At 36.0% G+C, this 72,089-nt stretch overlaps 2 protein-coding genes and 4 long non-coding RNA genes across 6 annotated transcripts; 4 read left to right on the forward strand and 2 right to left on the reverse strand.

Annotated features, from left to right (window-relative positions):
- The first annotated feature begins 4,637 nt into the window (after positions 1 to 4,637).
- LOC137743652 (protein ENHANCED DOWNY MILDEW 2) lies at positions 4,638 to 17,444 on the forward strand. Its single transcript, XM_088679898.1, has 20 exons — positions 4,638 to 4,892; positions 5,158 to 5,599; positions 5,680 to 5,776; positions 6,660 to 6,713; positions 6,850 to 6,992; positions 7,101 to 7,197; positions 7,308 to 7,406; positions 9,069 to 9,316; positions 9,437 to 9,568; positions 9,657 to 10,196; positions 10,757 to 10,904; positions 11,012 to 11,113; positions 12,192 to 12,284; positions 12,938 to 12,979; positions 14,448 to 14,558; positions 15,702 to 15,773; positions 15,872 to 15,990; positions 16,111 to 16,174; positions 16,260 to 17,106; positions 17,180 to 17,444. Exons 2-20 carry the CDS (start codon positions 5,190 to 5,192, stop codon positions 17,293 to 17,295), a joined length of 3,534 nt encoding a protein of 1,177 aa, XP_088536024.1. The 5' UTR covers positions 4,638 to 4,892; positions 5,158 to 5,189; the 3' UTR covers positions 17,296 to 17,444.
- A 2,130-nt stretch (positions 17,445 to 19,574) lies between these two features.
- On the forward strand, positions 19,575 to 20,957 carry LOC137743503 (putative long-chain-alcohol O-fatty-acyltransferase 1). The gene has a single exon (XM_088679067.1). The coding sequence runs from the start codon at positions 19,765 to 19,767 to the stop codon at positions 20,866 to 20,868; it is 1,104 nt and encodes a 367-aa protein (XP_088535193.1). The 5' UTR covers positions 19,575 to 19,764; the 3' UTR covers positions 20,869 to 20,957.
- Positions 20,958 to 28,276: 7,319 nt separating this feature from the next.
- LOC148693110 (uncharacterized) lies at positions 28,277 to 29,545 on the forward strand. Its single transcript, XR_015953618.1, has 3 exons — positions 28,277 to 28,690; positions 28,803 to 28,933; positions 29,105 to 29,545. It is a non-coding gene; the product is annotated as an uncharacterized LOC148693110 (long non-coding RNA).
- Positions 29,546 to 30,777: 1,232 nt separating this feature from the next.
- Positions 30,778 to 33,668, forward strand: LOC148693111 (uncharacterized). Its single transcript, XR_015953074.1, has 3 exons — positions 30,778 to 31,392; positions 32,166 to 33,072; positions 33,182 to 33,668. It is a non-coding gene; the product is annotated as an uncharacterized LOC148693111 (long non-coding RNA).
- Positions 33,669 to 49,127: 15,459 nt separating this feature from the next.
- On the reverse strand, positions 49,128 to 50,651 carry LOC148693112 (uncharacterized). Its single transcript, XR_015953756.1, has 4 exons — positions 50,487 to 50,651; positions 50,095 to 50,391; positions 49,833 to 49,994; positions 49,128 to 49,731 (listed from the first exon to the last, which is right to left on the reverse strand). It is a non-coding gene; the product is annotated as an uncharacterized LOC148693112 (long non-coding RNA).
- Positions 50,652 to 56,459: 5,808 nt separating this feature from the next.
- LOC148693113 (uncharacterized) lies at positions 56,460 to 57,202 on the reverse strand. Its single transcript, XR_015953025.1, has 3 exons — positions 57,038 to 57,202; positions 56,646 to 56,942; positions 56,460 to 56,545 (listed from the first exon to the last, which is right to left on the reverse strand). It is a non-coding gene; the product is annotated as an uncharacterized LOC148693113 (long non-coding RNA).
- Between the last annotated feature and the right edge of the window lie 14,887 nt (positions 57,203 to 72,089).

The raw sequence follows: 72,089 nt of genomic DNA on the forward strand, positions 1-72,089 counted from the left end.
ATTATTCACGAAAGCTAAAACATTGTATAATACTCCACTTCGAACTGTAATGTATTATTGTTGGTTTTAGAGATTTTCTTGGGGAAATATTTTAGAAACCAACTTTTGATTTCTGGGTTCGTTCCATTTTTCGTTTATTGACTGCCTTGTGAGTTAAATATATTATTGTTACTATGCTAGTAAATCTGTGGTTTACTGGAATTTTTTTTGGTTTAATTTATGGTGAACATTTTGTTCTTTTCATGTAAATAAATCCCGAAATTCGAAACTGCCCGTTATTGCAAACTTTATGCACGTCATACAGTAAATGAATTTCACTGCTATTTGGTTGAATTTTACTTTTAGGTGTAAGGTAGAATTTTTGTAAAAACCAGCAATAGTATTATACCATACACAAGCTCAAGAGCAACCAAACAAAAATGTGGAGAATAACAAGCTAGAAAGATGAATGAGAACACTCCGATTTTTTGCATAAAAATGGATCTAGTAGAGGGAGGACGAAATACACAGCTCGTGAGCCTTAAATGTTAAAATTGTTCCCGTGTTCTACCTTGCTAATCGATTTTGTGCCTGTATTTTCAATTTGGTCAATTTGATCTCTGTGTTTAATTAATTAGTCAATGCACTCTTTTTCCATCCAATTACTGTTAAAGATCTACAAACATGAAGAATAAGATTAAGAAAATAAAATAAAAACCATAAGAGTTAAAAAGAAAGAAAAAGAAAATAATAATAATTCAACAACAAAATTACAAAACATTTTCAAGAGGAACTCCAAGGGTTTTTTTTTATGTTAAATCAGTACTTTCCTTATGTTTCCTAGTAGAATCAGTAATTAATTTCCATGTTTGAATCAGCACTCCCCCTTTTTCAGGTTTTTAGGTAATTTATTATGTGCACTCTTTCATCACTATGGATTTTTTATGCAACAGTATATTTATACTAATGCCAAATGTGATGGGAAGATAAAGGGAAATTTTATTTGAACCTATACAACCTCTTTCTACATTCAACTTACTCTTTACACCCATATTATTTTTAATTAAAGAATCAATCTCTTTTTAAACCAAAATTTACTACCTAAACTACCCTCACAAACTCAATTCAATACATAAAAATTCATCTTTACACCCTTTTAGAAAGCAAAAGCAAGAGGAGGTCATTGATCACTTCGTGAAGCAAGCCTCATCACTCGATGGCTCCGCCCTCGGCCCCCTCGTCGCAGAAGTCACCTCCCACCCTGCCCGTTTTGCCTTTTCGGAAATTATCGATGTCCCTAATGTTCTTCAGGTTCCTATGTTTCTATTTATTTATTGTGGAAGTTTCATTTTTCTGTGTATATTTGGTGGTGTAGTTTCTGGGTTTGAGCAAAGGATGTATAATCAGGATTTTGTTGCAGCCAAAGACAAAATAAAATTGTTGATTGTTAATGGGTCTTGTTTCATATGCATTTGTTTTTTTACTGTGGAATATGTGCAGCTTGAAGGAACTGAAAATTATGTCTACCTCGATATGCTTCGATTGTATGCACATGGCACATGGAGTGATTACAAGAGTAAGCACGCAAAAATCATTTCGTCTTTTGGTCGAGTTTCTAATAGATGAATTGATCAACAGCATCAATTTGTTGAAAGCTTTATGATTCTTTTGTTTCTTGTGGTGATATTGCTTGTAATTATTGCTTTTACTGATTGAGTTAACATGAAGCTAGAGAGGAAACGAAAAGCAACCGGATTTGATTATTAGGTGATCGTAGGGTTCTATGGCAGCTCTTAGGTATTTAGTCAAAATGAATGTAGGATAAAGATTGTGTGATGGTAGAACTTAATTATTGAGGATGAGTTTATTGATAAATTTTAGTTTTATTCTTAATTTCATCTTATACCTGATGGTAATTATGCATTAAGATAAAATAGACAATTCACATTTAGAATTTAAATTGGGTGTAGAAAGAGGTTAGATAGGTTCAAATAAAATTTCCCGAAGATAAATTAGTTGTGAATTCGTCATTCTCGACATTCAAACTAAGAGGAATACTATTAGACTGTAGTTTTAACTCTTTTTCCACAAGGATTTAGCATATAGCTTCCTTTTCCTGGTCGTAATAGTATTACTGTCCCTTTATCCTATATGCTTTCCTACTTGAATTAGGGTTAACTTGAAGGCTATATAAATGCCTTAGTTTATAAAGAGTACTCTTCTCACGCGTACGGAGAACTGCAGTATCATGACTTGTTCATAAGACAAAGCCAAAACTTTCCCTTAAACCCTTGTGTGTTTTAAACTTTATACGTACGTTTGCATTAGTTCCACATAGTACGCTATGCCTCGACCATGGCGTGACTACTGCAGCTGCGTTCGTGTCATCCTCGCCATCCTCGGTGTAATAGCCTTTTCCTCTTACTCCTTAATCTGGGTATTCGTCCATCCCAGTGAGCCCAAAATCACCATCACTGATGCATCTCTCACACAATTTGATTTCGCTGCCGGCAGAAACAACATTCCAACTACAACCTTGCATCAACTTTACCATTAGAAATTCCAACAAAAGGGCCGGCTTAGACTACCATGGCATCCAAGTCATTGGCAAATGCCGAAACAAGAAGTTTTTTGTTGCGAGTTTTAGTTCGACACCGTTTTACCAAGGCCACAAGAACACCACCATTGTGCCTGTAGTTCTTCAAGGGCAGCAGTGGGTTAAGTTTCGAAAACGTGACGTTTCTAGGTTTAACTCGGAGACTGCATGCGGCTGGTGTTTACAACATTCGTGTAGAGTTTTATCTTCGGATCAGATACAAACGCGTCAGGATATTGAAGAAAATGACGGACTTGACGAAGATCTATTGCAAGCAAGTGAAGGTTCCATTGAGTAGTTATAATGAAACATGTGCAGGTGGTTTCAAATTCAACCCTACCAAGTGCAAGAATGTTCAAGGAAGTGCAGTGGCCGTACTAAATTGGCGGCGGTACCGTGTTCGATGAAAGAAAGATTGTTAGTTAATGAATATAATGTGGCATGCAAACTGAAGGTTCCTGTGAATTCGAACGGAAAGTCTTGTTAACATTTTAGAGTGCCTAGTGCAAATTAAAGGCTTAGTTTCATATGTTTATTTCGTGTTTTTTTTTTTTTTTAATCTCTTAGAGCTTTTGTTCTTTTGCTGTATTATATTATGTATTCTACAGTTTGGGTAACGTTAGGAAGATTAAATTTTTTAAACCAAATGATGTGATTATAGATGATTGGATTATCAATTAAGTGTCAGTTAACTTGCTTATCTCTTATAAGTGACACATAATTTGATTTGCAAATTTGGTCTCTTGGCATTATCCATTCACTAATGGCTGACGGGGCACCACCACCACCACCAAACACACACTCACACAAAATTTTATAATGCACACATCCTTGTCCGCGTTTATTTGAGTATTACAAATTTATAATGCACACATCCTTGTATGCGTTTATTTGAGTATGGAAGTACATGTGTGTTGATGTTTAAACCTCTTTGCAGATCAATTTTTTTGAGCATATTGATATTTTTACACTAAGGAGAGGGGGAGTTCGGCCCATCCAAGAGATTCAAACCTAAGACCTCTCAATTCCAAGTGAAGATGAATACCACTAGACCGTAGTATTGGCTATTGAGTGGCTCCTCTTTGCAGATCAATTAGAATTGAATATGTTTTTGGTTAGTTAAGTGTAATTGCTGATCTAATGTGAACCATTGGATCATAGTCTATGTGCATTGCTTAGATTTAGTTGTGAGTCATAGCTCATGACCATTGTAAGCATCTTATATGGTATTTTATTTGAACGGCTAGATTTGATTATGACGTAAGAGAGAGATGGCTCCCCTCCTTGCAAAGGGAATATTTCTCCCATGCAGTGTGTGAGATATCAATGAATCACCGTCTTCTTCCTTCCTAGAAAATCCAAAGTGAAAATCAATCCATTTTTTCTTCAAGCTCTTCACTAAATGAAATACAAAATCGCATACAAACAGTACTAACAATGTGTGGGAGAGAATCTAGCCAGTGCTGGTTACAGTCGATAATAGAGCAACAAGTTTTTCCTCATTTTCTTTTTATAAAATCAACCTTGTACACTAAACTGACATAAAGTGCGAGGAAGAAGATTCAAATTTGAGTGAAATGGGGAGAATAGCTTTTTGAGCCACTGTGGTTCAACATTCTAAAAATTTAATGTACTTGTAAAACTACTTGTTAATTTTGATTTGTTCCTGGACATGATCATCTCAAGTTCAACATCGATCGACACTGGACATGAGCCAATGTTGTTGTATCATGTACGAAGAAGCAATTGTAGCTGCCAAAAAGTTCATATGTAACTTGCATTTGCTAGCCCTTTGTTGCTGTTTGTTTTTCTTCTTACTTTTGGTACCTGTAATAAAGAGGGTGCTAACTGTCATGTTAAACTTGTTTAGAGGATTTTGAATATGAATTTTTTGGTTCTAATCTTCATTTTGGAAGACTTGCATGAATTCGGTTGTGAGCCAAGTGTTGTTCCCGTCCAATTGTGTATCACAATTGGTTGTGAACCAAAATATACTGAGTCGTGTTCACGACACTGAAAAATCTCCACTAAATTAAAAAGGAAATGCAGAACTTTCGACTACGTGTCATAATCGTGCGCGTAAAACACTACGTGCGTTCAGACTCTCACGGTATCAAACCATTATTTACAATAAACGACACGTCGATGCGCTGGGCTAGTACGGAGTAAGGGAGTAAACTGATTCGTTCGTGATTTTCCTTTCCTAATTTTCCTTACCGCCACATATATAATGGGAAATTCAAATTTCGTAGCAAATTGGGGAACGTGATTGAGAGCGTTTGAGGACGAAGCTTGGTTTTTTCTTCAATCCAATTAGGTACACAATTGTTCAATTCCCAATTTATTTTTTTAATTTTCCTTTTAGGGTTCAAATTAAAAGCAAAAATTATCAAATTCGTTAGTCCAATTTCGACTTTGGTTCCAAGAATTCCCGATAATTCTATTAGCCCTGGCTAGAGCCCAATTCTCAATTCGATTCTGTAGCTTTTATCTCCCTCTATTTTCCGTTGATTTTTGCACTGTGATTAGGTGCTGTACTGCTCTGCATTGTTGAAAAGTTCATTGTTTGATTATATGTGTAGGTGTGAATTTATAGTGTGAGTTGAATTAGGGCATGGAATCGTCGGATGATGAGGCAGAGGCGGTGCCACAATCCGTTTCAAATTACCATTTTGTAGATGACAGCGATGAACCCATCTCATTTCACGTTTTGCCAATTCAGTGGAGTGAGTGTGAGAGGCAAGACGGCAAGAAAATGCAGATATTTGTGCGTGGCACTAACGATAATGGGCTTCAGAAACTGTATAAGCATGTTATCGCGTGGCGGTTTGATCTTTCCAATGTCGATCCTGAGATATCGGTGCTCTCTAAGGAAAATAACTGGCTCAAGCTTCAGAAGCCGAGGAAGAGCTTCGAGGAAGTAATAAGGTCAATCTTGATAACACTGCAGTTCCTTCACTATGTGAGCAGAAATCCTGAGACATCTGCAAAATCTTTGTGGGATCACTTATCTAAAGTTTTCAGGTATCTTTGGATCTTTTAAACATCTCTTCACTTTCGACTTTTTCTTACACCGAAGTTTGACGGATTCCCCCATTTTGCAGCTTGTACAAGGTCAGGCCTTCTCAGAATGACCTGCTGAATCACATTCCTCTAATTAGTGAAGCTGTTAAAAGGGATGATGCGTTAGCAAAGTGCAAGGTTTTGTCTATCTTCTTTTCTTATCATTGTAACTGTACCACGTGATTAGTCATTTTTCCAACAATTCATATCAGTAAATAGTTTCCAGATATTTCAGAGTTCTCTTTTCTACTCTTTTGCCTTCTGTGCAGTGCAAATGAACGTTTAGTCGAAGTCCTAATACTGGAAGCATATCTGGGAAAATTCAACATACGTAGTTTAAGTAGACGCCATCAGTTAGATGCATAGTATGTGGGTCATGCTCTTCAAAGTTCTTGGAGCCATCTTGAGAAAATTCACCAAAATTGTCCTTCACCTGATTTTTGTACTTTAAATGCTCTGCTGCAAGTTTTTCTGTTCTGAATGAACGAACAAGGATTTTTGCCTGAGATAATCTGTGAGATATTTCTCATCAATGTCAAATCACGTCAAGTTGTTTGAACATATAAATTGTATTGCAGTAATAGGTAGAAGTGGCACACTGCATAATCTTTTATTCAGTTGGGGTATTATGGTGGTTATGGTTGGTATTCTTCAATATAGGTTTTCAATCTGGATTTTGGAGCAGGCAAACCAGTACTGTTTCATCCTTCCTCGTTCTTGTTTTAAATGTAAAATTAAAACTTACAGATTTGGGAACCTTTATGTGAACATGTTGAGCTCTAAGTACTACCTGCTTATTCATTAATTGACTATATGAACCTTAGATGGTGAATCAAACCTTCTGTTTTGTGAATTATATTATGATTCAAGCTTTCTCTTTGCTTGCTCTTCTTTCACTTGATTTTAGCTTCATTTTGTTTTCACTCCGTAATATTTTCTGTTCTTATCATTCTGCACAAACTACAAACTGTCCTTATGTTTATGCACGGTTAAATAAAATTGCATACTGTGTTTTGAACAGTTTTTACTCAATTTACTTGAAGAGAAGACCAACAAGAGGAAACTATATGATCAGGTCATCTTCTACTACTTACTTGTTTTCTCTTTCATTAGCTCAATTTTATCCTTTAGCTCTCTAATTTTTAGCTCATTAATTTTTCTTTTAGTTTCATGTTATTGTGTTTGAGCCAGTGTACTCGTTGGATATTCAGGACATTCAAGCTACAACAAAACCAGGATTTATAGTTGATGATGCGGAAGAAGATATGATTGACGCTGAAGACGAGTCCAACGACGATGATAACCTGTTTGATTCTGTTTGTGCTTTTTGTGATGATGGTGGCACTCTATTGCAGTATGCTCTGTTGCTCATACTTATGAAAGCTTTATGATATCAACATTTTTTAAATAACTTGATTTCCTAGAAGTTAGTGCATCAACGTATATATTTTTTGCTCTGCAGTTGTGAAGGGAGATGCCTAAGGTCATTTCACGCAACTGTCAAGGATGGTGAGCATTCTATGTGTGAGACCCTTGGCTTTACCCAGGATGAAGTAGAAGTATGCTCTTCGTATTCACTTTTGATGTGAATCTTTTTCTCTTTCCGTTTGGTGGTTTCTTTTTGTTATTGATATTATGATTATTTTATTTTATGCTCTGAACTTGGCAGGCTATTCAAAAATTCTTCTGCAAGAACTGTCATTATAAACAGCATCAATGCTATGCTTGTGGGAAGTTAGGCTCCTCTGATAAATCTTCAGGGGCTGAGGTATGAATTATTTTCTACATAGCTGGTGTTTACATGCTAGCTTGATTAGTTTAAGAATGTAATTTCAGAACCATGAATTTTTCAGTTTTTCTACATTGTTCGTAATGAAGCAATACTGATGTAGTGTTCTAATTTTGTTTGTGTGGCAACATGATGTATTGTTCTGAATTTAGCTTCTTGGGATCAGTAGTGTTAGGTATACTCGCTCAAAGTCTTCTGCTACGCTCTGCTGATCTCATTCTTTGACTATACTTCTTTTTGTTTCCTTTGTTGTGCTTTTTTATGATGCAATCTTAGGTTATCTTTTCTTCAGTGTGTTTGTAGTTCTTCATCTTTTGAGCGTCATTTCTTGTTGGAATTCCTTTTTTGTTTTTATTTTTATTTTTATAATATGCTTTCTTCCTTCTTGATTTTCATTCTACTCAACATTTTCCATCTGGCCCATCGTTAATTAATGGAATCTCCCTGGTACTGATATGAATTTGAACATGGTCATTTTAGTCAGAGTTCTTTACCCATTTATTTTCCTGGTTAATTTTTTTGTTCTTTCAATGAGAAATGTATTTTGGTAATAGGAAAGGTACACATAGAATGATACTTATCCTTAAATCATCTGGAAGAATGAAAATATGAATAACCTTTGGCAATGCAGGATAATAATGTAAGACTAGCCTTTTGTGAACATATAGAGACACTATTATCATAAACAGAGTGGTACCCCTTAAAACTCTTTGAAGTGGAAACCTAAAGAGAAGTTAAAACATGTAGTTTTATCCCAAATACAGTTTCTTGGAGAAACTTGGCGTTTCTCTGCATCCATGGTACCCCTAAGAATGGTCATCACTCATCACAGATTCACAACGCACCTTTTTATTGTTTGAGCTCTATTACTTTGACCAAGCCCAGTGAGTCAATTTCCAACAATGCAAAGGCAACCGGGTGCAAAACCAACACAAACCAATCATTTCAAATACCACCTGCACATCCAAGAAGCCAATGGTTAAATTGGGGGTTTTAAAGCAATTTAATTTCTTTAGTAAAGGGTCTGGAATTTTTAACGTTTTGTTGTTAATTTTACTGGGGGAGGATTAGTCATATGTTAGATAAGCTTAATTGAGGGATACAAGATAGTGCCCGCTCCACATTATATTTCAATGATCCAAATGGTCTAACTCTTAGGTCCTTCCCTCAAAAAACATCATTGCAATGAAACACCCAAATTGGAAATAGTTTAACCATTCAATTAAATGTTGTCATTTTAGTGTTTTCTTGGAACAGTGACTGTCTTTTTTTTTTTTTTTTTTTTTTTTTTTTTTTTTTTTTTTTTTTTTTAAGTGTGATCTATGAATGAAAGACTGTTCAAATCATTATACTACAATCCAGAGCAGGCTATACAAGGTGTCCCTCTGATAAAATTATTCTAGTGATCCCTCAATAGAAGGGACTCATATACACACATACATACAAATATGCATATATCTATCTATATATATATATATATATATATATATATCATAATCAAAGTATTATACTGCCTTTTCTACCTTTTCCTATTGTTTTCATCAGTCTTATGCTCTTTTCTGCCTTTTTGTATTGTCGTCATCAAAGTATTATTCTTATGTGTGGTTTACACTTAAAAAACATTTTTATCAATTTTGTTAGGTCTTCCCCTGTGTTTCTGCAACCTGTGGTCAATTTTACCATCCACATTGCATTGCAAAACTCATTTATAAAGACGATGGAGTCTCTGCTGAAGAACTTGAGAAAAAAATTGATCTGGGGGAATCTTTTACGTGTCCGATTCATAAATGCTGCATTTGTGAACAAGGAGAGAACAAGAAGGATCCTCAGTTGCAGTTTGCTGTGTGTCGGCGTTGTCCTAAATCCTACCACAGGAAATGCTTGCCAGAGTAATCTTCTTAATTGTTCTTTTTTGTTTTTATTTTTATATGCTCTTAGGAGACCATGCTTTGGTCTTTTTTTTTTTTTTCCTGTGTATAAATGGCTTATGCTTAAATTGCTTGTATCAGGGAGATTGTATTTCAAAAAACAGAGGAAGACGAAGAGGAGGAAGACGAAGGGGAGGAAGACACAGAGGATGAAGGTGCAACAACAAGAGCTTGGGAAGGTCTATTACCTAACCGTGTACTAATATATTGCACGTAAGTATTATTTTTGTGAGCTGATTTTGTTCATTATTTTGTTTGATTTAATTTTTCTGAATGCTTTTTTTCTTTTTCTTTGGATTAGAAAGCATGAGATGATTAAAGACATTGAAACGCCAATAAGGGACCACATAAAATTCCCTGGAGTTAAAGAAAAGAGGACTACTTTTATTCAAAAGAAGACCGATTTTGTAGAGAAAAAGAAAAAACGGACATCAGAATCCCTTCAAGATAGAGAGATATCTGTGACGAATAAGAGAAAGCTTTCTGCCAAAGAATTCTATAGGGGCCAAACTGCTCCTATGATATCTAAAGAGAAGCTGAAGTCATCTTCTACCGCAAAAGTGGGTGGTAGCAGAATTAGTAAAAAACTACCTGCTGGGTTAGATACATCAGGAAAGCTGAAAGTGAATTGTGCTTTGAAAAAGAAAGCTAAGATTTCTGTGGCTGCGGAACAAAATACCTCATTGGGTGATCAGCTATATGCCTGTAGGAAGGAGTCTTTGCAAGTGAAGTCGGGGAAGCAGGGAAAACCTGATGGGGAGCGTGATTTGGCAATATTTAATCCTGCCTCAAAAAAGTTGACCAGCGCACCACCATCTTTAGATCCAGCTACAGAGAGGAGGTAACTTAAGTTGAAATTATTTACCAATTCTGTTCTGTTTATGCTTTATAACTCTTTAAAGCATTTGTTAATAGCATAACATCTTTCATTTAATATATAAGGGAGAATGCCTTGAAGGTGAAAATTCAATACTAAAAGTACACCATTTAACTTAATTTCTAAGACAATTAAATATACTGGGGGTAAAGTGTAAATAACTAACAAGAATTTGAAAAATCAAAGTAAATTAAAATTCTATGATCAAACGCCACGTAGGTTGGGCTAGTGGTTACCCCCCCCCCCCCCCCCCCAACCCACATACCCATCATCTCCTTTTCATTAGTTTTGCGTCGAGTTTTTAAAAAATAACAAAAAACTAAAATTGGATTATGCGTGAGCGTGTTCCTAGGGACTAGTATATTCGAGAGAGTGTGTGTGTATTACTCTCTCTCTCTCTCTCTCTCAACACGTGTGTGCGTGCACACACATATATGATTGGATACTTTACAAGGACTTACCACAGTTGCGGACAAGACAATTGATTTAAGGTTTGAGTCGTTCTTTGATTTCTTGCAATGCAGGTTATTGTCTTTAATGAAAGATGCTGCGTCTTCAATAACTCTGGAAGATGTTATAAGAAAGCACACAGTTCCATCGACTCATCAATCCTCGTCCAAAAATGTTGTGGAAAGGAACATTACAATGGGAAAGGTAGAAGGCTCAATTGAGGTACATCACTGGGAAATTTCAACAGCTATTTTGCACTGCAAAAAAGTGTGGACTTTTGATGATTTCTCTTATCATGTGTTTGATAATGATATCCATGTGTATTTTAGGCTGTTCGAATGGCATTACGGAAACTAGAGGAAGGATGCAGTGCTGAAGATTCAGAGGCTGTTTGTGCTCCTGAGGTTGTTCACCAGATTTACAAGTGGAAGGTGGTTTTCTAGTCCAGTCTCGCTATCCTACAACTTATGATTAGGCAAAGATTATTCATCTTGATATTGTTTTAAGCTTTAGGTTTCCTGCATTGATGTTTGCTGTCTGTGTGCCATGTGTACTAGATTTGCACATCTCAGCTAATTGTCTATTCTTTTAGTTCAGGTTATGCTTGGTTTGTGGTTCGGGTGTGGGGTTGTAAAATAGCCAAGTTAAACCTAGTATCATAGTGCTAAAACGTAATTTGCTGAGTTTTAGCAAGCTTGACTAACTAGGCTCTAAGTTGGGCTTTGAATGTTGGTTTCAGGCATGAGGTTGGCTTGCATTTGTCTAAGCTGAATTTAGAGCGAAATGAGCTTAAAGCATGACTTGACATAATGAGCGAAGGATATGGACCTTGCACCTGAAGCACAAATAAATGAGGCAACCTCAATTCAAAGAGAGGTGTCTTGTGATGAAATCCAAGTTGGACACTATCTTGACTAGTTTGACTTGCATTTTTAATTTAATATCAAGCTGTAGTAATTTTTTTGAGTGGCTTGTTTCTTTACAAGCCAAGCTCAAATGAGCCAATAACATTTAAAAACATGAGCTGTACTGACAACCTTACTAGGTTGGCATATGCTGTTATTCTTCATCCACATTGTTCTAGGGTTAGCAAAGTTAGTCCACACTTTGATAAGGAAGTCATTTGGTACATGCTTATAGGCTCATTCACATATGAATTCTATAAATTATTGTAGCTAAGTTTGTGACATGTTACATTTTCAAATGTGTAATGGCGAGCGTTTTGTGCATCCCTGTGCCTGAACTCTATATTAAGAGCTATATTTGTAGCATCTCTCTTTCTCTCTCTCTCTCTCTCTCTCTCTCTCTCTCTCTCTCTCTCTCTCTCTCTCTCTCTCTGATCTTAATTTTTCTTTGTTTCCTATTTTCTCTTTGTTTCCTATTTTCTCTTTCTTTTTGTGGTTGAGTTTGTTGTGTGATTTTATTTGTACGTAATGTGTATTAAAGGTTCACCAGATAACTGTTGTGTTTTCTAGTTTCCCATTAATTTATTGATTCATTTTCATGCAGGACAAGCTGAGAGTATATCTTGCACCTTTCATGCATGGAATGCGCTACACGTCCTTTGGTCGTCATTTTACAAAGGTGGACAAATTAAAAGAGGTAATTTGGTTGTGTTCAAGTTTTTTACATTTCAAAGTTATGATGCACTCTTTTGCTAACTTATTACTGCTTATACTTTCTTCTCAGCTTGGGTTGTAATGAATTATTTATTTAGAGGAAACTTGCGTTTATGAAGATGTCCAACCCACACATGTTTGGTGTGGTTGCTTATGCTTAAGCTCATCTTGACAATGAAAAATTCATGGTTGTGTTATGCTTCCTCCAGTTTTAAAGATAATGAGATCCCACATGACTTTTGGATTTCTTTAATTTGTTTTCTGTTGAGAAGGAAAACTTTATCAGTAGACAAAGTCAAGAAGTTGCAAAATAATCTCCAGTATCGGACAATAGGTTCACCAGTTAGACAAAAGAGCAAAAATATCTAAGCTTCGAAATTCTAGTGTGACTTGCCACCAAATCACCCAAAAATTCACACAGTGCTGCGGACTTTTGGTTTACTCGTGCTTTCACATATCATTTTGTGAATTAAACTCTGTTGGTAACTTGGTATATACTATATGGTTATTCAATTTTGATTTACTCTCACATAGGTTTACCTCTTATTTATCTGGTCTGCAACTTGAGCCGTTGAGCATGTATTATGAACTTAATGAAACCTTGAAGAATTTTAAAAGCTTGAGTTTAATATGCAGATTGCTGACAGGCTCCATTGGTATGCAAAAGATGGAGATACGGTATGGATCTATATGCTTTTATCTGTGAGATAATTTTAGTACATAGGTGTATGTCTTTTGGATGTTTCTTGTTATGCAGTTGATGACTCTTGTTTGTCTTTCTATATGAGTAATTTTTTGTTTGCACAATTGGACTTTTACCTGAACGCTTTATTTTACTGTTCACGTAAGGGCCAACTGAAGTATAAATCTTATACTATGTTCGGCATCTGAGTTTGTGACGACATGGATTATGACAATGGCACAAACTGTGGCAAGCTTGCAGCATTATTCGTATCAACATAGAGTTCTTTCAGAAACTACTTCTAGGACCTGACATCTTTACAATAGCAGAAGCATCAAAATTTATTGTCAAAGGAGAAAAACTGCAGCAGATGAATGGTTTACCTGATGACAAACCCTAACAGGGTTCAATTATAGTACAGCTGTAATGTCAATAAGGAACTGTATAACAATGAAACTAAAGAACAGTGCTGCACTTATTAGAGAAAGGTTTTTCGAAATGGGATGATCTAGTGTACTTCTGAGGACTATTCCTTGGCTGTGCTCGGAGATGTTTCTGTTCAGCTTTTTTGCGTTTCTGTTAGTTGAAAGTTTCTACTTAGGCTGCTTTTAGATGCATTTTATTTAGTGGACTACCTGGTCTAAAGTATTTGTATCTGATCAATAAAATTGTTTTCTCATAAAACAAATGTTGAATCATAGCTGTTCTTTTTCTGCAAAACTGCAACAGAAGCATCTAGTACCCAAAAAGTTATCATGATGATCTTTATGAACTTTTGTTTGACTTTACACAATTGAACTTGCAATAAGTATATTCACTGCAGAAGTCATAAGCCAGTTAATTGTTGGATGACTGTCTACTTGTTCTCAAAGTGCATATTATATGATAAGAAAGAGAACTGATGTGGTTTTGATTCCTTACTGAATGTGAAATTAATGTTGGATCATGAGCTTAGGTTGTTATGTAGGATTAGCCTGGGTTTCTTTATTATTACGTAGGCTTTTTTGCTAAAATGGTCCCCGAGATTGGCATAACTCCTCACTTTAGTCCCCGACAATGAAAATCGATAAAAGTGGTCCCTGAGTTTGTCCACTGTGAATCATTTTGGTCATTCCATGAAAAATCTGTCCATGTCCTTGTTAAGGGGTTGGTTTGACAAAAATACCCTTACAAAGGTGGTCATGTGGTCTTTCACATGACAATTTAACAAGGATATTGACGGATTTTTCACGGAATGACCAAAATGATTTATGGTGGACAAACCAAGGACCACTTCTATCGATTTTCATTGTCAGGGACCAAAGTGAGGAGTTATGTATGCCAATCTCATCCTTTTGGCGAAAAAGACTTATTACATATGTATATATATATTTATATATTTTATTTTTTTTCAATGTTGATTACCTCGACATCAAAATAATGTTGATTGGGTAGTACCTGATTACTTTTTGTTCCAATGTACAGATAGTGGACTTCTGTTGTGGTGCCAATGATTTCAGCATTGTAATGAAGAAGAAACTTGAAGAGACGGGGAAGAATTGCTTTTATAAAAACTATGACTTTATTCAACCGAAGGTAATAGTCATTCATATAAGTCTTTAATGTTGGTCAATCCGCATCATTCATATTATCTGTGACACATGCAAACATGGTTGCATTGTTCACCACAGATGAACGTGGGATATGATGTAAGGTAGAAACTAGAACGGTTTTTGCATCATTAGAAGTTATTCACTAGCTGTTTATGATGGGTCTGAACCACTTAGTAGAAATATACACACCCAATGTAGCTTTATAGTCTATCCCTGAAATTTCAGTTGATGGGATTTCAGAGTAAGTGAGATTATGGGACACGCTCCATATAATGAACAACTAACAAATGTACCCGGAAAAAGAAAAAATGGATGAACTACTTTTTCTTTATCAGATGCATTTTCAGCCATTAAATGATAAAGTTTGAAGAGTTCGGAGTAGCTATTCATTATATTTTTGCACTTCACTTCTGATGGAAAACGTAATAAGGGATGAGGATGTGGTCAAACATGTAGTTGGATGATAATAGCCTATAGGATATATACGTTGGGATTCCTCCATAATACCATTTGGCAATATGGGGAGTTGCCTAATTAGTTATAAGCACATGCAAGGTCCCTTCTTTCCATGACTTGGGATTAATATTCTCAACCATCCCCTCACGTTTGGCAAATTTTCAAGCCTAACACGTGGACAACACAAATTAGTGACGTGGAGCATGTGTGGCCGTTGGGCTTCACACATGGGACAACCGGCTCTGATACCATGAAGAAAGTTGTGGTTCCACCATAAAACCAATTGGCAATGCGGGGAGTAATTACTCATAAGCGCATGCAATGTCCCTTCTTTCCCTGACATGGGATTAATACTCTCAACAGTATGCAAGGAACATTGTGCTTCCACTGTGAAGACCTATTGTATTTCAGATTTGGCTTTTTTGAGGTTTATACTTACAATGGAATGCAATTTAGACAACCAGCACTGGGAGTTATATTGCTCGCTCTTGATTCTTTTCATCCTCATTTTTAAGTAAAAAACGTATTGCGACCAATTTTGTCTCTTAAGATTGTTTTCATTTCTTTCTCATTCCCTATGTCGGGTATAAGGCTGTTAAGTGTGCATTTTACTGGCTTAAAACATCAAAACTGGGAAACTGATTATTTTGTGTGTATTTTCATTTGGCAGAATGATTTCTGTTTTGAGAAGAGAGATTGGATGAAAGTAAAACCAAAGGAATTACCGAAAGGGTCACAATTGGTAGGAAACTGGTGGTTGTTTTTATTTCATCATGACATTTGAATTTTAGAACCTTTGTGTTAATTGTTTCAGTCTCCACAACTTTTCTACTTGAGCAGATCATGGGGTTAAACCCTCCTTTTGGAGTTAAAGCAGCTTTGGCAAACAAGTTCATCGACAAGGCTCTTGAGTTCAAACCAAAGCTCCTTATTCTTATTGTTCCACCAGAAACTCAAAGGTAGCTGCTTGCCGTTGTTCATCTCTCTTTCTTAAACACAAAGGCATACATAAATGTGGCCATGCCTTTGAGTTGGACTTCAGTTTGCATATAGTTTCTTACATTTGTGTCTTTCATCAGGTTAAATGAAAAGAAATCGGCTTATGATTTGATCTGGGAGGATACCCAGTTTCTGTCAGGAAAGGTATGTGTTTATCCAAATGGCTGAATCTTAGTATCTGTTTTGAAATTTTGGAATGTGAATTTATTGGTGACTTGTCTCCATTCAGTCTTTTTATCTCCCCGGATCTGTTGATGCGAATGACAAACAATTGGATCAATGGAATGTAATGCCGCCACCACTCTATATCTGGAGTCGTCCTGATTGGTCTGCTGACATCAAGGCTATAGCCCAAGAGCATGGTCACATCACTGCATCACAAGGGTATACAAAAGATCATTCCGACTCTTTAAATAATGGTCGGTCAATAGGTAATAATGATCATTATGGTGAAGCGCCTATGCTGATTGATGATGGCATAAAACCCGAGAGTCCTGGGGATGGGAACAACATCATTGATGAGATATGCAAGGAAATTCTGCCACGCATTCAGCCTGCTGAAAAAGGAGATCAGCATTCTGAGCCTGGCAACTCTGGTTCAAGCATGCAGTTCGGAACTACTTATGGTGGGACAAAGTTCAACATTGCTGATGACACAGGTAGAAGGAGATTCTCCATGAGCAGTGATGAGCCTTACTCGAGTCTGACTCATGGATGGTCTACCGGTCCCAATTCTGGTTATAGGGCTACAAACTCGGAGGAACTGTTTGTGGGGCACACGAGAGAGAGATTGGATAGCCTTGGTTGTAGGCCATATTTGAATGAGGCAGAAGATGCATTTACGAGGGAGTCTGACGTATGTTCTCAGATTCACCTCTATGGTCAGCAAGATTTTGATTCTTCAATAAGTAATTATTTGGTGGGTCAGGATTCTGTGAGTGGACAGATTGGATCGTATTCATCTACTGACAGCCATAGTCATCCTGGTCCAGCAGCTGAGTTATCGCACAGAATGAACACATCAGTCATGCAGCGGTATGCACCTCGGTTGGATGAATTGAACCACACGAGGATGGGCCGCTTAGGATCTGAACCTGCTTTAGGATATCAACCGCACATGTCCAGTAGCGACGGCACTTAGGATCCCAGGGCACCCCGGCCTGGTCAACATGGTGGCTCCATGGGTTTTGCTCCCGGTCCTCACCAAAGCTATTCGAACCAAAATTCAGCAGGTTGGCTGCATGAGTAAAACAGGTACAACGTGATAAGTAGGTTCTCTTTTTTGTACATAAGAGTAGTAAATGCTGGTGTATTAAATACAAGTGTTTTGGCAACATTGTACTCATGCCACTTTATTATTTTAGTTGCATCTCTAACGGAAACTTATGATATTTTATTTCTTACTTTGGCTAAATGAGTGAGTTTGCCTTGTTACCCAAGATATATTCCCATGAGACGCTCATATGGGTTATATATCTCTGGTTACAATCGAGATAGCCACGTAGGCAGGAGAGTTTGTATCTAGTTTTTGTCTTGTTGCCCAGATCAAGATGCATGATTTTTTTTTTTTTTCCTTCCCAAATTACTTAAATCCTTTTGGTCGGTACACTCATTGGTCACGGTTGTTTGTTACTGATTCACTGATGGGAAGAAGAATTGAAAAATAAATTTGAAACGGCAAATAGCGCTATAATATAAAATAGACTCGTCGTTGGGTTAAATCTTTCGTTGTTGGTTAATCTTGGATATTCCATTTCTATCTCACCAAGTGAGAAATTTTTTAGTTAGGTCAATTTCAGAGATTATTTACGGTAAAAATGTGTTTCTATATAACAATTTCTTTTCTTTTTTTATTTTTTATTTTTTGGGGTCGAATGTCTTTGTTATTACTTTTTTTAAGTATTTCATTTTCCAACATTCATGGTAACCTAAAGACGACAATTGTATACTTGAAAGCTAAACCTAAGGATCTCAACAATTTGTCGAAACATATGATATAAAGCTAACAACATTCATAGTGATGGACCCCCAATACAATAAAACATTGTTATTAATAAATAGATAATACTTGGCTCCTCATATGTAATAGTCAAAATACACGGGAATATAGCTCCGTCGCAACACCGCCCTGTAGCTTCAATACAGTAATACTAATAGTTAATATGAACGTGTGTGATCAAACGTCTTGGTAGATGTACCAGTAAATAATAAAACAATGTTATTAATAAACTGATAATACTTGGCTTCTCATATGTAAAGATTCATTCCTCTTCACAGGAATAACAAAAATACTCGCTGACCGAAACCGGCCCCGTATGGTCGTTTAGAAGTTTTAAAATATTAATAATATATTATTCATGAGGATCTTAACAAGTTGCATTTGTTACCCAGGAAGGATCAATCTGAATCAAAATTTAGAATTCAAATTTAATGGTTTACCGTCTCGTTTTAGTTCTCCCATCTCTCTGGATCTGCTGATGCGAATGGGAAACAAATGGGTGAATGGATGAGGCCACCTCCACTCTATCTATGGAGTCATCCTTCCTGATTGGTCTGCCGAGCACAGGGCAATAGCTCAAGAGAATGGTCACATTTCTGCGTCACAAGCGACTGTGAATGAAGCAAGCACATTGTTCTGACTCTCAAATTCACGATCATTGCCGTGACGCCCCAATGCTGATGGATGATGATTGGCAGATTGTGCCAGTGTTATCTCAACTAGTACCGACTCTGTTTTCTCAACCAGTAGCGGTTCGGTTATATCCCTATAAATCGTGTCTGAACTATATGCTCCACTCCAGGATGGCTAAATAAGTTAAAACTTTGTGCACCGAGCCTTGTAGGTTTGAGTACCTTTGTAGGATCTAGGACGGCTGATGGATATAAACGACCCCTTCGGTGTGTTTTCTGCATTCCCCGGACCTTTTCTTCATGCCCGCCGTGTTGTGTTCATGTTTTTGGTCAGTGAGGAACTTCAAGCTTCTTCCCATGCATCTATAAAACACCAACTGAATGAGTGAAAATCTAGTTCTAAATCTAATTACCATTTTTCTCGTAGATATATTCTCGGTTGGAACTACGATTTTTGTAATAGGTTTCGGTTTTCATCTTCTGTTTGGTTACACAGTCCATACAGGATGAATTAGAACTTGGGACCTCGAGTGCTAGGAAGAAGAGTACTGCCTTGACCAACTTAGGGCTGATTTGGTACTGAGGTGATTATGAAAAAAGCTGGGAGCTGTTTTTGTGTTCGGTAAACATTCAGCTTCAGTTTTTTTTCACAGTTTTGGATGAAAAAAAGCCAAAAACAAGAAGCTGCAAAACCTAGCTTTGAAAAACTGACTTTTTTTCACATCTGTTTTACATAAAAGTTTACCAAACACTGTAATACTATTTTTTTTTCAAAAGCACTTTTACAAAAAGGTTTACCAAACACTCTGCTGCTTTATTTCACAACTGCTTATTCTCATATCACAGCAGAAACAGTTTTTTTTTCAAAGCACAGTTAGAGACCTGAACCCACGAAATACATACAATTCAGTTCCAACAACCCACAAACTAGCAAGGGCAGTAAATACAAGCACAGGGCCAATGTGTGGTGCAAATAAGGCCGACTAACAAGGCTTAACATAATCCCCAAACTCAAACACAGCTTGAATACTCCTCCTTTCCCTATATCTTTGTAGAGAGAGGATCCAAATCTAGAGAGAGAAAGAGACCACACCAAACCAGAAATGGAGGATGAAATCTACAACTTCATCAAGGTATGTTTCCTAGCCAACATATCTCTGTGTTATTGTTTCTACATATCATCCAGAATCCCAAAGGGCATCCTCAGGCTCATCTCTCTCCTCCCCATCCTCTACCTCTTCATCCTCCTCCCCTTAAACCTCCATTCCTTCCACCTTGGTGCGCCCACCATCTTCTTACTCGTCTGGCTTGCCACCTTCAAGCTCCTCCTCTTCTCCTTTGATCATGGCCCTCTATCTTCTCCACCCCCACTAACCCTCTTCCAATTTATCTCCCTAGCTATCCTCCCAATCAAAATCAAGCAAAACCCAACTCAAAAATCACCGCCGAATCAAAACCCAGATCACAAAATCCCCCCAAACCCCACAAAATCTGAGAACCCAAGTTACCCGATTGGTAAAATGTCAATTCTGTTTGCTGTAAAAGCCTTGCTTTTGGCTTTAGTCGTCGGATCATATCACTATAGGCAACATTTACACCCGTATGTTACATTGGCCTTGTGCTGCTGCCACCTGTACCTGGGGCTAGAAATTTTGCTACCCCTGCTTGCGACCCCGGCTCAAGCCGTTTTTGGATTTGAGCTCGAGCCGCATTCCAACGAGCCTTACCTTTCCACTTCGCTTCAAGACTTTTGGGGCCGTAGATGGAACCTCATGGTCACAAAGATTTTACGACCCACTACGTACTACCCCATACGCAATGTTTTCACGCGTGTAGTCGGGCCTCAATTGGCCCGATTTTTCGCTATGATGTCCACTTTTGCAGTCTCGGGTCTAATGCACGAGGTGATTTATTACTATCTGGCACGTGTGCCTCCGACATGGGAAGTGACATGGTTCTTTGTGCTGCATGGGGCGTGTGTGGCAATCGAGGTGGAGGTCAAGAAGGCAGCGGCCGACAGGTGTCGGTTAAAACCGGTGATTTCGGGGCCGTTGACGTTGTTGTTCTTGGCTGTGACGGCCAATTGGCTCTTCTTCCCACAGCTGCTCAGAAATGGCGTGGATGTGAAAGCTTTAAATGAGTATTCAGCTATGGTGGCTTTTGTCAAGTCCCACCTGCCCTTAAACTTTTATTGGTGGAAAAGTTAGTTGATACACGAATAATTTGTAGGTTACTTTGATGAAAAGACCTATTGCTTCAACTTATTTGTTTTTTTTAACGAAAGTACGATCATAAATCTTCTCTCTTTTAATTTGTCCCAAGAGATATGAATTCAGAAGTTTCTTTGTGAAAGCAAGTTAAAGTGTACGAAATGACGCTATAAATCTATTACTGTATACAACAATCGCTTCATAGTTTCTAGCCAAGCTCATATTGGCGGACAAGTTTGTTGTTTTATTTATATTCGGCTGTGAACCTTGTGATTAATTATAATTAAATGAATATGGTGTTTGAACTAATGACCGTCTGAAAGTATAGTCACCCGATTCACCCAAGATGCATATACGTTGCACATTGCAACATAAACTCTTCCAACCGAGGCCCATAAAAGGAGCACAAGGACCAAGGGAATGGAGACAGAAATCATTGAGAGAGAGAGAGAGAGAGAGAGAGAGAGAGAGAGAGAGAGAGTTGAAACGCTGATGAAAAATAAGAATGGAAGTCTTCTTCCAAGTCAAAATTCGACGACGAATTGTAGTTGGTTCTCTTTTATGGACATTTCATTTTATGCAATGAAGTCTTCTCTCTTTATTATTTTACAAAAAACGATAGATGATATTTCATTCATCAAAATACAAACAAGTATAGTTGTGTCAATTGAGTACATGAGCTTGAGTGACCAACAAATTGAACTAGAGTGAATTTACACATTTAATTACGAGAACCTTTATACGACTACCACAAACACATATACATGTCACCAGTATAATTCTGTCGCAAAATAACGATAGATGCAACGTATCTTTACCGGCAACCACACGGTGATTGTTAACGAACGAGACCACATAAAATCATCGTTGGAAGACAAGACCACATAACTCATCGCCCAATGATAACGACAACATACATCCATCGTAGAAGCGCGACCACGATACGACAACTATGCTCCTCTGAGAAGGGAATCATTGGCATCTAAGTGAAGGATAAAGACATTTTATCCAACGCCATATATAGCTTCACTGCACTACTTAGATCCAAAGTTTCTATGAGTCACCAAATCAAGTCAAACTGTCACACAAGCTGGCGAGCCACCATCTCTGAGCGTAGAAGGCGGCAAAGCCACCAAATCTGAACGCCCAAAGCGGCAGAGCTGCCAGATCTTGGCACATAAGGCGGTATAACCACATAATCGGCCAATGAGAGCATCATCACTATAGAATCACGCAAAGGAAAATGGATCCAACCCTCAAGCAGCCACAAATCCAACTTTTAATCTCACTCTTTGACACTACCTGACCCGGAATGTCTACTTGGATTCCGAATCAAGCTGTGCTGGCTGACACCAGGAAGGTGACGAAGCCATAAAGTGTAGTGATGTAGAAAATGTGAGTAAATTTAAACCTAAAAGTGACTAAATAGAAGAGTGCACATGTGAGTGAGAATGAACCTATTTCACACGTGATGTCCGAGTATAAATAAAGTACAGTAAAAGTAGGATAAGATTTATACCATCAAAGGTATTCTCCTACACCCACATTTGACAAGAATACTTATCGACACGAAAGTTCTGCTACTAAAACCTGGAAGGGTGAAAAACAAGGATGAGTGGGCCTAAAAATAAAAATTTGTAAAACCTTTTCGACAAAATGTAATAACCCCTCGCCGTAAAACAAGTATAGTTTCCAAATATAACATACTACGTATTGTATGAAAATACTTACCATAGCCAGCAATACTTCACAATAATTCATGAATAAACACATAACTTCCAGTAATCACAATATCTCACATAAATGAACATACCATATTGAGTGCTTATTGACATATGCTGACACACGAGTTCATGCAGAGATATTCTGACATGAACAAGACTAGGTGTAATAATGGTTTACGATCTAGTACTACAATCATGTGAAGATTGGCACTATGCACATCACATACAAGTCCTAATTGTCTATAGCAAATTAGGACAGGACTAGCACCTACAATGGATCCAAAGTGAGTGTACGGTGCGATGTGAAAATACACATGAAGCCTAGCTTAGGCCCAGACGAGTACAAACACCAGCGTAGTATATGATGAGCAGATAACGTAAATAAAGTCATGTCACAATGATTCGATAATTCTAGTCAACCTAATACTATTCATAGCCGTAAATCTAATTAAGGAATCCCGTAAGATTTATAATGATTTCCTAATTCTCATCATTATGACATTTCTTATAAACGTTAATTTAATTACGGCATCACATAGAAAATTCGTTATTAGATGTATGTATGGAAACTAAACAAAATTGACCAAAAAAAAAAAGGAAACTAAACAAATATATATAGTATATAAAAGAAAAGACCCCCTCACAAAGTCGTAGCCGTTCGAACTAGGAAAGCCGGAGTCTTTGATAGTAATCCAACCTAAGCATAGTATTGGGAACCATTAGTAAAACTCAACCAAAACAATTAAATTTGGAAAAACGGAGTGCGGAATTGGAATCAGGGCGTCAAAATATGCTAAAAAGGGTCCCTAGCAAATTTTGTAAAAAGTCAATGGGAAAGTCAACGGTCAACCAAAAAGTCAACCAAGACATCGAGTCGGTCAACTATGTTAAAACTTCAGAATTTCACTAAACGGATGCTGAAAACAAACTTAGGGCATCAAAATTAGGCTAGGAGGGTTTCTGGGAAAATTTCAAAAAAGTTAACGCAATGACTATTCTAGAGAATAGTCCAAGAATAATCCAAGAATATTCCGGATCCATTTCAAAAATGGGCCGGGTCGAATCCCGAGTTCGAATCGGATTAGGTTTAGGCTTCAGTTCTTTTTAGCAAGGTGGGTTGACCCGTTTGGAAATGCGGTCGCACAGCACTCACCGGACACAACAACGAGAAAGCTAGAATTGGGCAAGAAATCCAAGAGCTCGGATCAAGCTTGAATAAGGTTCTAAAAAATGCTAGCCGCTAGTCGGGCGGTGGGCTAGCGCCTAGCACCTAGGTGGCTAGGCGGGGTCTAGGTGGGCGCCTAGGGGGCCTAGGCGGATTTAGGTAAATTTCTTCTATATTTTGTAAATAAATGCATATTGACATTTACAAAAAAAAAAAAAAAAAAAAAAAAAAAAAAAAAAAAATCTTGTATATCTTGGAATAAATATATTATATACCATATAAATTAGTTAAATTTATTTTATAGTAGATGATTAAATATTGAGGAATACGTTATTTAAAAAAAATACATATCTAAACATAAGAGTATAATATAAGCTGATCTTATTTTGATCATAAAAAGAAAAATAATATAATGCAAGAGTGTAATATGGTGTTGTTTTAAAAAGAACAAATAATAAAATATTATCTAAATATTTTATATAATTTATTTATTAGGGATAGTGGGTAATTATTGTTTACCTCTTTATTTTGTGATAAGGCAGAGGCTAAGCATCTTTTCAGAGTCAGACTTTTCCACTATCCCTGCCCGTTCTATCTCTCCGCTCCATCTTCTTCTTCTTCATCTTTTCAGACTTTCTCCTTTACCTCATCTTATTCGTTTCTATCCTTCCATTTTCTTCTTTCCTGAAAACCCACAAATCAAACATCGAAAATATCTCCCTCTATCCCTTCATTTCTTCACTGCACATCTCCCTCTATCCACCACCACACTTCTCCGTTTTCATGCACAAAAGTCTGGGGTTTGCAATAGTGGTCAAATCTGAGATGCAGCACGACGAGGGACATCTAGATGTTCTGGGTTTGCAGTTTGCACAGACACAGAGCAAAGAGACGAGGAATTGCCTACCATGCCGTCTAGCACCGCCTAACACTGCCTAGTGCCGCCTAACACCACCTAGCATTGCCTAGTGCCGCCTAGCACCGCCTAGTCGGCTGCCTAAACCCTCTCCGTTTTATTGAACAGTTTGCCCAAAATCGCCACGGAAGCTCAGCGCCCAACGCCTAGGCGGCTGCCTAGGCCAATTTTTAGAACATTGAGCTTGAAACACAACCAAACTCAACAATTTATATATGGATTTGAAGCTCGGAGAGAGAAGAAGAATTTTATACCAAAAATCAAGTTTAGCAGTGGTCGAGATTGGCCAGAAAAAGCCTGCAAAGCTCAATGTTTTTCGCCGGAAAATCTAGGAAGTCTTCCCCGCAACGTTTATGTACCAAAACCCTTAGGAAAGCTAGAAACATATACTAAAACATGATCCAAGAATTTTAGGTTGTCTTCAAAGCTTATCCTCGTTTGAAATTTGAGAACTCGCTGGAAAACATGACGGAGAGTTAGAGAAAGAGAGTCTTGAAGGTTAGGAGAAGAGGCCACGTGGAAGAGAGGGAGAGGTGAGTTTGAAGTCGGTGTAGGCTCCACGGGCTAGAAAATTAGTAAAAATTAAAAATTTCCTATCATAAAACATTAAAATAATAATATAATAATCATGAAAAATATATAAAATATAAAATACACTACTACAAAAGGGCCATATAGTGTCAGTAGGTGGTGTCGGTTTAATACAATATAGTGGCGGACAAGACAGTTGCGACACTAACTAAACATGACGTCGGATTTACTGTCGCTTATAAGCGTCATAAAATGTCTATGTCACTTTTAAACCGACATAAACATTTAATGTCGCTTATAACCGACATATGTTTTAATAATTTTTAAATACTGGCATCACTTTAAACAAAACAGTGTCGCTTTTAAGCGACACAAAGTATGGGTGTCGCTTTTAAGTGACATAAAGTATTGTTTTTAAATATTGTAAAGCCTGTGTCGGTTTTGAGCAACATAGTTTTTAGTTTTTTTTAAATATTTTGAAACCTGGTGTCGGTTGTAAGCGACAAATTGATGGTTTTTATGTACCCTCCCCCATGTTTTCTTCTTCATCTCTTGCATTTTTCTTATTCGTTCTTCCAATTTTTCTTTTTAGTTTTTTTTTTTAAATAACCGTTAAATCGTGATCTCTGAATGTTTGTTTTTTGCAATTTTTGGCGTATGCGATCTCGAAGTATATACAAACATATTTGACAGTTCGATTGTTGAAACTAGTTTAGTAGAATGCGTTTCCCATCAAAACAATAGATTAACTAACACTTGAGTGTTTATTCGTACTTTCATTAAGTATAACATAAGATTTTGTGGTATCCACTAATGTAAATATTTTAAATTGAAGATCGAGTTCATTCATTGTATTCATATAGGGTCAAGAAGTGCAGCTATAAAAAAATCATCAAAATCGGAGTTAAAATTACTGTTAAATTGTGATTTTTCGTTGATAACTGTCGAAAAGTTTTGTCTCGTTACTTGATCTTTGAATGTTTGTTTTTTTGCAATTTTTGGCGTATGCGATCTTGAAGCATATATAAACAAGTTTGACGGTTGGATCATTGAAATTAGTTTTGTAGAATGTGTATCCCATCAAAACGATAGATTCACTAACACTTAGAATTTATTTATACTTTCATTAAGTATAACATAAGATTTTGTGGTATCCACTAGTGTAAATATTTTAAATTGAAGATCGAATTCATTTATTGTGTTCATATACGGTCAAGGAGTGTAGCTGTAAAAAATCATCTAATTCGGAGTTAAAATAACCGTTAAATAGTGATTTTTCGTTTATAACCGTCGAAAAGTTTTGTCCCGTTACTTGATCTCTGAATGTTTGTTTTTTGCCATTTTTAGCGTATGTGATGTGGAAGCATATATAAACAAGTTTGATGGTTGGATCGTTGAAATTAGTTTCATAGAATGCGTATCCTATCAAAACGATAGATTCACTAACACTTATAATTTATTTATACTTTCATTAAATATAACATAAAATTTTGTGGTATCCACTAGTGTAAATATTTTAAATTGAAGATCGAATTCATTCATTGTATTCATATAGGGTTAAGGAGTGTAGCTGTAAAAAATCATCAAAATTGGAGTTAAAATAACCGTTAAATCGTGATTTTTCGTTTATAACCGTCGAAAAGTTTTGTCCCCTTGCTTGATCTCTGAATGTTTGTTTTTTGCCATTTTTGGCGTATGCGATCTCGAAGCATATACAAACAAGTTTGTCGGTTGGATCGTTGAAGTTAGTTTTGTAATATGCGTATCCCATCAAAATGATAGATTCACTAACACTTAGAGTTTATTTATACTTTTGTTAAGTATAACATAAGAGTTTGTGGTATCCACTAGTGTAAATATTTTAAATTGAAGATCGAATTCATTCATTGTATTCATATAGGATCAAGGAGTGTAGCTATAAAAAATAATCAAAATTGGAGTTAAAATAACCGTTAAATCGTGATTTTTTGTTTATAACCGTCGAAAAGTTTTGTCCTGTTACTTGATCTCTGAATGTTTGTTTTTTGCGATTTTTGGAGAATACGATCTCGAAGCATATATAAATAATTTTGACGGTTGGATCGTAGAAATTAGTTTCGAAGGATGCGTATCCCATCAAAACGATAGATTCACTAACACTTAGAGTTTATTTATACTTTCATTAAGTATAACATAAGATTTTGTGGTATCCACTTCTGTAAATATTTTAAATTGACGATCAAATTAGTTCATTATATTCATATAGGATGAAGGAGTGTAGCTGTAAAAAATCATCAAAATCGGAGTTAAAATAACTGTTAAATCGTGATTTTTCGTTTATAACTGTCGAAAAGTTTTGTACTATGACTTGATCTCTAAATGTTTGTTTTTTGCGATTTTTGGTGTATGCGATCTCGAAGCATATACAAACAAGTTTGACAGTTGGATCGTTGAAATTAGTTTCGTAATATGCGTATCCCATCAAAACGATAGATTCACTAACACTTAGAGTTTATTTATACTTTCATTGAGTATAACATAAGATTTTGTGGTATCCACTAGTGTAAATATTTTAAATTGAAGATTGAATTCATTTATTGTATTCATATAGGATCAATAAGTATAGCTATAAAAAATAATCAAAATCAGAGTTAAAATATATTAATTATTTTATGTATTTTAAGTATTAATTAGATTGTTTCAATTAGAATGTGATGATATTTTATAATAAAATTATATTTCTGTTTTTTTATTAAGTATTTTATTTATTAAAATCTTAAAATGTTGGTGTCGGTTTTAAGCGACGATATCATCTTTTAATTCGACGCGAGTTTCATTAAACCGACGCTATGTGAATTTTAAAAAGTGTGTCAGAAGTTAGTGTCGGTTTAGACCGACACCAACATTAATTTAAACTGACGTTGTGATTTCCAATAAAGAATGTCAGACTTCACGTGACTCTCTCTCTTACACACACATCAGTGTCACATCATTTTTTATTTTCTTTCTCTTTGCTCGGTTCCTCACATGGGTTCTTTATCTCTCTCTGACACACATGCCTCATTTCTTTCACATTTTTTTTAACTGGTTCTTCTTCACCCTTCTCTTTTCCGTCTCCATAATGTCTCTCTCTGCACCCACCCACTCAAGCTTCTTTCATCATTCTCTCTCTCATTCCTATTCTCTCTCTTTTTCCTCGACTTCTCCATTTCCCATCCCTCCATCTTCTTCTCTTTTGGGCGGGATATTTCCCCCCCATTTTTTAAACGAAAAATATGATATCAGTCTCCCTATTTCAAGAGGCTCACCTCCCTCATTTATCTCTCCCTTCTTCCAAGACACCCTAAAACTACAGCTCATCTCTCCTCATTTTCTCAAACCCTAACCTCATTTTCTACAAACCAAACCTTAATCTTCCATCATCAACCCATAAGACCTTGCAACCATGGATTTATTGCATCACCAGAAGGGTAGCAACACCGATCTTGGTGCCGACACACTCAGGTAAACTTCTCACCCTCCCTTGCCGATTCATGCACTCAGGTTCACGGATTCAAATATACCATACAAGAAAAAAAATCTTCAACTCCTCATGCTTGTGTTGTTTCTTTTGCAGGGACTCGAGATCTGTACAAAAAAAAAAAAAAAAAAAAAAAAAAAACGATGCAACCACTGGTACAGCCCCAAATCGCATCTCAAGGAAAAACCACCAGAGAATTGTCTCCATTCTAGATTCGTCATTTAAAGGTATAACAACAAAATCTATTCTAATTGGATGATTTCACGATGAAAAGGGAGGAAGAATAAGTGGAACTCTTGATGTATTTATAACCTTCCATGTAGCTATTAATATGTGAATGCTAAGCAGTCTAATGCTCTATAATCTCCACTGAGCTCTTCTTTTATGTTCTTGTTCAGTAAGATCAACAGTTCGAAAATCCATATAAAAATTCATGCATGTTCATTTTGGATCTGAAGAGCAAGGACACTGGAAATTTCAGATCCATAATTTTTGAAAGGTATAAAACCTGAATTTAATCTATAAAGATTAGAGCCCTAATGTTGAAGTAGTAAAGTATTGGAGCACTGATCTGATGGTAAGCATGGTTGCATGGAGCTACTAGTATTATATATGGCAGCATAGAGCTACAGAATCTGTGGTCTTCGACAAAGGCAAGCACGGGAACGCATCATGGCAGCTGCTAGTATTATACGCAAACATGGAGCTCTGATTAGTATTATATGTAATTGTTAGTTTTTTTATCTTCATCTTGTAACCGGTTCTCTAATAGCTTTGTACTTACTTGTTTATATGAAATAGAATGCATTTAACAAGAAATTCTACACCCAAAGACCTCAGTTGAATTCTTGAATAAATTAGTTGAAATTTATTATTTTGGTTATATAATTTTTTTTAGGTACAATTAATTGAAAACGAATGCAGAGACAGATTTCCAGATATTATTATTATTATTATTATTAACAAAGGTGGTGTCGGTTAAAACCGTTACTAGTTTGCATATTTTATTTATTTAATTGTTATCTAACGTCGGTTAAGGGATATTTTATTTGTTTAATTTTATCACGATGTTGGTTAAAACCGACAGTAGGTTAAATATTTTATAGTTGAATTACTAGTACATGTCACTTTAAACCGACGTAATGTTGAAGTATGTGTCGCTTTAAACTGACGCAATATTGAAGTATATGTCGCTTTAAACCGACGTCAACACTAGTGTCGCTTTTAACCGACGTTGTGTAGTGGCGGATTAAGCGAACAAACCGACATTGAAGCCCTTTCGTGACGGTAGCATTAGTGTCGCTATTATAATCCGACATTACATTGTTTTATGTTGGATTTTTGCCATATTTCCGACAAAAATTGGATTTCTTGTCGCTTTTTGCTTCGCCGGTGATAGCCTATATTGTAGTAGTGATAGTAATTTTTACAAAAGTATTTTTTAGATTTGTAGTTTTGTAAAACCTCAATCGTAACTCCGATTTTGATTATGTTTGTGCTTACGCATTCGTACTGTCAAATACTTCAAGAATACAGTAAAATAATAGCTCATACATGTCACGAAATGACGATCAAGGAAAGTCAACAATCTCACATTTAGAGGCATTTTTGTTATTCTATTTTTAAAATTAATAAAATCGTAAAATTAAGGACGGGGTATCACACTCTCTCTTTCATTTCTCCCTCACTTTGCACACTCTCTTTCCCTCAAACTCTCCTTCCCTCTACTCTTTAACTGTTTATTCTCTATGAAAACGCATAGAAACCTGCAGAAACCACCACCAATTCTCCTCGTTTATTTGTCCTTCCCAAAACCCAGAAATAAATACCACGAGTTTGAAACCAAGCTCGAGGCCTTACACCACACAGTGGCTTCTGCACTGTTCAGAGCAAGTCCACACCTAAAAAAATGTGTCAGCACCCAGTCTATTTAATCTACTCAATAAACAGTGATAAACCCCAATGAATAGTAATAGACCAAATGTATCTCCACCGCTAAAACTAAATAGCCTAGTAAATTTTATTAAAATATTATTAATTTTTATTATAAATAATAAAAATTAATCCCCCTCTCCCTCACAATCTTCAACCTCACCTTAATCCCTCTCTGACTCACCCGATTTCCATAATCCAATCCACACCCACAACCCAACCCACACTCCGAAACGACGCCGTCAAACCCACCAAACTTTGAACACTGACAATGACCACGCTCTTCCCCACACGTCTCGCAATCACACCCAGCTGTGCCCTTCCCCGACTCATCCACCCAACGCACCATTTCGACACCAATTTCACCAGACGAGTTCAGTCCCTGTGCCAAGCAACCGGAGCCCCAAGATTGGCGGAGTGGAAATCTAGAAGAGGAATGAGGGATTTGAGATGGGGTGTAGATGAAGAAGGCGTACGGGTGTCTATCAACGGAGTTATTGAATAGGATCAGATGGGGTTCCAGGGATCGGGAGATGTTGGAGGCACAACGGAGAGTGATTGAGGTAGAGATTGCGCGGAGGGTGGTGCAGGTGAGAAAGATGATGGCGAGTTCTTGTGGAGTTAGCCATGGCGTCAGATGGGCCATCCCATGGGTTTGTCGATTCTGGGCCGGCGTATGGCCTGGCTTGGGCTGGGTGCTAACCTATTAGGCTGGGGTGGAATTGCTCTCACTATCTTCCCCGACAAAATCTCGGTGAGTTCTCGATGACTTTAACTAAGGTAAACCTCGAAAATTGATGCCAATCATCTTATATGGTTGTTTTGTGTAAGATTATAGTCTTACATGTGAGAAATGATGGGGTTTTGGTGTAGATTGACTTAAGGGAAAACCCTTCCTAGTTTTCCGGTGTTTCACCATGGATTCCAGGCCATTTTTAGGTCATCTTCGGCCACTATTTGACCCCATTTTGTTACTTCTCCTCATTTCCAGTTTAAATCCATATATTGCCTGCTAAATATGGTTGTGAATCGAGCTTGGGACGAGCTTTGGAAATTTGCCCATAAACTGGCCGATTCACAGGTCTTGCCAAACGAGTATGCATGTACGGATTGCATGTTTGATATACGTTCTAACTTGAATGCTACAAGTAGAATACACATTAGGAAAACCTAACATTCAAAGTTGCATGAGTAATTCATAAGTAATTAGTAAACTACATATGATTGTTAAGGTGACAGTGGAACACTAGTGTTCTTTTATCATTGTTTTCTAAAATTGCTTTCTTTCAAATTGGTTTCTTTAATTATTTTCTTTAAGTGTTTTTATTAAAATTAATTTTAGTTATTTCAAAATTCAAAATCAATATTTTTTCAAACTTTGTTTTCAAATAATTAATTAAGATTTAATTTTTACATAAATTATTCATTTAATCCCTGTCGATAACGACCTTGCTAGAGTCAACTATAGTACGATTATCTTGTAATTTTCCAAGTATTTTTAAGTGTTTGTTATCTATACTTTTGCAGGTGGTAAAAGTGCTATCAACAGGACACCCAAAGACCTTCAAGTGGCTATAAGAGGGGAATTTACAATTTGCAATACCATTTTTCAAAGGGGTTTTTTTTTAAAGAAGAAAAGTAGGTAAACATTTAATCAAGTAAACTGCTGTGTAGAAACAATCCTCCCATAAATGAACAGGAAGATGAGCTTGAAATTGTAAAGCCCCAGTGACTTCAAGGATATGGTAGTGTTTGCACTCGACTACCCCTACCCCATTTTGTTAGATTATGGACACAAGTATGTTAGTAAATGGTCCCTTGTGCTAGGAAAAAATCTTTCAACGAAATGAACTCTCACCCATTGTCCACACGGATGTTTTGGATAGTAGTATTAAAATGGGTATGGACCATAGAAGAAAAGAATTTAAGAGGAAAACCCAAGTGAAATGGGAATAATCATCCACTATAGTAAAAAAAGAGCGTGCCCTAGAAATGGTAGGAATTTTGTGAGGACCTGAAATGTCACAATGAATAAGGGAAAATGACCTTGAAGTTGGGATGAACTAATGGGAAAAGGAAGTTTGTTTAGCCAAATTACAAGCATCACACACCATTATAGTGCATAGAACAATTTAACAATGATCTTTAATGATGACTTGGCTAAAAATTGCAAACAGGTAGAAGAAAAGTGTCCTAAATCACGGTGCCACAAAATCAGTAAATGAAACTGCTAGGTGATAGGTTGGGAGGGGGATGGAAGGTGCTTGGTCAGATGCTAACGCCATGAGATAATAAAGTCCGCTACATTCTTTGCCCAACAAAATCGTCGCCCTCGTAGCCAAGTCTTGCAAAATACATCAATGAGGAAAAAAAAGTCATTGAACATTGTAATCCTTTTGTAAGCCGACTCACAGACATAAGATTAAGTTGAAAGGTAGGTGATGAGTTGATATTATAATATATATTTTACCCTACTCTTAGTATTAATTTATTGGTTATTTTGACGAAGTTTTGATACTTTTTAATTTATATTTCTAATGTAGGACATGCGACTTCCTCTTAAGCAAAATGTGACCAAATAGATGAATCTTGAAGTGATTCCAATTGGAGGATGTTTGTGAGTCTCTTAGCTTGTTTGTATCGAATTTTTAGATTTTTCTACCAAGCTGATAATTTATGGCGATGAAATAAAGGAGCAACGCGCAGTGTTGTCAAACTGATGTTTTGGGCTTATTTGGGCTTTTTGGCATTCAATATGATGTCTTTTGGGTATGAGACCTTCTGAAATTATGTTCGGCACATCTCAAGCTTTAATTTAAGTCATTTTGGAGCAGATTTCGAGCATTGAAGGTTCATAAACGTGGCTGATATGTGGCTGGGCAGATTTCCCATATTTGATTAGGATTATGTTTCCTAGTTTCTCTTAAGTTATTTTGTTTCCTACTTTTTGGAAGAACTTTTCTAGGGAGATAGTAGGTAAGGAGAGACATATGAACTGTGCATTTAAATTCAGTGGTTGAATCTTTCATATCTGCCCTTCTGTCTGAATGAATCTTTGTGACACACCTTAACCTAGATATCCAAATAACACCTGGATGGTACGTGTTGGCCGACACTCGAGAGTGACGAAAGCCATAAATATGTGGATATGCAAGAACATAAAGAAATAGGCTTTTTAGCCAAAATGGTCCCTGAGATTTTCATAACACATAACTTTGGTCCCTGAGATTTAAAATCAATAAAAGTGGTCCCTACGATTGTCCATCATCCATTATTTTAGTTCTTCCATTAAAAAACTCCGTTAAGTGGTCCCTGAGCTTTTTAACGGAATGACCAAAATGATGGATGGTGGACAATCTCAGGGACCAAAGTTATGTGTTATGCAAATCTCAGGGACCAAAATTATGTGTTATGCAAATCTCAGGGACCAAAGTTATGTGTTATACCCTTAACTTAACGGAGTTTTTTAACAGAATGACCTAAATAATGGATGGTGGACAATCTGATGGACCACTTCTATTGATTTTAAATCTCAGGGACCAAAGTTATGTGTTATGCAAATCTTAAGGACCATTTGACTAAAAAGCCTAAAGAAATATGTAATCTAAAGTCACACAACAAACAACAATCATCATGAATACAAAAACGCTAAAGAAATAATAATAATAATCTGAGTTAATCATAAGCGAAATAGGATGTCCAATAGTCACAATTTGAAGGAAAAGATGCACGTATATGTCCAGAGCATACCATTAAACGAGAGTACTAGTGAAATGAATGACATTAAGTTAAATTTATTCATAAAGAAGCCATATGCAAGCGGAAGAACGCAAGTTCACTAGTAAGGAAATGCCTCAAAGCATGGGTCATATTCCTTGTCACTAGATCCTGAAGGGGACGCAAAAATAAAAGATGAGTGGACCATAGTTTATACTAGTAGTAATGGTAAGAAACCGTTTTATTTCTGAACATACTAATCCCTTGTTTTGAAAACATATAAAGTACTACATAATAGGTTTTTCTAAAAACTCTAACATGCCAAAAATGTTCGTAAACAATAAAATCATCTCTAAAAGTGATATCGAAATGCCCGAAGGCAAATCCAAAGAGAATCTCGTAAATAAAATCAATAATTTACTCAACTAGGGGTATCATAGTCACCTGAAGGCATAAGCATCACCCAAAGGTGAAGTTGTACGACACTGGGTTACGCTAATGAAGAAATATGGTAAGTCTCATCACTTGAAGGCGAAGTTGTACGACTCTTAGTTACACCAGAGAAGAAATATAACATAACACGTCAACACTAGGCGTGGCTAGTGAAACTGTCCGATAGTGGTTTCGCCAGTGAAGCTGGGGGTATGTAATAATATCTCACTGCTTCTCAACTATGTCCTATGGCCATAGATGTATACATACTCAGGTTGTGTGTATGTACTGTATGATTACCCACTAGATAAGCACCGAAAAAAGTAACCCAACTCTCATACCAAATAAAGTGGAGGTTGTGAATCTTGTTCACATTGCAAAGGGCAAACATGTTGCAATTGATCAGTCATCTGTGGCTGCTGGTAAGCAGAAGAAAAAATCAAAATTTTCTTCTTTTAAAAAATGCTAACCCCCTTGAACGATCACAAAAGTTTAAAGTCACTCCTGAAGCACCAAAGCCTTGTTATTTCTATAAACAAGTTGGTCATCCAAGGAAAGATTGCACTGGTTTAAAAAATTGGCTTGTTAAAAAAGGTAATGAAATCAATGTTTATGTTTGTTTCAAGTCAAATTTAATTTATGTTCCTCCTTTTAGTTGGTGGTTTGATAATGGTTGCTCAACTCACATTACAAATACCATGCAGGGCTTCTCAAAACTAAAGGAGAGAAATAATGAAGTTGACAATGTTTTTGTTGGAAATGGGAGCAAAGTAGCAGTCGAGTCCATTGGATGTGTTTCTTTAAAGCTTTCTTCTGGTTTCATTTTGTTTTTAAGTCCAGTACTCGATGTACCTTCTATGAGAAGGAATTTGATTTCAACTTCTAAGTTAGTTAAATCAAGTTATACTTTTATTGGAGACAATGAAAGTGTTAGACTTTTTCATTCGAATAAATTGGATACTTTGCTTGGTTATGCCTTCCTTAATGTTGATTTGTGGCAATTACAATGTGATTATTTACATGAATGCTTTACAGTATGTCATATTGGTTCCAAAAGACTATTTAAAAATGAAAATTCCCCTTCACTTTGGCATAAAAGACTCGGCCACATATCCAAGGAAAGACTTGTGATTTTAACAAAACAAAATCTCATAGCAAATCTTGATTTTGAAAGACTCCAAACTTGTATCAATTGTTTCAAAGGAAAAATGACCAATACCGAAAATTAGGATCCACAAGAAGCAACCAACTTTTAGAAATAATAAACACAGATGTGTGTGGCCCCTTCCCAAATAAAACAATTTGTGGTAATTCGTATTTTGTCACATTCATTGACGATTTTTTGAGATATTGTTATGTGTTTCTTATATCTGAAAAGTCTTCTGTTCTTGATTGTTTTAAATTATACAAAATTGAAGTTGAAAACAACATTAAAATAGTGAGACCTGATAGGGCTGGTGAGTATTTTGGTAAGTTTACGGAGACTAGACAACATAAGGGAGCCTTTGCATCTTACCTTGAAGCATCAGGATTGTTGCTCAGTATACTACTCCAGGGACTCCACATCAAAATGGAGTGGCAGAAAGAAAAAATAGGACCTTGAAGGACATGATTCGATCCATGTTTTCGAGGTCTAAACTTCCAATTATTCTGTGGGGAGAAGCACTCAAAACAACCAACTATACACTCATAGGGTTCCAAGCAAGTCTGTCAAAGCTATACCTTTTGAAGCTTGGACTGGTAGGAGGAAAGGTTTCAATCATTTCCATGTCTGGGGATGTAGGGCTGAGGCATGTTTTTACAACCCTCAAGAGAGAGAGTTAGATCTGAGAACTGTGAGTTGCAAGTTTATTAGATATGCTGACAAATCTAAGGGTTTTAAATTCTATTGTCCTGATTCTCACACTAGAATTCAAGAGACCAACAATGCAAAATTCATTGAAGATCTGGAAGAAGGAATAGTGCAACACAGCAGCTCATATTTTGAATAAATTGGAAACAATCTTGATCAGCATCCTACAACAATTGATGCATTGTTGCTTGTGAATTAAGAAAATTCATTTTCTCTCCCCATTGTTCTCCAAGATGCTCAGCCAGTGAATACTACATTTATTCCAGAAGCAGTGCAATCACTAGTTCATGATTACAACCTTGAACAACAAGTCCCTGAGCCTGTTGTTGCTCAGCCTTTTCAATAGGTGCAGCTGCTTATTAAACAGTCAAACAGGCAAAGAAAACCTATGATCCTACGTGATTTTGTGTATTTGCAAGATAATGAATACAATATTAGAGATGATGATGATCCTTTCACTTTTAATCAAGCTGTCAACAGCCTGATAGCAAATTTATGTCATGCTGCAATGATTGAAAAGCTTGCAGCTATGGAAAAAAAAACAAAGTTTGGGCATTGCTGCCACTTCCATGTAATGCCAAACCCAATGGCTGCAAGTGGGTGTTCAAAACCAAAAGAAATGCAATGGAGAAGGTTGAAAGACATAAAGCTAGACTCATAGCTAAGTGTTTCACACAAAGAGAAGGCATTGATTATAAAGAAACCTTCTCACCAGTTTCATCCAAAGACTCCTTGAGGGTGATTATGGCTTTAATAGCCCATTTCAACTTGGAATTACATCAAATGGATGTTAAGTCAGCTTTCCTTAACGATGATTTGCTCGAAGAAATAGTAATGGTTTAGCCACCAAGTTTTGTGGAGAAAGGGAATAAGTCTATGGTCTGTAAACTTAATAAATGGGTTAAAACAATCATCTAGGCAGTGGTACATCAGATTTTACCAAGTTGTTTTTGTTTTTGGTTTTGAAGAAAACAAGATTGATGACTGTATATATCTCAAGGTCAATGGCACGAAATTCATATTTTTGGTATTATATGTGGACGATATTTTGTTAGCTAGCTTAGACTTAACTCTCTTGCACATAACTAAAAGTTTTATATGAAAGACCTTGGTGAGGCGCATTTTGTTCTTAGCATTGAAATTGAGCGAGATAGATCCAAGAGAATGCTAAGATTGTCCCAAAAGACCTATATTGACAGAATCATGAAGAGATTCAACATGGAAAAATGTACAAGCGGCGAGCTTCCCATTGCAAAGGGTGACAAGCTCAATGCCTTAAAAATGATCTTGAGAAGAATGGAAAGATAAGCCTTATGCTTCACTTGTTGGTAGTATCATGTATGCTAAAGTGTGCACAAGGCCTGATTTGGGGTTTGTAGTTAGTGTTCTAGGGCATTTTCAGTCTAATACTGGGAATTCTCACTGGGCTGCAGCAAAGAAAGTACTGAGGTACTTAAAAAGAACAAGAAATGTTGCAGTGGTATATCAACTTGAGAATTTGGAAATGGTGGCTTATTCTGATTCAGACTTAGCTGGCTATGTTGATGATAGAAAATCTACAAGTGGATATGTTTTTCTTCTTGTTGATGGTGCAGTCTTGTGGAAGAGTTCCAAGCAAAAAGTGATTGCTTCCTCAACTATGACGGTTGAATTTATTGGTTGTTACACTGCAACCAAACAAGCAATCTGGTTGGGAAATTTTATCATGGGATTGAAGGTTGTAGATTCAATTGAAATACCTATAACTATTTATTGTGACAATAAGGCTGCAATTTTCTTCTCCAAAACAACAAGGGTCCATCACTTGTAGACTAATGAACATAAAGTATTTGCGTGTGAGAGATGAAGTCAGAAAAGGGTTAATCAACCTAGTTCATATAGGGACTAATTCTATGACAACTGATCCAATAACTAAGGGCTTACCAATGGGAGTGTTCAAGAAACAAGTCTACAATATGGGAATGTGAGGATTTAATTCTGTTAATGAGTGGGAGTAGTACACCCATTTGTTGTTTTCTATTATGTTTCATTTTGCTTAATTGGATGTTTTCATAATGTTTTGTTCTCATATTATCTTATTGAAATACTATGAGCCATGCTTTTGCATGAGGCTTAATTCAATGCTCATGACTTAGATACTTGGGCCAATAAAATGCACATGTAAGAGGAATTACATACAGCATCGATGCTATAAGTGACAGGTTGTTAAAGGTTTAATTGCAACTTTTGGGGACTCAGTGATCACCTTAATCTTAACTAATGTAATGTCATTCTTCTTGGACACTCAAGTGGGAGAATGTAAGTTTGTGAGTGTCATGGAGAATGACTTCTTGTTCTTGACAAACTTGTAACTCAGTTTATGAGTTATCACGTTGAGAAAATCACGTTCTGATTTGGCTATAAGATTAAGAGTCCTAACATGCAATTATATTTAAGTAACCTTATTATGTTTTGACAAGAGTTCAATACCAAGTAGGACTATATAGAAACCCTAATTATATGGAATATCCTGGGTATCAGTTGATAAGCTTGATATTAAGGGTGATTGGCTATATATATTAGGAGGTCCCTGCACTCACAACATCTATGCCTTTTTTAGTGTAACCCTATTCTAAGCTGGAACTTTTGGTTGTTGAGTGTAGAAGATCTCCTTTTCATTTTCTGCAGCAATGGTGAGTTCTTCTTCAGGTAAGCATACTTCCTTTACGTATGCATGTTGTAATATATATGTGGTTCTATGCATGCAGTATCTTTAATGGCTTACAACCACTCCCTCTACTTTATGTACAGGCACGAACATATGTTGAAAACAAGGTGGAAAGTCCACTTCGTGAAGCTTTAACGGTTCAACGTGATGCACTAATACCTCAATCCAGGTTTATTCTTAAGAATTTTTTTATTTAAACACCACTCTTATCTTAGTTCACCCCACGCTTTAATTTCATATTTTCGTCTTTTCTCCCAAAATTGCTCCTATTTAATACTATCACATCCACACCCACACCCACACCACTTTTAACCAGAGAGAGAGAAAGAGAGAAACAAAGAAAAAGACCTTTTCCTCCTCATATCATTCGGCGCATTTGTCCATTTCCATAGGTAGGAGTTTGGGGCCTAAAAAGCATGAGAGGAAACGGTTGGGGCTGATTTGGGTTTGGATTGCATTCAGCAGACATGAGTATGAGTTTGGGTGTTCTTCTAGCTCCATGTCATGCATAATGTTGTGAGTTCTTTTTTTCTCGATTTTTTTCGATTTTAGAATTCCTCGGGAGTTTTAGTGAAGTGTTATATGTGAATTGCAATCTGAGATTGTGTTCTCGAGAAAATCGGGAAGATGGAACTTGGGGACTGGGGAGAGGATGAGAGAGAAAAGGGATTGGGTACGAGAGAGAAGTGCGAAGAAAGGGAAATATTTTTTGGCAAGTGATTTTTACACACTATTTTTGGTTTCTCAAACACCCTGTTTTATTTACAAACATTGGAAATAATAAATCAAATGGAATTAATGACAAGGATTAAACGGATGAGTGTAAGAGGCTAAAAATGAGGTGTGTTTATCATTTCTCTTTTTTTTTTTCTTTTTTTTTTTCCTATATTTACTTTTTGAAGTGTCAATGAGGATCGTAGAATTAAATACCACAATTTTAATTGTTTGCACAAGAACTCTGTGTGACTTCGGGCAAGTGAGCTCAAGAAGTCTTATGCAGTTAAAAAGTTTTAATAAAGAAAAGTGATGGGTGAACGCAGATAAGAGTGATGTTTAAATATAAAAGCCCCATACTTAATTTCATATGCTGACAATTTGTTATCATGCATGACAAAGTTAATTCTTTTAATCTAACAAATTTATATGGAATATTAATGCAGAGAAATCTGGGAAGTTTCAAAATTGGTCTGGCAAGATCTGCATCTGAACACAGGTCCTGAAGCAGAGTACGCGGACAAGATTTCAATTCAAGATTGGACCACTACATGAGCTATCTCGAACCAAAGCAAGTTCTTATGGAACCACTTGATCACGTAATTGTCCATTCCAAACGCCGTCTTTTGGAAAATAGGGATTCCATCCAAGAGCATGATGCAGAAAGATATTCAGAATCATTGGATAGACAGTTACACATCATGGCTGAGAATCAACTCGATGGAAGCTATAATTTAGCTGAGTGGAAAAAAAGTATTGTGGTGTTGCTTCAACTTTGGAAGGAGGCCATTATTAGTCTTAAAGGACATACAATATCTGTTTTGAAGCATTTCGATCCTTCCCTAGAATACAACTTTTGTTTCCCTCAGAAGCAAATTCTAGAGTGGTTTTAAGACCAAAGTAGTAAGTCATCCAGGGTAGGAATGATACTACCTCAGAAGCTGTATGATGATGATAATTGGAGGGGACTTGTTATTTGTGCTGCTTTTTCAGTCCATGCGCTTCCAACTGCTACCCTTTGAAAAATTGGGTTCAGAAATGACTTTCGAACTTATGTGTCACTTAAATACTGAGGAGTATTGCTTGCACCCTATTCCCATTTGTTATACAACTAAAAGAAATTCAAGTGGTTGCATCTCCGCGCATTTATTTGGATGACTTACACACCCCGCGTTTTACTAGCAGAGTTCAAGGACATATGTAGAAGCCAGAGACTATCATAGTTGCCCAGTCTTGCATGTCGAGGATAGCAGTATCCGTCTCCTGTACAAGCATGAAGTGGAGGAACTAGAGCAAGCAATAACCCAGTGCTGGACCTCCTTCTTTGACAATTCAAATCTCATCCGTGAATTCGTAGAAGAATGTTAAATTATACAGCCGAGTGGTTGATATCAAGGTAATGTATCTTTCTCTGTCTTTCTCTATGATATTCCCTTCTTTGTCTCCTCTCTCACAAACTCCAGAATAATTGTTCACTACTGACATGATAATTGTAATATGCTGGACCGTGGATCCATCGGGACTTTCATAAGCATTCCCTCAGGCTCATAGTACTACTGAATTTGTGGAATAAAGAGGTTAGGCTGTTGAAGAGAAGCAATTAAATAAGTGCAAATAGTTTGCATGGGCTAGTGAGGTAGTGCTTTACTGTTTAATTTTCTTCTTCCTTTCTACCAGTTTAGTTCTCGGAAGACTTTTGTCTTTATGAGCTCCTTCTAAATAAAGGGATGCGTGTCGTACGTTTTAATTACTATCCATATTCCAGACTGAGTTACTCAATTAATAAGAGTTGATAGTTCTCTCAAGTTTGATCCAACCAACTTCTTTACTTTTATATTTAACTTGGACGAGGGGTGAACCAAGGTGTGCTAAGTTTGTCGACTTATAACCAAATTGGATGGAACAAATCCAAAGTTGCCATGTTGAAAATAGAAAATTATGCGAAATGTTTAATCCAATCATTTGTTAAAAATGACAAGTTTGTAACCAATTTAGTATTACGGTCTATTAATACTCTTCTTTACTTATAAATGAAAAATCTTAGTTTAGAATATTTGAAATGGCAAGTCCATAAGCGTGTTGGTCTCGCTACAGACTACTATAACATATAAGCTATTTAGCGAGGAAATGATTCCTCAGTAAAGGTGCTAAGCAGGACTGTCTCGGACTGGATTAGCTTCAAGGACTAAGCTGGACTGGCTTAGACTAGACTAAACTGGACTAATTTAGTGAAGCGTTTGGTGCAGTATTGGACTAAGAAGCTGGATAATAATAAATTCTAATATTATTTTATTTAATATATAAATTATTAATATTTTATTATGATCTTATCTTTTTCTCCATCTTTTCTTCTCAGACCTCTCAATTCATGTCTCTTTCTCATTCCTGGTCAAACTCCTTATTGATTCCAGTCTCTATTTCTCTGTCCTCCCTCCCTCTCTAGCTATGCGTTGTTCGAACGGAACCTCACGGCTCCAATTTTCCCGATGAGTTGCAGGTTTCCCGATGTGTTTTTTGGCCAACCCTCATTAAATTGGATGAAGTTAGCATGCCAAAAAATTCATCACCATCCCTGAACCGAGATCTTAGCTTTGCTTGCTCGAATTTGTCATGGATTTGAAGAAGCCCAAACAGGCCGAGACTTCCAAGCCATTTTCCGACCACATTTTGGCCTCGATTCAAGTAAAATCGTAATCTTGTCACTCCCAGCTTCAATTTGGTATATTTTATATGAAAGTTGGTTGTGAAATGGATCTGAAAGAGAGTCGGGAAATTAATGATTGATCTAGGTGACCGGCGATGACGAGGAGTCTGTCGGGAGTGGTCGTTGAGCATGACAAGGACGAGAAATAGAGGATAGTCTTAGCTAGTCCCATGGTTATTGGGGGGGTCTCACTAAGACCTCTTAGTGAAGGGTTTTGTCCATGCTAGTCCCCTTTAGTCTCATTAATGTTAGTCCCAGCATGGAACAAACACAGTATTGGACTAATAGCTAGTCCAGTCCAAGTTAGTGAGGGCAAACAAACGCCCCCTAAGCGTGTTGGTCTCGCTACAGACTACTATAACATATAAGCTATTTAGCGAGGAAATGATTCCTCAGTAAAGGTGCTAATTTGGACGCTTAGTGGTTTCAGCAAGGAAATATAATTGTCATTAATTTAGTCATTAAACATTATATTGGTATGCGACGTAAATTATTAATATTTTATTGAAATTCATTCAAATATCCATGAATTAAAAATAAACATTCAACAATCAAGTCACCAAAATTCGTTGTAGATTGAGCCCCACAAAGTGTCCCTCAAATAAACTTATTCAATGAATATTTCAATGGAAGAGGTATAAATAAGGTAATGCTCAAGAGACTAACTATTAGACCAAATTTTGTAAATTATATGATATGATTGTTGATAATTGGATTATTATTTAAGTGTTGATTAACGTACTTATTTGTATTAGTGATACATCACTTGATTTGCAAATTTAGTCTAACAAGTTGGTTTACCTATTGGTTCAAGGGTGCTTGGTGGTTGTGAATAATTGTTAGGGTTTTTATCAGAAATAGTTCCTAAAATTGACTCACCAAATCAAGATGGTCCCTGAAATTGAAAATCAATCAATGTAGTCCCTTGATATAGATGCTGCAAATCAATGTCGTCCTCCTGTTAAATTTCTGCCAAAACTTCTATTGCCCCACTCATGTGGCACACATGTGGTCCCGCATAGATTAAAAAATAATTAATTTTCAATTATGAAAATAATAACAAATAAATAAAAAGAGAATAAGCATAAAAGAAAAGGTTTCATGGAGTATTTATCATTAATAACCAAAATGTAACACCCAAATTCATAAATGTCATTTTTTATAAACTTTCAAATATATCAGAAAACTCACATGAATATACCTAAATACCTAAGCCTGGCAATTCCTGACACGACCTGATAACCCGACATGACACGACACGAAATTAACAGGTGTTCAGGTCGACACGATAACGAATCGAGTCATTATCGGGTAACCCAATAAGCACTTGTTAAGATAACGGGTTGGTTCGGGTAAACACATGGGTAACACGATACATGATAAGCAGAATATTAATTTAATAATTTTAATATATATATATATATATTAAATTAACTATAATAATTATACCCCCAAAATATTAACTATAATAATTATATATATATATATATATATTAAATTTTAAATTAAATTTTATACCTCTAAAAACTATAATAATTATTAATTAATATGCATCCACCATTCCACCCTTTGAAGAAAAAGGGAGGGAAAAATGAAGATTATAAGAAAAGGAAACAAAAACAGAGAGGGAAAGATGGGACCTAGTGTTATTTTGCTTGCTACTAGTAGTAGGGTGGGTTTTTCCACTGTGGTTCTCTCATCTCAAGTGTGCACTTGTTAATTGTTATTGTTAGGATATGATCCGACAACTGTATTCCTGACACATGTATGTCATTTACCTCTCTCTTTCCTTTTTTTTTTTGGAGAAATTTTTCATTGTAACGGGAACACAAATTACATCATGTGTTTATTAGAAGTAGTGAGAAATTTTATTTTTGAAGTTATTAACTTTTTATCACACATATCCCACTATTTTTATAATGACACTGATGTACTACTCAATGTACCGGTCAATTATACGTACAAAATAAATAGATTTAAATCAACATAATAAACATATATATACACACACACACACACACATCATTGAACTTGATGGGATACAAATTATACGAAACTAATTTCAATGATCCAACCGTCAAACTTGTTTGTATATGCTTCGAGATCGCATCAGCAAAAAATCGCAAAAAACAAACATTCGAAGATCAAGTAGCTGAACAAAACTTTTCGATGGTTATAAAACGAAAATTCACAATTTAACAGTTATTTTAACTTCGATTTTGATTATTTTTTATAGCTACACTCCTTAATCCTATATGAATACAATGAATGAATTCGATCTTTAATTTAAAATATTTACAATAGCGGATACCACAAAATCTTATGTTATACTTAATGAATGTTAAACTCTAAGTGTTAGTGAATCTACTAATTTGATGGGAATGGATACACATCCTACGAAACTAATTTTAATGATTCAACTGTGAAACTTGTTTGTATATGCTTCGAGATCACATATGCCAAAAATTGAAAAAAACAAACATTTAGAGGTCAAGTAACAGGACAAAACCTTTTGACGGTTATAAACGAAAAATCACGATTTAACAGTTATTTTAACTCCGATTTTGATGATTTTTTTATAGCTACAATCCTTAACTCTATATGAATGCAACGATTGAATTCAATCTTCAATTTAAAATATTGACACTAGTGGATACCACAAAATCTTATGTTATACTTAATGAAAGTATAAATAAACTCTTAAGTGTTAGTGAATCTATTGTTTTGATGGGATACTCATTCTACGAAACTAGTTTCAACGATCCAACCGTCAAACATGTTTGTATATACTTCCAGATCGCATACAACAAAAATTGCAAAAAACAAACATTCAAAGATCAAGTAACGAGACAAAACTTTTTGACGGTTATAAAAAGAAAAATCACGATTTAACAGTTATTTTAATTCCGATTTTGATGATTTTTTACAGCTACACTCCTTGACCCTATATGAATACAATGATTGAATTCGATCTTCAATTTAAAATATTTACACTAGTGGATACCACAAATCTTATGTTATACTTAATAAAAGTATGAATAAACTCTTAAATGTTAGTGAATCTATTATTTTGATGAGATACCCATTCTACAAAACTAGTTTCAACGATCCAACCATCACACATGTTTGTTTATACTTCGAGATTGCATACGCCAAAAATTGCAAAAAACAAAAATTCAGAGATCAAGTAACGGGACAAAACTTTTTGAGGGTTATAAAACGATAAATTACGATTTAACGGTTATTTTAACTCTGATTTTGATGATTTTTTACAGCTACACTCCTTGACCCTATAAGAATACAATGATTGAATTTGATCTTCAATTTAAAATATTTACACTAGTGGATACCACAAAATCTTATGTTATACTTAATAAAAGTATGAATAAACTCTTAAGTGTTAGTGAATCTATTGTTTTGTTGAGATACGCATTCTACGAAACTAGTTTCAACGATCCAACCGTCAAATATGTTTGTATATACTTCGAGATCGTATACGCCAAAAATTGCAAAAAACAAACATTCAGAGATCAAGTAACATGACAAAACTTTTGGACGGTTGTAAAACGAAAAATCACGATTTAACGGTTATTTTAACTCCGATTTTGATGATTTTTTACAGCTACACTCCTTGACCCTATATGAATACAATGATTGAATTCGATCTTCAATTTAAAATATTTACACTAGTGGATACCACAAAATCTTATGTTATACTTAATAAAAGTATGAATAAACTCTTAAGTGTTAGTGAATCTATTGTTTTGATGAGATACACATTCTACGAAACTAGTTTCAACGATCTAACTCTCAAACATGTTTGTATATACTTCGAGATCGCATACGCCAAAAATTGCAAAAAACAAACATTCAGATATCAAGTAACGGGACAAAACTTTTCGACGGTTATAAAATGAAAAATCACAATTTAACGATTATTTTAACTCCGATTTTGATGATTTTTTACAATTACACTCCTTGACCTTATATGAATACAATGATTGAATTCAATCTTCAATTTAAAATATTTACACTAGTAAATACCACAAAATCTTATGTTATACTTAATAAAAGTATGAATAAACTTTGAAGGCAAAGTGCTCAAATCGCCATGGACGACGTGGAGGCTCTAGTAAGCCAGAGTCAGAATTGCCCTCCATGATTCTTTCTGGAACACCAGAAAACAAAAACTTGATCACAAAACTCAATTGGGTTTTCATCACTGTGAAGAAAAAGTACGAAATCAAACAAGTTGGTATGAAATTACAAAACGCAAGCGACGAGTACAACAAGACGTGGCGGCGGCGCTGGTTCGTCCTGAAACATGGGAAGTTGTTCTGGGTGTGTAGAGATGGACTGGGAAGATGGTTTGGATGGATTGGGCTCGTCATGACAGCAGCTGAGTTGCAGACGAAGGGAGGAATTAGACCTTGCAGTGGTGGATGTGGTCTGCCGAGACCCAACAATGTGGTTCGGCGAGAACTAGCTGGAAGCCGGGGATATCTACAAATGTGTCACAACAGCTATTAACATAAGTTTTGATGGAAATTAAAATGAAGGACGACATTGGTTTTCAGTATCTATATTCAAAAATTACATTAATGGATTTTTAATTTCAATAACCACCTTGATTAGATAGGTTAATTTTAATGATCATTTATGATAAAAACCCTAATTGTTATGCATGTGAATTTCACTGTCAAATTGTCACATCCCGGCCCGGGGCGGATCACTTCCCGGGCCCGCTCCACTACTGTAGTACGATATTGTTCGCTTTGGGCTTACCATTCCCTCACGGTTTTGTTTTTGGGAACTCACGAGCAACTTCCCAGTGGGTCACCTATCATGGGATTGCTCTTGCCCCCTTCTCGCTTAACTTCAAAGTTCCTACGGAACCCGAAGCCAGTGAGCTCCCAAAAGGCCTCGTGCTAGGTAGGGATGGGAATATACATTTAAGGATCACTCCCCTGGACGGTGTGGGATGTCACAATCCACCCCCTTAGGGGCCCGACGTCCTCGTCGGCACACCACGGCTAGGGTTAGGCTCTGATACCAAATTGTCACATCCTGGCCCGGGGCGGATCACTTCCCGAGCCCGCTCCACTACTGTAGCACGATATTGTCCGTTTTGGGCTTACCATTCCCTCACGGTTTTGTTTTTGGGAACTCACGAGCAACTTCCCAGTGGGTCACCCACCATGGGATTGCTCTAGCCCCCTTCTCGCTTAACTTCGGAGTTCCTACGGAACCCTAAGCCAGTGAGCTCCCAAAAGGCCTCGTGCTAGGTAGGGATGGGAATATACATTTAAGGATCACTCCCCTGGACTGTGTGGGATGTCACACAAATCGTGCATGCCTTGGTATTTTAACAAGATAAAATTACGACAAGACTCCTTAGGAATCTTTACTAATATAATATTCGGAGAAATTAGGTTCTTATCTTTCCTTTTATTATTCCATTGATTAAAATTCTATTCATTTTCAATTTTTGATCAAGGTCTTTGGGTATTAATAACATCATTAATTATTTCAATAATAAAATATTTTTTTTATTTCTAAATATATTCATTTAATGTTTAAAATGTTACAATTAGTATACTTACATTTATGACTAAATTTTTTATCATATATTTTAGTTTTAGTTTGTACCCATTTTTAATTTTTAATTTGTAATTTTTTTTTAATTTGTACCAATTTTCTTTTCAATTTTAATTTGTACCCATATATTAATTTCTTTTTGTACCCATATTTTTTAAAGTTTATTTGTATTTGTACCCATATATTTTTTTTTATTTGTAATCTTAAAATGTACTCATTCTTAAATATACCAATTTGTTATATGTAAAATGACACACCCCGTCCCGAAGGAGGGCATGCTGGCCGTCACGTGAGAGTGACGTAACCATTTACACAGTACGGAAGCTTTAAAGATATAATTTCTAAGATAAAACACCCAAAGGTGAGTCCTAATTTTTGGCCATTCTGTCAGAACACCGTTGAATTTCCTCGTAGTCACCACACCTTTGCATTTCTTGAACCTGGAGGGGCGCAAAACAAAATTGAGTGGGTCAGCAAAACGAACGTATTCAAAACTTTCTTTTCTCTTTTGCATATACTAACCCCTCGCTGTAAAACAAGTATAGTTTCCCAGAAAATAACATATATACGTATGTATAGATATGCCAGTCATGCTCAAAGATATATCATTCATGCTCATAAATATGCCATTCATGCTCGAGAATATGCCACAACGGAAACTCATAATCAAATGTAAGTGCTCAAGCGTAATTCACATCAATAACATAAAATCTGGCAGCCGGGAGTCACCTAACGTGACCTGTACGGCTGCAGATAGAGCTCCAATCTCAACTCAATATCTGAATCTGCACACAAGTCGGAACCACCTAACGTGGTCTGTACGACAGGCTGGGTGTAATATATATATGCTCTAGTGCTACGATCACGTGAAGCTGTGCGATAAATCGCGGGTCACCTACAAGTCGGAACCACCTAATGTGGTCTGTACGACAGGCTTGCACCTAACTTGGATCCAAGACGAGCATGCGGTGCTGGTGAACATACACGTGAAGGCTGTGCCCTGGCCCTGGACGGGAGCACTAACACCGGGGGTGCAGATTATGAGCTCTCTAAACCTCTCAAACTACCATTGCATAATAAACAGGAATGCATAACCACATGAATACCGCTTACCTGGCACTTACCTGTGCCTCCTCAGCACCATGCAACAGTATGCATAATTATGGTAATGCACATATTAAAATATGATGCATATATGACAGGATATATAATTCGTATTTCTTTTAAAATACGTTTTCTGGGAAATACGTCAAGCATACGTATATATATATACTGAAAAATAACTGCCCACTCACTGATCACATCGACGTCTGGTAGGTCCCTGAGCCTCCCCTAGATTGGTTACATTCTTCCTCTGCATAATTTTCACCTATACAAAAAGTAACCAAATTGACGTTATTTAACGCACATACACCAAACATTCGTCCATAACTTTCTCATACGTTGCTCAATTTGGGTGTATGAATATACCACGGTGATCTACACGACGTCACGAACGCGTGACAATTTTCAGAACTCAATTTGGAGCTCTCACGCGCCCCCACGCGCACTGTTCACGCGCTGCCCACGCGCGCGTCTTCTTCCTCGCGTCGCCGGACTGGTTTCGCCGGAGATGGTGTTTTGCCGGAATTTCTGGGTAAATTTCAAAGTGTCATAACTTCTTCATTTCTTAACCATTTTCAACGTACTATATATCAAAATGAAGGTATTGACGAGACGAACACATCCATACCTGTCTCGACCCCTAACTCGCCGTGGTTTCGCCGGAAAAAGCCCCGACAGCTCCGGCCAAACTTTGAACTTATCGTTCTCCGTGTTCCTACGTCCATTTTTCACGTAATTTATACCAAAATGAAGCCCTAATCATAATCTACCACGTTGGACTAGTTTTAGGGCCTAAAAACAACGGAATCAAACTTTTCCAAAAATACGAAAATTCGGCCGGACTTACAGTTCGTGATCCCGACGTCCAAATCCTTCAAACGAAGCACTCCGAGCTTCCTTAGGACCTCACCAAGCTTCCTACAAGCTTCAAAATCCCAGAAAACATCAAGTTTTACGTGTGCATGAACAGTGCACACGCACAGTGAAATTGAAATCCATGTTTTCCGAAGTGAAACTCACCTGAAATTGGTACCATCGTGTTCGTGTGGTCTTCAGGAGTACGATGGTGGTCTTAGATCCTTCGTTGGTATAGTTTTGGGGTGGTTTGTGGGTGGTCTGTGTGAGTTCGAAGGAGAGAGAGAGAACTCTCAGAGAATGAGAGATTTGTGAGGGAGGAGAGAGAGAGACAAGGCACGGGAATGAGGGAGAGATTTGAGGGAGGTGGGATCCTACCCAATCCCCAAATCATCAAGTTACAACATATTTTACGCCCCTTAGTCTCGTTTAAGGGCATTTTCATAACTTCACGTCCTCGGAATTAAAATTCCGAGACGGGTTGTGACAACCTTCCCTCCTTATAGAATTTCGTCCCCGAAATTCCAACAACCAACTTAATCATCTAAACTCATACAATAGCTTCGGATAAATCTCTCTCAATACATTCTTTTTCCAATCCAAAGTCGTCCTTGGTTCCTCAACCAGTTTAATCCAGATTAATTCTCAACAGTTGCACCGGAACTCCATGTGACGAATCTGCCACCTAGTGACAACGCATCGAAATATAATGCATTATGCACCTTAGCCAATTCTGAAGACATCACCACTTGTATGCAACTTCATCGATTCCTTTAGTGGTCAAAAACGGTCTGATGTGTTTAAGTCTTATTTTGTCTCCTTTCCAAATCTCACTATTTCTTTTCGTGATGAAATTTCTAAGAATGTTGAATCATGAAACACATCATGCTCTTACAATAACTCTGGAAGTAATTCAAGCAACTTCACTTACTCTTCGATGATCACATAAAGTCCGATGTACTTAGGACTTAATTTGATTTCCTTTTCCAGCCGAATCATACTTTTCTAAAGTGAAAACTTCAAAATTATAAGATCATCTACGTTAAACACTCGATTAGTGACATGTTCAACTATTAATCTCTTTTGCCATTCCTGGCTACTCTCAGGTTAAACTTAATCACCTGAATACTTTGAGAAGACTTATCCATAGTTTCAGGGCCTACCAAAACTCTTTCGTGATCGAATCTTCTCTATCCAGAAGTATTTCTTCCACAAATCAACAAAAATCGACACATTTCATGGTCCTTATGGCGTTACTTTGGAAACTGTGCAACCAACATACTTAAGAAACTCAGCAGTTCCGTAACCTAAATCTCTTCTCCATAAAACATATAAGTATTGTTGCACCGTGGTTATTACTCAACATTGGAGTAAATGTACTAACTTGGTACATTGATCAACTAACACTTCAAGTTCAATCATAACCATCCTATTCTCGAACTCAGCAATCTTTCTTTTTCCTTTCTTTCTTTACCTTGGTTAATTCTTAATTTTCTTTGTTAACCATTTGAGTCTTGAGTACGACCTTACTAAAAAGACTTAACTTGAAAATTAGAAATTACAACTTCTTCTCAATCTTTCATTCTCAACTTTACTTCAGTTGATTTCCAATCCACAAGAAGACAATCTTGGCAAGCGTGCCAGACATTAATTTTTACCACCGTCTTTTCACCAAGTGCATCAGCTAGAACAATTCTACAATCACCCTGGTCGTACAATCATGTTCATTAAACAATTCAATCCACCTTCGCTGCCTTATATCAAAATCCTTCCAAGTAATGGATATTGGAGACTTATTGGATTCGTAAAAATCTTGCATTCTTACCACAAATAATGTCTTCATAACTTCACAGCAAGAATGGTAATCATGATTTCCAAATCACCAGTAGGGTAATTCATTTCATGAGGTTCCTTTCGTCGTGAAACGTATGTAATCACCCTAACATTTGCATCAACATGCATCCCATACCATTCAAGAAACATCACTAAAAATTTATGATTACCACTATTCTCTGGGAATACTAAATTACGTGCATGAGTGAGGAAATGCTTCAGTTGTTGAATCCTTTGCTCACAATTTCCTTCCCACTCATACATAACCTCTTTTCTCAACAATCTCGTCAATGACAAAGCAATGACTGAAAAATCTTTCACGAACCGTCCATGATAGCTTGTTAAGCTAGGATAACTCCAAATCCCAATCACGATTCGTGGTTGTTCTAAATTCTCAATTTCTGCTACCTTTTATGAATTCACTTGAATACCTGAAGCAGATATAACATATCTCAAAAATGCTACTTGATTCATCCAACATTGGCATTTGCTAAACTTAGCATACAATCGACATTCCCTTGATCTTTGCAATACCGATTTAAGATGTTTAGCATACTTTGCTCTAGTCTTATCAATCTTTTCAATAGCAACAACAACAAATCGGTCTAGATATCATTGGAATACTTCATTCATCAAATTCATAAAGTAGTAGATGCATTCGTCACTCCGAATGACATCACCAAACTTGAAATGACCTTAACGAGTCCTGAAAGTTATCATAAGGGCATCCTCACCGATAATCTTCAACTAATAATATCCAGACCTCAAATCAAACTTAGAAAATATACAACCACCTAGAAGCTGATCAAACAACCATCAATGTGAGATTACGAATAACGGTTTTCAATTGTTACTCGATTCAACTGCTTATAATCAAAGCACAGCCTTAACGTCCATTTTCTTTCTCACCAATAAACTGGGGTTCCCCCAAAGTAATGTACTAGGTTGAATAAAACCTTTATCAACCAATTTCCAATTCTCTTAGTTCAAAAGGCAACATTCTATAATATAAGGTTTGTACCTGGAGATAAATCAATAGTGAACTTTACATCTTTGACTGGCGGCAATCCAGGTAAATTCTCAGGGAAAACGTCAGGTAAATGTTTGACTACTCCCACTTCTTCCACACTACTAGAAGTGACATCTTTTAGCACCACATGAGATAAGTATCCTTGGCAGCCTTTTGATAATAATCTCTTTGCTCTCACAGCATAATTAACGGCCTGCCTCACTCCACTTTGCATACTTACAAAAGTAATCTCTAGTCATCCAGACCGATGGAAAAATAATTGGTTTCCCGGAAATAAAGTATATACTCATATACGTAATATATCTCAAAAATGCTAGACAATATGAATGTATGTCATGCCAAGTATCATAATAGAATGCTCTAGAATAACATCGAAATCCACAATCTAGTGAAACAAAAGTAGCTGGCAACAATATATACTCTATTATTACTGAGCACTCTAAATAAGTACGATACTAACATAGGATAACCTACCGGTTTACTTGCTTAACGAATCCACGAATAAGTTATTAATATTACGGTCTGCAGCCCGCAATACTGATAAATCATCGTTGTCTCGATAAGTAAGCAACAACTCTCGAGGGTGTAATATTACTATTTTGCCACTCATTAGGAAATACATACACACGTCTCAACCGCGTTTAATTACTACTTTCTAGGCAATAACAATAATAACGTAAAATTTCTACATTAATAACAAATAGACTTTAGCTAAGTCATTAAGAATAATTATCGTACCCCTAATCAAATCCAAATAATTCTGAGTATCTTGCAGTGATGTGTAGTTAACACATCCCTGGGCTTGTTGTTGTCTCCCACAACCTCTATTAGTGTAAATACTTCTTTCATGTACACCACGGCCTAACTGACCATAATTAATAGATCCAGGAACATGCTGGATCGGCGCCAGTTGTGGCAAAGAAGACTGCTAGGGCTTCTGTTGGCTTTGGACATAATTTGCAGTTCTATATCCCATCCATCCACTTGTAAAGCGTCCAATGCTTTCTCGCCTACATTCTCAAAGGTGTCCATTATTGTACCTACAGCACAAAGGTACATTTCCTTTACTAAAATCACCTTGTCTCTGAGATCTGGGATTACCAATACATCTATCACTTCGCCTCTGGTCAATGACATTAAAACCTTTGCCAAAAGAACTAGAATTAGCTTCACTTCTTTTGAAGTTCCGAATCTTTCGAGATTTTCGAGATGACTGGCCTTTACCCTTGTCATCATTCCTCTGATTCTCACTCCTTTATTCTTCTTCATCATTATTGCTGGACATAATCTCATAGTCCTTAATTCTTAATAAAATCTCGTAAAACTCCTTGTAATAAGTACAGTAGGTAGTGGTCGCCAAAGAACGCTACTTCTTCTTATTACCCAGCCTAAAATGACGAGACATCTTTGCCGGATTATCAACAACATCCGGATGGTAATAAGGCAAGTCCGTAAACTTTCTATAATACTCATTGATCGTCAGCTTTCCTTGTCTCACATTTGCAAACTCTTGCTTTCTACCATCATAAGATGCCGAAGGAATAATTCTTTTCTTTAAACAAGTCCTTAAACAATTCTCAACCGGCTGTTTCCTCCGGTGACAACGAATTATACTCCTGTTTCCACCAGGATACAAGTTCATAACTCAAACCAGGTAATCGTCTCAACCCTTCTGTCAAAAGGAAGATTCCTTTGACTTGCATAATCCAAAACATCTTTTCCAATTGGTTAATCCATCACTTTGCTCCCTCAGGTTCATCATTTCATAAGGTGATTCAAATTCAACTCATAACCCATCTTAAAATGTCCCTTTTTGATAATATACTGAATCACCAAAATAATAGTTTCCCCTAACAGCTAAATCAGGGAGACTAAGTTCCTCTAACTACGTGGTTTGCTACGAGGCGGTGTAGTTCTGACAGAATTCACTAGAACTTCTCAAGATGTCCAAGATTGAAACTTAGGCTCTGATACCAACTGACACACCCCGTCCCGAAGGAGGGCATGCTGGCCGTCACGTGAGAGTGACGTAACCATTTACACAGTACGGAAGCTTTAAAGATATAATTTCTAAGATAAAACACCCAAAGGTGAGTCCTAATTTTTGGCCATTCTGTCAGAACACCGTTGAATTTCCTCGTAGTCACCACACCTTTGCATTTCTTGAACCTGGAGGGGCGCAAAACAAAATTGAGTGGGTCAGCAAAACGAACGTATTCAAAACTTTCTTTTCTCTTTTGCATATACTAACCCCTCGCTGTAAAACAAGTATAGTTTCCCAGAAAATAACATATATACGTATGTATAGATATGCCAGTCATGCTCAAAGATATATCATTCATGCTCATAAATATGCCATTCATGCTCGAGAATATGCCACAACGGAAACTCATAATCAAATGTAAGTGCTCAAGCGTAATTCACATCAATAACATAAAATCTGGCAGCCGGGAGTCACCTAACGTGACCTGTACGGCTGCAGATAGAGCTCCAATCTCAACTCAATATCTGAATCTGCACACAAGTCGGAACCACCTAACGTGGTCTGTACGACAGGCTGGGTGTAATATATATATGCTCTAGTGCTACGATCACGTGAAGCTGTGCGATAAATCGCGGGTCACCTACAAGTCGGAACCACCTAATGTGGTCTGTACGACAGGCTTGCACCTAACTTGGATCCAAGACGAGCATGCGGTGCTGGTGAACATACACGTGAAGGCTGTGCCCTGGCCCTGGACGGGAGCACTAACACCGGGGGTGCAGATTATGAGCTCTCTAAACCTCTCAAACTACCATTGCATAATAAACAGGAATGCATAACCACATGAATACCGCTTACCTGGCACTTACCTGTGCCTCCTCAGCACCATGCAACAGTATGCATAATTATGGTAATGCACATATTAAAATATGATGCATATATGACAGGATATATAATTCGTATTTCTTTTAAAATACGTTTTCTGGGAAATACGTCAAGCATACGTATATATATATACTGAAAAATAACTGCCCACTCACTGATCACATCGACGTCTGGTAGGTCCCTGAGCCTCCCCTAGATTGGTTACATTCTTCCTCTGCATAATTTTCACCTATACAAAAAGTAACCAAATTGACGTTATTTAACGCACATACACCAAACATTCGTCCATAACTTTCTCATACGTTGCTCAATTTGGGTGTATGAATATACCACGGTGATCTACACGACGTCACGAACGCGTGACAATTTTCAGAACTCAATTTGGAGCTCTCACGCGCCCCCACGTGCACTGTTCACGCGCTGCCCACGCGCGCGTCTTCTTCCTCGCGTCGCCGGACTGGTTTCGCCGGAGATGGTGTTTTGCCGGAATTTCTGGGTAAATTTCAAAGTGTCATAACTTCTTCATTTCTTAACCATTTTCAACGTACTATATATCAAAATGAAGGTATTGATGAGACGAACACATCCATACCTGTCTCGACCCCTAACTCGCCGTGGTTTCGCCGGAAAAAGCCCCGACAGCTCCGGCCAAACTTTGAACTTATCGTTCTCCGTGTTCCTACGTCCATTTTTCACGTAATTTATACCAAAATGAAGCCCTAATCATAATCTACCACGTTGGACTAGTTTTAGGGCCTAAAAACAACGGAATCAAACTTTTCCAAAAATACGAAAATTCGGCCGGACTTACAGTTCGTGATCCCGACGTCCAAATCCTTCAAACGAAGCACTCCGAGCTTCCTTAGGACCTCACCAAGCTTCCTACAAGCTTCAAAATCCCAGAAAACATCAAGTTTTACGTGTGCATGAACAGTGCACACGCACAGTGAAATTGAAATCCATGTTTTCCGAAGTGAAACTCACCTGAAATTGGTACCATCGTGTTCGTGTGGTCTTCAGGAGTACGATGGTGGTCTTAGATCCTTCGTTGGTATAGTTTTGGGGTGGTTTGTGGGTGGTCTGTGTGAGTTCGAAGGAGAGAGAGAGAACTCTCAGAGAATGAGAGATTTGTGAGGGAGGAGAGAGAGAGACAAGGCACGGGAATGAGGGAGAGATTTGAGGGAGGTGGGATCCTACCCAATCCCCAAATCATCAAGTTACAACATATTTTACGCCCCTTAGTCCCGTTTAAGGGCATTTTCATAACTTCACGTCCTCGGAATTAAAATTCCGGGACGGGTTGTGACATAAAATGTACAATTTTTTTATATAAAATCTATTCAATTTTATTCTAATCCATTTTTAAACTTATATGGGTACTTTTTTTTTCTTTGATTTTAAAATGTATCCATGTCAAGTTTAATCGAAGAAATTTACTAATGTTATTAAGCCTAATATCCTTTTTTTTTTTTTTTGTGATTTTGAAGAATGTACCCATGTTTTGATACAATTAATTTTTGTTAATTTTGATGAATGTACCCATGTTTATACACACACACACACACACACACACAATAGTATATTTATATTTTAATATTTTTAATCCCACAAATTATGGTTTTTTTTATTTAAAATTTCATTTATATAAACAACTAAAATTTCTAATTTTTAATTTAAAAAATATAGTAACGTACATAGAAATAAATTATCACATTAATTTCAGGGACCTTGATCAAAAATTGAAAACCAATAAGGTTTCAATCAAAGAATATTTATAACTAAGAACCGCATTCAAAGTCTCCCATAATATTCCTAACACAAATGAATGGAATTATGTCATTGTTTTTCCTTTTTTTGAGTAATGTTATACTAATATTTTTCATATTATATTTGTAACATCTTTTTAATAGAGGCAAAATAATAAGAAAAATGTGATAATAGTAGAATTTTTGGTTTTTAAGGAAAAAGGAATCAAAATTTAAAAACTAAGAGTTATAATAATACCGTTCACAATTTTATACTTTGCAATTACAAATTTGGCCAACGTCACAAGATATGAGCTTATTAATGATTTCAAAGCAATTTTTTACAAATTTGTATGCTCATGAAAAGGTAAGCCGATCGATAAGTTGAGGAGCAGGTGAGAGCAACGTACGAGAAGATCTCACAAATTCAAAGACTATGGATCAATAAATCGAGATCATGAGTTCAATGGAGAACTATGCGGCAGCGACAATAGGTATTAGCCACAAGGACTATAGCTTCTTTACTGTTTGCTGTTTCCTATGTGCTGCGCGCCAAAGCTGTCTTTGTGCCCTTTGTGTTTTATGGTTCATCTTCCTTCTGTGCGTACTTGTATCCTTTGACCAAAAAAAAGTCTTGTTGTTTGGCATATTGGTTGCCCTAACCGACTACAAAAAATAATTGCACCCAAAAATTTTATGGGAAATACGTACAAATAGGACAATTTCTTAATCTTAGGATAAAAATAGGATATTTTGAATATGCACACAATATACACAAAAATCAGACAGAAATAAAATTTTTCTTACACCTTAAAATGACTTAATTTCCCTTGTTTATTAAATGGATTATTTCCTCCCATTTTTTTTATTTCCCTCTCTCTCCCTCCCTCTCTATTCGCTCACTTTCTCCCTCACGCACTCTTTCTCCCCTACTCGCTATGCACACACAGTGTACTGTCATCCCGACCAACACCATCCAAATCGAAGCCACCACCAATTTCATTTTGTCCTCACGAGTCCAAAACATCTAACCTTGTCACGAATCTCATCCCTCATCATTCGAATCGAAACTCAAGCAGGCCACGAGTTTTCCGGCGATTTTTCGACAACACGAAAAACAACCAAGGCTCGAGAGCACCACCACCGGAATTGCATCAGGGTGGGAACAAAGCCCAGTCATTAAATGCTGGTGTTTTGTTGGATGAATTTTTTTAAGGATTTGCTCATTGTATTTACACGACATGCACACGATATGTTCATAGATCTGAGCCAACCTAAAAACCAAGAGCTCACAATTTTCTTTTCGAAATAAGAAAAATGACATCATCACCTATGACGTCACCACCATATACACTATATGCACACTATATGTACTTCATATGTACAGTACATGCACATAATATGCACAGAACTGGAGATCAAGCAACAAACTACTTTTTGCATTAATAAAAAACTTTAATGGCAACCTATTGGTATAGTGGATACAATTAAAACATAATTGTTACGTATATAAGGTTACAGTGGCAGTTTGAAAAGTCTTGTTACATATATCAATCACCGCTTAACTGTGCATGTGAAAAACATGATACTCGTTGTCATTATTTCATATACACGCATGATCCTTAACGTCCTCTAAACTTTTTCTTAATTTTGTTTTTTTCCAAGGCCAACTAGGTTGTGGTTATACTCACTAAATTCCGGGCGCACAACATACGTGCATCATAACTAGTGAACATTCCTGCTTCTTATATTAAGATGCAGCCATGCACACCACATCCACATTACGGAAAAAATTTCACAAATTTCTGCAATTGGACACTTGAACCAGAAATTGTTCCATCCTAGTTTTGTAGCACGTCAAAACTTGAAATTTAGGAGGGTGTAATCAAACTTGGATTTGAGAGTATTTTATAATACTTTAAAATCATAGTGTAGTCAATTAAAAGATTTTAAAGGATTTTAGAATCCATTCAAATCTAGGTGTAATCAATTAAAAGATTTTAAAGGATTTTAAAATCCATCCAAATCTAAGTGTATTCAAAAAATTAAGATTTTGGAGGATTTCAGTAAGTTGTGGATTTTGTGGAATTTGAGTAAGAAGTATAAATAACCAAGACTAAAAAGAATCCAACCTCACCCCTTAGGATTTCAAATCCTTTTCCATCTGGGCAGTCCTCAAATCTCTACCAACCCCAGCCACAAACAGGTAACCACCATATACTTTGGTGGAATCTCTTATTATGACCCTTAGACCTTAATTAGGCACGTATGATCATCGAAGGACATGATCGATCTAGGATTTTGGTTAATACTACTCTCTCATCATTTCGATTTTTTAATGTCTATGGTACTACTAGCATTACTAAAGTACCACAGCATACGTCTATGGCAAAAGGGTAGTCGGTGGTGATGGTTGTTGGTGGTGTAGTGCTCAAAAGCTCACCAAAGTTATGTTGATCCATCAATTGAGAAAGAGATTGAGCTGTGGTTGTGTGAAATGGGACCCGAAAAGGAAGGGGATAAAGTGGCTATTGAGTACAGTAAGGTAAGGGGAAAGATTTTTCCCTTTTTTTTTTTTTCAATACAAAAATTATATGAAAATCCACCACAATCCACCAAAATTTACAAACTAAATCCATTCAAATTTTTAAAAATCCATATGAATTTTGTAGGAGTCTTAAATCCTTATAAATCCTATCAAATCTGTCACTTTTAAAATCCTTCAAAATCCTTTAAAATCTTAGTTTGACTAGACATTCCAAAACTCATAGGCCCTAACGTGAAACACAATTCTTAATTTAACTTCTACCAGACCGTCTAACAGGGGCGGCCAAACCGTCCACTAGCGGTGGCATATCTTTCGAGCATGTTGACTCGACGTCCGTTAGGTACGTCTATCATTGCAGGCATGTTTGCAACTAGTATATGATCTCGTCACTTTAGCTAGATCAGAGGAATGTGTTTGGAGCAACATTCTAAAAGCTAAAATAGACCTGATAAATAATACAATAGGATTTTCGATTCAGTATCTCATACCGAACCATCCCTAGAACCTATCTTTGGAGGTAGTCCGTGTGAAACGAGTGCTGGATACTTTTGACCCGTCCCTCCCGTTTAATATGCTCCACACCTGATAAATAATACAACAAAAAAGCTAGGGTAATTTTTTTTTTATACATTGATATTTTTACACTAAAGACAAGGACACATATTGAGCAACCTAATTTAATCTCGAATTCGTCATTTACGAAATTTGAACATAAGACCTCTCACTTTTAAGTGAAGAGAAATACTACAAAGCTGTAGTAGTAAGTGGCTGTTAAGGATTAAAAGCGGACACCAAAAAAAGATGAGGTATTTCTAGTGTTTGATAAACATCCTAAAACCTTTTTGTTTATTTCCACAGCTGAGGGTAATAAGAATTAAAAAACCGAATAAGCAAAAGATTAGAAAACTGGCTTTTAATCCCAAACTTGTTTTCTTTTTTTTCTGCAAAAGTCCTCACTTGACCATCGCAGCCCATAGCTATTGCTTGACCAAACCTGCCACCACACTGCGATCCAACCTGCCAACCAACAATCAAGCACACCTAACCTTACCCAGGGCCGGCTCTAAGAATTTGAGGGCCCTAGGTGAACCTTCGAATTGGGCCCTAGTATTCTATGACCTCTGGTCCTTTATACATTGATATGTATAAAAGGAATTCACTAAATGCATAAAAAATTCTATTTCCATGTCAAATATCATTAAAATTAATATCAAAACTCAAAAGGAGATAAATATACAAATATTTACATGTCTCATGTTTTTAGACGCAAATGTACTAAATGTTTGTAGTCAAGAATCTAAGATTGAGAATGAAGAATAATAAAACTTGATTGATTAGTATAATAATTTCAACAACGCCAATTGTTTCTCTTTGTTTTTTTTTTTTTTTTCCTAAAATCAACATCACACTAACGAATCGAATATTAAAACAATCCATTGAATAAAAAATTATTGAAAAGCAACATATAAATTCATAGTTTTAATTACCTTAAAGTAGAATCTTCAAGACTATATGATAGTTGATTTAAACATTCAATAGAAATGGAGAGTATGGAAAATTGAAAGAAAAAAATATTGCAAGGGGACTTGAGTAAATTGGGAGTTCGACAGATGAATTGAGAGTAAATTTGAAAAACAAGAAAAAACTAGTGACTAAAAAGGTAGTTCCATGTTTCGAACTCAAGGCCCAAAAAAAAAAAAGAGCCGAACATTTCCGCTACACCAACAAATAAATTATGATATTTTTTACTTTTTTTTATATTTATGTGTTAATTGCAGGGTATTAAAAAAAATTAGGAACCCTAAACTGGCGCCTACTTAGGCTACCCTTAGGGGCGGCCGTGACTGTACCTACTGATACAACAACCACGTATCATGACCCATGCATGCATGATCCCACTGAATCTTTTCAGTTCGACCAAAGCCACATTCTGTCGTCCAGTAGCCCGTACCGCCACCTGCACCTATTGCATACCGCCCGTTTGCAGCCCCAGCCCAGACCCATGAATCTATCACTACCAAATTTTTTTTCAATATGTTCATAAATCCAAAAACTTTTTGGTAGCAAGAAAAAGAAAAAAAAAATAGAAATGAGAGAAAATGACGTAAAATGAAGAAAAGCTTAGTTGTTATGGCCAATTTAACAAGGGAGAGAGGGAGCGCGACAACAGAGAGAGTGGAGAAATATGTGATATTTTGAAGGGGTGTTATTACCCTACAGAGTGCCTTTATTTATAATAATAAGCAAGAGAAGAATCCTTGTCTTCAAGGAAATGATTCCTAGTAGAGAAAGAATAACTAGTAATCAAATCTATTTAGGATTTATAATCACACTTTAATATAATATCTATAACACTCACCCTTTAGTGTCTAAATACTCAAGTAGATTCATCATCAGGTAGAAGATTGAAATGTAACTACTTAAAGTATCATAAAAACTAGGCTGCTGTTGCTATTGACCAGACATTGAAAATTAAATATTAGACTGACTTACACTTATATAAATTCAAAGAAATTTTATATGCAGACAGTTGACACATAGAGGTACATTCTCACAAATGTATGAAATTTCTGGAGTTGATTTGCTATTTTAATTAAATAAAAAATAGGACAAACAAAAATTAAATAATGAAAATAGATTTTAGTTCACAAATTAAGAAAACGAGTTAGGGGAAGGCTGTCCACCACCAATATCATGCAAATAAGTTATATTTCATTCAAATTCCTTTTATTTATGGATGAAGATGCTCAAGTTGGGTCACTGCTAGCTAGAACTCAACTTATTACTCTCTCTTACTTAGTATGTTAAGAGAATGGTGTTTTCAACTTAACTTAGTTCCTAGCATGTAATCTAGAATGACGTGTTCATAGATTTAACAAGTAGAAATCATTAAGAACAAAAAGAGTTTGAGTCGTCACAAGGCATCGTAAATACTGACATTGTCTTACTTATCCTAAAAATTGGTTCACAGGTTAATTGCAATTAACAAGTACTACTCTATCAGGTAAGGCACACACATATTCATAGCATTAGGAATCGTAGATATGCTTACTAAGTATGCATTCACAAAAAAAAAACACACATAATGAATTCATCACTGACATAGGTAGTCAACAAATTTTCATCCATTCATAAAGAAATCTAAACAAAATGGCATAACAAACTTGCAATCATATTTGGGGCTTCAAAACAACCCCTAACTTTTGGAAATTTTGTTATACATAATTCTTAAATTAAAACAAAAGAAAAACATGAGTTTGAGAAGATAAAACCAAAAGAAAAGAATGAGGTCCTTGCTACTTCTTTTCTTCTCTCCACACTAAGCTTCTTCTTCTTTTTCTTTTCATAACCATCCAATTGTGTTATGGTTCCCACCATCGTGACAATTCAATCCTAATTAAAGTCAATTAGTATTGTGACTTGTGGTTTTCTTGGCTGCATCAATTGTGGGTGCTAGGATTTAATGTGTTAACTGCTTTCATTGCTTTCTTATAAGTTACAAACTGCTCAGCCTCTTGAGAACCTTTCAGTGTTAAAACAAACATAACTTCTTCTAGAAAAACAATATTAACAAGCCCTAAAATGCTCCAGAAAGTAGACATTCATAGATTTCCAAGCATATAAGGCTCATTCTCTGATTTATTATGAGTTGTTTGTAAATCGCTGCCAAAGTCAGTTGATATGTACAGGCAGTTTTGAGGAATTTGCTATTTAAAATCCCACTTGTGCTCTTTTTCTCTTCTTTGCTTGAAAAAGCTTACAAAACACAAAAACAAAGCAAATAGTTTGAAAATAAAAGGAAGTAACTAAGAAAAGACAAGTGAATTTGATGTAAAATATATTTAAATGCAAGCTTATCATAGATATGAAAATGTTTCGTTGATTGTGTGGGCACACAAGAAAGAACATGATTAAGAACAAGGATATTCGAGATAAAGTAGGAGAGACCCCAATTGAAGATAAGATGAGAGAAAAATCAATTAAGGTGAGTTGGACATGTGAACCGAAGATTTACAAATGCTTTGGTTAGAAGATTGGACAATGAGATGAAGGCTCAAAGCAAAAGCGGTAGAGGAATACCTATAAAGACTTGAAAAGAGTTTTTAAGAAAAAAAAATGTAGAACATTTGGAGCTAATGGAAGACATGGCGAAAAACTAATGCAATGACTTTTTAGGATTCATGCAGTTCACCCAATTAGTAGGATAATGCTTGATTGTTGTTGTAGTATTTATTTATATATTTATTTATTTTTGTCAATAATTAGGTGAAATTTTAAGGAGAGAGCCTCGAATCAGGGTGACAAGATCCACAAGGTGCTTGATTTTGACTATAGAACTAGCCTCCTCCATACATCAAACATTTGGAAGTAAAAATATATGAGACATAAATTATACAATTTTACCCGTTTAGAAATTTGAAAAGCAACTGAATACTATATTATAATGATATTCATTTTCATTAATAAATGAGATATCTTAAATTCGGATCTCGAGAATCACGAGTTTGTAACTAATTTATTTATCCACCCCAATATAATATACACTATATTAAATAAATCTGTAAAAAAAATATTCCAAGTATATTAGTTCTAAAGCTAGAATTTGATGGAAATGTGTTGTATCCTTGTATGACTGCGTGGATTTGAACTTTATCAATTGTTAATCTAATATTTAACTTGCAAATGCTATTGTATGATTAAAAAAAAAAACAAAAAGCCATATGCCTAAAAATAATAAAAACAAAATTCGTGTCTGGCACACCAATGTAAACGATAGAAGAGTAAAAGAGTCCCAAAAATGAAGAAAATGACAACTTTCTGGTGGAGCCACACAAATCAACCACAACAGTAGTCTTCCGACTGATGCATGGCAGATTCGTGTGTGAATTCCAAAACAAAAAGCCATATAAAACCAAGCAATCTTCTAGTTTGTAATTATTACTTACAGGCCATATTTGGTGCCCCCACCTCACATGGTATTCGAACAAGAACCTATGTTTAGTGAAACGAGCGCTGGATACTTTTGACCCGTCCCTCCCGTTTAATACGCTCCACACCTGATAAAAAATGCAACAAGAAAGCTAGTGTAATTTTTTATTACATTGATATGTTTTTATACTAAAGGCAAGAACACGTCATGAGTAACTTTATTCGATGTCGAATTCGTTATTTATAAGTTTCGAACCTAAAGTATTTCATTTTTAAATGAAAAAGATGAATATTACCAAACCGTAATACTGAGTGATTATGAAAGATTATTTAGTACTTCCTTGGTACTGTTGACGTTTTTTGAAAAGCGGATACCAAAAGAAGATGAGATCTTTTAGTGTTTGATAAACATGCTAAAACCCTTTTTTTTTCTTTCCACAACTGAGGGTAATAAGAATTAAAAAACCGAAGTAATAAAAGATTGGAAACAAAAATTAAATAACGAAAATAGATTTTAGTTCACAAATTAAGAAAACAAGCTAGGGGAAGTGCTATCCACCACCAATATCATGCAAATAAGTTATGTTTCATTCAAATTCCTTTTATTTATGGATGAAGATGCTCAAGTTGGGTCGTTGCTAGCTTGAACTCAACTTATTACTCTCTCTTACGTAACATGTTAAGATAATAATGTTTTCAACTTAACTTAGTTCCTAAAATGCAATATTGAATGACATGTTCATATATTAAACAAGTTGAAATCATTAAGAACAAGAAGAGCATAAGTCATTACAAGGCATTATAAGTACTGGCATTGTCTTACTTATTCTAGAAATGGGTTCACTTGTCATCGTAAGTACTGGCATTGTCTTACTTATTTTAGAAATTGGTTCACATGTTAATCGCAATTAACAAATACTACTCTATTGGGTAAGGGTAGACACGCACATATTCATAGTATTAGAATCCTAGATGTGCTTACTAAGTATGTATCCACTAAAAACACATAAAGAATTCATCATTGACATAGGTAGTTAACCAATTTTCATCCATTCATAAAGAAATATAAACAAAATGTCATAACAAACTTGCAATCATATTTGGTGCTTCAAAACAACCCCTAACTTTTGAAAATTTAGTTACACATAATTCTTAAATTAAAAGAAAAGAAAGACATAAGTTTGAGAAGATAAAACCAAAAGAAAACAGTGAGGTATCCTTGCTGCTGCTTTTCCTTTCCCCCGACGTTCTTGCTGCCTTCCTTTCTCCTTTCCACACTAAGCATATTATTATTATTTTTTTTATAACCTTCCAAATGTGTTGTGGTTCCCATCATCATGACAATTCAATCCTAACAAAAGCCAATTAGTATTGTGACTTGTGGTTTTCTTGGTTACATCAATTGTGGTTGCTAGGATATAATGTGTTTATTGCTTTCTTATAAGTTAGAAACTACTTAGCTTTTTGTGAGTCATTCAGTGTTAAAATGGGCATAATTTTTTCCAAAAAAATGATATTAACAAGGCATAAAATGCTGAAAATGGACATCCATAGCTTTGCGAGCATATAAGCCTCATTTTCTAATTCATCTCGAGCTGTTTATAACTTGCTGCCAAAGTAAGTTGATCTGCACCATTAGTCTTGACGAATTTTCTATTTGAAACCCCACTTGTGCTCTTTTTCTCTTCTTTGCATGAAAAATCCTACAAAACACAAAAACAAAGCAAATAGTGCAGGAAATATAAGGAACTAACTAAGAAAAGACAAGTGAATTTGATGTAAAATATATATAAATATGAGCTTATCACAGATATGAAAATGTTTCGTTGAATGTGTGGGCACACGAGAAAGAACATGATTAAGGATAAAGATATTCGAGGTAAAGTAAGAGAGGCCTTAATTGAAGATAAAATAAGAAAAAATCGTTTAAGGTGTTTGGACAAATGAACTGAAGACTTGCAAGTGCTTCGTTAGATGATGGGACAATGAGATGAATGCTCAAGGCAAAAACGGTAAAGGAAGACTTGGAAAGAGTTTTTAAGAAAAAATGTGGAATTTTAGAGTTAACGGAAGACTTGGCAAAAACTGAATGCAATGACGTTCTAGAATTCATAATGTTCACCCAATTAGTAGGATCAAGCTTGATTGTTACTGTTGTAGTAATATTTTTTTGTCAACAGTTAGGTAAAATTTTAAAAATTTGGAAGTAAAAAGATGTGAGACATAAATTATACAATTTTACCCGTTTTGAAACCTGAAAATTAATTTAATACTATATTATAGTGACATTTATTTTCACTAATAAGTTCGAATCTCAAGAATCACAAAGTTGTAACCAATTTATTTATCCACTCCAATATAATATACATTGTGTCAAATGGATCTGAAAAAAAAAAAATATTCAAAGTATGTTAGTTTTAAAACTAAAATCCATATGCCTAAAAAATAATAAAAATAGAATTCGTTTGTATGGCACATCAATATGAACGACAAAAGAGTAAAAAAGTCCCAAAAAGGCAGAAAATGACAACTTAGTGGTTGAGCCACACAAGAACAACCCCAATAGTAGCCTTCCGACAGATGCATCGGCAGAAATTTCGTGTGTGAATTCCAAAACCTCGTTTGCTACACCCACCTCGTCCTGTATTCAAGAATACAGAACCTACACCAATCTCAAAACAAAAAAACCATATAAAACCAAGCAACTCTTCAAGTTTGTAATTATAACTTACAGGCCTCGTTTGCTGCACCCGCCTCGTCCTGTATTCAATAATACAGAACCTACTTATAAATTACAGGCCACGTAAACGTGCACCTACCTCGTCCTGTATTCAATAATACAGAACGAATCTCAAAACAAAAAACAATATAAAACCAAGCACTTCAAGTTTGTAATTATAACTTACAGGCCTCGTTTGCTGCACCCACCTCGTCCCGTATTCAATTATAATACAGAACCTATGTTTGGAGGTGGACCGCGTGAAACGACAGCTGGATACTTTTGACCCGTGCTTGTCGTTTAATAACACCCGATAAATAATATAACAAAAAATTAGAATCATTTTGTATTATAATTCAGTAATATTTTTTTATTTTTAAATAAAAAATTTTAAGTTTGATTTTCGTTAAATACGAGTTTAAATCATATTATTACTAACTCATTATGAATTATTGTTTGCTCATTGTGCGTCTAAGTCCATCCTCATTTCCATTAGTGTTGATAATATTATTTGTTCAAAAAAAAAACAAAACTAAGGATTTTTTTCTTTAAGCACATCGATATATTTTTATACTAAGGAGAATGAGAGTTCGATTAAGCCACATAATGGGCAACCTAATTTAGTATTGAATCACCATCTATAAGATTTGAAACTAAGATCACTTAATTCTAAATAAAGAAAAATATCATTAGACTGTACTATTAAATGATTGCTAATTATTGTTCACTACCACTTTGGTACTTTTGATGTTTTTTAAAAAGCGGATACCAAAAAACGTTGAGGTCTTTCTAATGTTTGATAAAGATATTAAAACTTGTGGTTTTTTTTTTTTTTTTTCCTTTTTTTTTTTTCCCACAACTGAGGGAAAACCGAAGCAGCAAAAGATTGGAAAACTGGCTTTTTATCCCAAACTTGTTTTTTGGGAACTTTAACAAAAAATTCTCAGTACTATTTATTTTAACGAAAAACCATATTTTTATACTAAAAAAGTCAATCTTTGTATTATTCACTTTACCCTTTATTTTATTCTTATTGTTAAAACTCATAGTTTTCAAATATTTTACCATTAGTTTTCCTTTGTTTTTTTTTCCTGCACCAGTGCCTACTTGACCACCTCGACCTGCCTCTATTGCTTAACCAAACCTGCCACCACACTGCGATCTGACTCGCCAACCATCTAGCACACCTGACAGTATCTACTGTTGCAATAACAACCATATCATGGAGAGATTTTTCAGTGTAAACGATACATAAGATGGTAAATCACGTGTCATTATATAAATTATAGAATATGTGTGTTAAAAAGTTAATAACTTAAAAAATAAAAATTTTCACTATTTATATAAAAACACGTGATATACTATTAGTATGCACGATCTCATCGATTCTTTTCAGTATTTCTAAATCCGTCTTGTGTCGTTCGGTAGCCTGCACCTATTGCATACCGTCCATTTGCAACCCTAGCACATACCTATGTCGAACAAAAAAAGGTAAAAAGATATTTTTTTTTATCATAACTAAAAGGTTAAAGACAATAACGTAATTTTACAAAATAAAATTTTACTTTTTTTTTTTTAAACCTCACGACTTTATCATTTATATTTAAAAAATAAAATAAAAACCTCTCTCTTCTCTCTTTACGCTCACGTTCTATCTCATTCTATTCCTATCTCCTTCAATTTAAAAAAAAAAAAAAAAAATTCACACACTTTGTGTGTAAGTATATAATAGTGTTCATAAACCTAGAAATCTTTTGACAGCATGAAAAAGAAAGAAAAAAAAAAAAGAAGAGAAAATGACGAAAGATGAAGAAAAGCTTTAGAAACTTTTTGACATAAATAAAAAAAAAATAAAAAAAAAAGAAAAAAAATGAAAAAAGAAGAAAAGGATAGGATTAAAGAAAAAGAAAATCTAAGATTTGGCAAGCGGTCATCTACAGAGTGGAGTGTTGCCATTGTATCACGACTTGAGTTCGAACTTCGCCTACTTCCTAATCTAATATTCAAAAGAAAACTAATGAAAATAGCATGAAAAGTTTAAGTTCTAACCAAAAAAACAAAAATGTATTATAAGTGAATAATATCATGAATGATTTTTTTAGAGTAAAAATATTCTTAAAATTAAAAGTAAGCAATACCAATAATATTTAGTTAAGACTCTCAATATTTAATCCAAAAAATGTATCGTTCGACCAAAAAAAAAAAAAAAAAAGCTTTTGTCTTGTCATAGATTTGCAGCTATTTTACGTAAAATTTATTAAACACGATAAGGCTATTTTTTCTTCTTGTAATACTTTACAGCTTTATTTCAGAGCTATTTTACGATTACAGTTTATCAAATACTTTATTGTTTCACAGCTAGTTCCGCAGTTTTAGTAATACCAAACTATCAAGCATCACCTCGCCTATTCTTTCCTCATCTCAACTGAAGCCATCAAGTATCAATTTCTCTTTTCTCGTAACTCAAGATCCAGATTGTTTCCAGCCCCTTTGTTTCCTCTTCCCTTCAGATCTCCACCATCAAGCACCATGATTCTTCAACCTTACCAACAAATCACCATGAGAGCTAGCTGCTGAAGAAATATAAGAAGAAGATGAAACATCGATTGCGATGGCATGTCTAGAAGTAGAAGACTCCAAAAGTTTAATCCGAAACCCAGATCTGATAAAGGGATTGCGGTGTTAAGGATTTGTCAGGATAAATAATTGAAGCATTCGGTTTTGCTTTTCAAATATTATTGGACGATATAATTGAATCCCAAACCCAAAAAGAACCATGTAAAACTTAACCCTAACAATATACTGCCGGCGCGTATCGGACCTGTGATATGCGTCCAAATTTTCTGATAAGCTGGCATGTCTGTGCTTGTCAGACATGGCTTTTGTTTTATCTTTCAAATACTCGTGTCCTCGGTGTTGCTTTCCACTAATTACGGTACTTTTATTTTCCCAATAAGATTCCCTCGATTCTTTTGGTAAAGATTTTAAGGATCCATAAATAATGTCGTTTTATCATTATGATCATTTTTTATGAAGTACTATTTATATTTAATTTTAAATAAAAATATTTAAAATAATTTCTAACCGTATAATGTATAATGAACCGATACGATTCATAGATCCCTAGATTCAGTGAGAATCCAAATTCTTTATTTTCAACTGCTACTTTCCGTTAATTATATTTTTTGACAACTGTTAATTATTCTTTTGGTTGCCACTTACAATCTATTATGTATTAGTATTCTTTTTTACTTGTAAATAAGAAAGATTTAAATTTGATTCTTGTTAAAAATAAATTTGAATTATAACCTATTACGAAGCTTAACACATTTCTCTCTCCTTCTTTTGTTAAAAAAAAAAATAATAATAATAATATTTTTTTGGTTTGTAATTCCATTGAGCAGTGCTTTCACATCCACTATAAATATATAGCTCCATGTCCATCTCTCAACCCCAAGATTGAGTATCATCTCCCTCGTCTCAATGTGCTTTCTCTCTCCCTCTCTATCTGCTTCTCTCCAACATCCTCCTCTCATACGAACTCCAATATCGACGCTGCCCACCCCTCTCGACCTGGAGGACGTAGATCTGCAAACCCAGTTCATCCCATCACATTATCCAACGCATGTGCAAGCGCCCAGATCGGCAATTCCCAGCTCTACAAACTTACAGATCTACAATCCAGGCATGTTCTTGTGTTATTTTGTTTTGTGCAGTTCTTGTGTTATTGTTCGTTTTCTTTACTGATATCTGAACTGGCAACAGCTCCTATAAAAGAGATGAAAAAACAGGTGAAAAACAAAATAGATACCCAAAACAAAAGAAAGTTGCACCAAGAATGTGAAACCCACATTGGAGAGGGTCTTCATTTGGGATCAAGAGAGTCGATTTTCTATAGAAACAACATTCCTATTCTAAATTGGACTCTCAGGTTAAATTTTACACCCTTAAATCCATAAAAAAATCCGGGTTTGACTATCCTTTTGCCGACAGCTTCCGTAAAGGAGACTGACCCAACATTAGGAACTGCCTGACTGCTGTTGCTATTTGAGTGACTGTCTACTTGTGCTTATAATATACATACATATGCATACA

This window comes from Pyrus communis, chromosome 11, assembly GCF_041283825.1.
Source record: "Pyrus communis isolate YQ-2024b chromosome 11, ASM4128382v1, whole genome shotgun sequence".
In the NCBI taxonomy this organism is placed as follows: Eukaryota; Viridiplantae; Streptophyta; class Magnoliopsida; order Rosales; family Rosaceae; genus Pyrus; species Pyrus communis.

What these genes read in the sequence shown, in the direction of transcription:
- LOC137743503 (XM_088679067.1), top strand. Translation starts at nt 19,765, where the DNA reads ATGGAGGATGAAATCTACAACTTCATCAAGGTATGTTTCCTAGCCAAC.
- LOC137743652 (XM_088679898.1), top strand. Translation starts at nt 5,190, where the DNA reads ATGGAATCGTCGGATGATGAGGCAGAGGCGGTGCCACAATCCGTTTCA. An exon ending in GATGGTGGCACTCTATTGCA is followed by an intron (nt 6,993 to 7,100) that starts GTATGCTCTGTT and finishes TTTGCTCTGCAG; the next exon opens with TTGTGAAGGGAGATGCCTAA. An exon ending in TTACCCAGGATGAAGTAGAA is followed by an intron (nt 7,198 to 7,307) that starts GTATGCTCTTCG and finishes TGAACTTGGCAG; the next exon opens with GCTATTCAAAAATTCTTCTG.